Source organism: Lygodium microphyllum, chromosome 7 (genome assembly GCF_053477565.2).
Source record: "Lygodium microphyllum isolate KBCC chromosome 7, Lygodium_microphyllum_v1.1.10, whole genome shotgun sequence".
In the NCBI taxonomy this organism is placed as follows: Eukaryota; Viridiplantae; Streptophyta; class Polypodiopsida; order Schizaeales; family Lygodiaceae; genus Lygodium; species Lygodium microphyllum.
In genome coordinates, this window is record NC_141141.1 from 5,505,856 (window position 1) to 5,577,944 (window position 72,089).

Here is a 72,089-nt window from a genome sequence, read left to right on the forward strand (position 1 = left end):
TTGTTACTCTATCAAGGTATGTGTCAAGGTCTATGCATTCTATCTATGCAAGAGCTTGTTATAGCTTGTTGGGCACACTCTCAGGGCATCATTAAGCACTAGAGTGTGCTCTATGGTCTTCATTGTCATTGAATGCTGCTACTGCACACTCCAGACAGGTCAACGTGTCTGCGCCTATTGTGGCTGAAGACATATCTCACTGCAACACAAGGCATTGGGAGCTCATCAAGCAATCTACAACTTGCTTATACACCTTGGAAGGTGGTTGAAGGTCTTGGCATGCTATTACTTGGATGTGTGCTCAGTTATGAGCTACAAATCTGATCTACAGATCTGAAATAGTAGCAGTTCAGCTGTAAATAGTGATAGGGCAGCTTGTATCTGATCTTGGTTGGAGCTTGAAGCTCTCTGACATGCTTTATGGACCTCATTGGAGCCTTGGAGCACTCTGGAAGACATATGTATCAGTTCTCATGCCTTTGAGCTGAAATTTCTTGAAGGAAGTACTCAGATCTAGAAGTGTAAATAGGCTGGAAACCTGTCTCAAAACAGTGGGCAGCAAGCATTAGCTTCCATTGAAGCATTACATAACACTTGGCTAGCATTTATCATATGTATGACATGGGATATGTCTACTGGAGGTTTATGGATTGAGTTGAGCATTAAGTGATCATGGAAGTTGAAGTCTAAGGCTGGTAATTACTACAGTGATATTGTCTCAGTGGTTGCAAGCAGTAAATGCAATCTATGACTTGGATTCATGAAGACAGGATGCCTATAGTTACCCAAATGCTCATGTATTGAACCTAACACTTCAAAGTGAATGTCTGACATGATTTGAGGCTGTTTTGAAGCTGGATAGACTTTGGTTTACTAAGAAGTTGCTGATTGCAATCTGTAAGCAGAAGGTTTAATACTTATACCTGCTATCTATGCACTGACTTGTGCCCGTTGATTATGCTTGGATTGCTACATGTACTAGCAAATGTCTATGAAGGTTTGGGACATGTATGACATGTATATCACTCAGTTTTGGGCTTGAAATCACTGCCGGTCATTCATAGAATTACAGTTTTTAGACTGCATGTATGTATCCTGGCAGTGAGGTTGGAAGAGGTTCAACTAAAGTAAATACATTGCATCTGTACTGACTATTTTGCCTATAAGTTAGGCCACTTGGTTGTGGGCTATTTTGGATTGTTAGTGGGCTGAAATACCCTATTTTCTACTGCAATTAATTGCAAAAAACTATCATAAAAAGTTTCGGGTGACGAACTGTTAAGAAGATCTTGGTTTGCAAGTAGTCAGGCAAGGTCTACAACATGGCAAATGCTGATAGATCTGATAATGTAACCCAAACTGTGGGAGAAAAACTTTATAGCAACAATTATGCAATATGGAAGTTCCGCATGGAGAACTTTCTGATAGGCAAAGGATACTGGGACTTAGTGATAGGTGTTGAGGTTGAACCTGAAGTTCCAGAAAGGAATCCTATAGCTGATCAAAGACGAGCGCATCGATCTTGGACGGAAAGAGCTCGCAGGGTGTTACATTGGTTGTCATTATGTATCTCGGATGCTATGGTGATGAGGATCATGAACTGTAAATCCCCAGCAGATGCATGGAATATATTGGTCAAATACTATGGCACAACCACAAGTGCCAGCAAGATACAATTGAAGTAGAAATTCAATAACATGGAGAGGAAGAACAGATCCATACAAGATTATGTTACAGAGGTTAAGACCATAGCAGATCAGCTGGCATCTGTTGGTTCACAGGTTGAAGATGAGGATATGGTTGCAATGACCTTAAATGGCTTGGGTCCTGAGTACAAGTCTTTTGACACTTCAGTGTCTGTGCAGGCTGAAATGCCTGACTTTAATGAGCTGGTTGCATTATTGATTCATGAAGAGGTGAAGCTTGGCTTAGCTACAGGGTCAAGCAGTTCAAAGAGTAAGGATGCAGTCTTTTACTTGAATCAGCGCGGCCGTGGAAGGGGTTATGGATCTGGCAGAGGAGGCCAACACAATGCATCCTATGGTATATAGCAATCAGCAGTCATCAAATGCAAGAGGTGGTGGAAATTTTCGAGGCAGGGGGAGATCTAACTCCCGTGGCAGAGGTTCATGGTAGCAACAGCGTCAGTCAGACAATCCAAATAAAGATAAGGATTCTCATTACTGTGGAAAGTACAGGCATATTGCAAAGGACTACTAGAAGAAGCAAGGAAACCAAAAAGGTAAATAGCATGGACACTATGCTACGTCCAGTAAGCAGATGACTTTGGTGATAGACTGTTTGCCATGCAATATGTCAAAGATAAGGCTGCTCAAAAATCATTTGATGATGTAATGTGGTACATTGACTCAGGGGCATCAAACCACATGACCCCTCACGGTGACTGATTCACTGATATGGTGGCTGAAAAGCATGGCTATGTATGCACAGGCGATGACACGCAGCATAGCATTGAACATAAAGGAAAAGTGCCTCTTGTGGTTCATGATGGTAGGAAGAAAAATTTGCATGATGTCTTGCATGTTCCTTCAATTACGAAGAACTTGTTGTCTGTCTGTCAGATGATGGAGTAGAACTTGCAGGTTAGATTCAATAAGCATGGTTGCTTTATTGAAGAGTTTGGCAATAGCTGCAAGTTGATAGCTCGTGGTCAGAGGAATGGCAAAATGTTTACTCTTGATGATTCTTTGCCAGAGCTGAATTCAACTATGTTTGCCCATGGTTCTAGCACTGTTAGGGATTTGGAAATATGGCACAAGAGAATGGGGCATGTCAATTTGCAAAGGCTACAAATTATGCAAAAGAAATAGCTGGTTACAGGTTTACCCAAGTTCCAATATTTAGATATTGGTCATGTATGCGAGGCTTGCCAGTTCGGTAAGCAGTCACGATTGCCATTTGTCAGGCATGTAAGACAAAGTACATGTCCATTGCAGTTAGTGCACTTTGATGTTTGGGGGCCAGCTCATAATGTATCTATGGGAGGTTCCAGATATTATGTATCTTTCATTGACGACTACAGTCGCTATACCTGGCTTTACATATTGAAAACAAAAGATGAGGTCTTTGCTGTTTTTCAGCAATTTAAAGCACAGGTTGAGAAGGAGTTTGAATGCTACATCTCTTGCTTGAGATCTGATAGTGGTGGGGAGTATGTATCAAATGAATTTGATGATTTCTCGGCTAAAAATGGCATTCGTAGGCAGCTCACCTGCAGCTACACTCCGCAACAGAACAGAGTAGCTGAAAGGAAGAATAGGGTTCTGATGGAAGCTGCTAGGGCCATGATTAATGAAAAGCATATGCCTCTTTACTATTGGGCAGAGGCTGTTATGACAGCCGTATACATTTTGAACAGGACTCCCACTGTAGGTATTCATGAGATGATAGCATTTGAGAAGCTGTATGGCTATAAGCCAAATGTAAGTCACATAAAAGTCTTTGGCTGTCTTGCTTATGTGCATATTCTGGATGAGAAAAAGAAGAAGCTGGATCCCAAAGCGCATAAGTGTGTTTTCATTGGATATTCACAGGAGAAGAAGGCATACAAATGCTAAGATCCCTCTACCAGGGAGACTTTGGTAAGCAAGGATGTTATCTTTGATGAGATGGGCTCTTGGTATGTATCACCAGTTGCAGTGCCAGCGGATATGCCTTCCACTCATGTTTCAACAATTGATTTACAGTAGAGCACTGCTATGATAGGACCTCGTAGTCAGACAGTATCCCCATAGTCAGGGAGATTAAGGAGCTCACTGTCCATTGACACCAGTATGTCAGTGAGGGGGAGACATGATGTCTTGGATAGCAAAGGAAAAGAGAAAGTTATTGAGGATGCATCTGGTATGATGACACTTGGCAGAATGACTTCTAGCTATGAGTCTGGTGATACTTTAGACAACAAACTTGGTATTCTGACTGTCTATACGCCTGGCACAAGGCAGAGCACGTATATTCCGCCTCATGAGAGAGGGGAATCGAGTAGTGCACCACAGCTTAGATGCTCGCAGAGGGTCAGATACCCTGTTGACAGGTTGACATACAGTGGCTACTCCGCAAAGCATTATGCTTACATGGCAAAAGTGATGGAGGTCAAAGAACCAGGTGCATATGCTGAAGTAGTGAAATATGAGAATTGGTGTGTAGCCATGGATGAAGAAATGAATGCCTTGGCTGAAAATAAGACATGGGATCTAGTGCCACTGCCTGAAGGAAAAAAGACCATTGGTTGCAAATGGGTCTATAAAATCAAATGCAAGTCAGATGGCAGTGTGGAGAGATACAAAGTTAGGCTGGTCGCAAAGGGGTATGCCCAAGAATATGGACTTGATTATGAGGAAACATTCAGCCCTGTTGCCAAGATGGCAACCATTCGCACTGTGATTGCCTTGGCTGCTACTAAAGGCTAGAAATTGTAGCAGATGGATGTTAAGAATGCATTTCTTAACGGTGACCTAGCAGAGTATGTTTATATGGTTCAGCCGGAAGGGTATGTTCACCCTGATTTTCAGCATTATGTATGCAAGCTAAAAAAGGCATTGTACGGGCTGAAGTACGCTCCGAGAGCTTGGCATGCTAGGATCAGTAACTACTTGCAGAGATTGGGTTTTGCTGTTGGCAGGGCTGATCACAGCCTATTTACAAAGAAGACTAACAGTGGCTTGGTAGTGCTGGTCATATACGTTGATGATTTGATAATCACTAGTGATGATGACTTGGGCGTACATCATGTAATGAAGATGCTGAAATCTGAATTTGACATGAAAGACCTGGGAGAACTAAAGTATTTCTTGGGCATTGAGGTAGTTCCAACTTACAATGGGTTATGGCTGATGCAGAAGCACTACGCCATAGAGATGCTGAAGAAGTATGGCATGGATGAATGCAAACTGTTGGATATACCTCTTGATCAGAATGTCAAGCTAGATATGAACACTGGGGCTGAAGTAGAGGATGTGACTATGTACAGGCATATGGTTGGTAGCTTGATTTACTTGACCATCACTAGGCCTGACTTGAGCTATGCTATAGGGCTCATAAGCCAGTTTATGCAGAAGCCTAGAAAGCCCACTTGGATGTAGTTGGACGCATTATGAGATATGTTAAGTCTATTGTAGAGTATGGGATGTTCTATGTCAGAGATAAGCCCTTGATATTGACTGGATACACGATGCAGATTGGGCATGTTGCTCATATGATCGTAGATCTACGAGTGGATATGCATTTGGATTTGGTAGTGGCATGATTAGCTGGAGTAGTAAGAAGCAGCCTACGGTTGCTTTGTCAAGTACTGAGGCAAAGTACAGGGGTGCTGCATTGGCAGCATGCGAGATTTCATGGCTACTCAAGCTTATGGCTGATTTGGACATACAGGTAGATGCTCTAGTGAAGTTACTATGTGATAATCTGAGTAGTGTACTCCTGGCTATGAATCCAGTCTATCATGCTAGGACGAAACACATAGAGGTATACTACCATTTCATCAGAGAGATGGTTCTTGCAGGACGAGTTGATCTTATGCATGTAAAGACAGATGAACAGGTTGCGGATATCTTTACCAAGTCCTTGGGTAAAGATAAGTTCTGTGATTTTAGACAGCTGCTTGGAGTACAGATGTTGTCTTGAGCTTGAGGAGGAGTGTTAGAATATCAAGCTCTTACATGTGTGTTTGACCGACATGAGCTGGATATAGCTAGTCTGGCTAGATCAGTTAGGTACATTAAATAAGTGGGTTCTACTTCTGGTGTGAATGGTCTTTATGATCTTAGGTTGTATATGCACAAAGTATGTGTTGAATGAATAATGAGAAGAATTGAGAGAGGAAGCATGTTGCTTCACTCTGTGTCTTGCTCACTACCTGCATCCTTGAAAGCTAATAGTTACAAGGTTAGCACACAGCTTCCTGGTTAAAATCTAGATCTTTGTCGCATCTCCCATGTATGTGGGGTTCTGATGTATGGTCTGCGGTTGCAACTAGGCTGTGTCAACACACTCTGCTAGGCTTCTAGCCACATGGCCAAGTTTTCTATGATTTTCTCACACCTACAAGGTCGCACTAGTGTCGGCAATGCGGGTCTAGGCTTAAATTATTAAAATAATGTCAAGAATGCATTTGGCCAAAATTGGTCCAAATGGCAGGGTTCGAATCCCAGAATCAGCGCGTACGAATCACCGAAGTCTGAATGTCTTGTTTGGCCGGGGCCGAAGGCCGAATGATCAAGTTCGAGGGCCGAAGTCGAGTTGGGCCAAATGGCCGGGTTCGGGCAGGTCGATTTAATCATCTGAACACCGAATGGCTGAATCCTGAATTCGGAGGGATCCAACCGCCGAAACCCGAATGCTAAGGTCCGAATGGCTAGATGGACCGAAGGTCGAATTCTGAAGCCCAAAGGCCTTCGTTCAGGCGGTCCGAAGGCCGAAGCTCAAATGGCACATGGCCGAATGCCCGAAGGCCGAATGCCGAACCCTAGGTTTGGGGCAGCCAACTGCCCGATTCTGGGGTTCGGGCGTCCGAGCGTGTCGGGGTCGACGCACTTCCGACGATGAAAATGGTGCCGAAGTGTTTTGCTGACGATTAGCTACTCTAGATTGTTAAATACATAGAAGGGCATGCCGGGGAAGAGATTTGTATACCTGTAGCACCCCGAAAGTGTGATCGAAGGGCGTCCGCTCCTCTCCTGTGCCTGTAGCTCTCTCACTCTCTCTTGCTCTCTCTCAACTCAATCAGAATGCAAATGAGCTCTTCTCCCCTTACCCCAGCCTTACATAGCATTGCCCAACCACTCTCTAACCTTAGAGCCTTTCCCTGTTGCGATTTCCCCCTTAAAAAACATGATTTTTGCCTTCTTTTTCTCATTGCAACCAGATTTTCAACAGCAAAAACGCTACCCTTTCAGTTTCGAATCTTAATCCTATCCTACCTAATGCTAACAAAAAATCACAAAACCAAGCATAAGTTGTATTTATCTACTCAAGCACTCATCAAAAAATTCAAAATACTTACTTGTTCCAACGATTAAACCTCCTAAATCTCCTATCTATCTCAAGCACCGTTTCAGGTGAAGGCCCTACTCCTATGCTCGATTTGATGGCACGATGCTCAAGGCTCGATTCCGTTGTTCCTGGCAACGGAACCAAAATGAAGGGGAGCTGTAAGCTCTACCCCGAGACCTACGTATTGCTTATTGATCAAGTGTTTCAAGCCGAGCGGCCATAGCTACCTCTCACATAGCCGACGTGCCATGCCTACCTCACGAGTGTAGTGAGCTTACCTTGATGCTCGATTAAGTACCCTCCTCTCTCTTGCACACCGGTAGCTCCACGATCCTTGTGGCAAGCTCAAGAAACCTCAATCCCTCTCCCATGAGCTCCATCCTCCATAGCTGCACGCACAAGAGAAGAGAAGAGAAGAAGAGAAGTGGAGATGGTGAAGAGCTTCACTCTCTTGATCCCTCACTCCCACACACTCACTCCCTCACACTCTCACACTCCCTCTCTCAAGAGTGCACACAAGCAAGAAGAAGAGAAGAAGAGAAGAAGAAGGGGGCCACTTTTTGGCACACACAAGAATGAGCTTCTCATTCACTTTTGAACTTTATATACATGCCCTCCCTTCTGTGGGCGGTCATCCCCTTTTTTTACAAGGCCGACCATTGGCCTAAGCCCATTTCTCATTTTCCACCATTCTAATTTATCCTATTCCCAACTAATGCATACAATTTGCACAGGAGCGAGCCTGGCACTCTTTTACAAGGATTCGGGAGCACTTCCACACTTAATGGTGCCCCTTTTACTCTTTTGCTGTCTCGGGGCGACACTGAGACTTTTCGGAGGTCATGCCCGGACATTTAAATTTTCAGGGTGCCTTTTCCTTCTTTTATCCTGCGCCTTTTTTACTATTTCCTTTTTTTCATTTTCCCGCTCCTCTGTGCTGTAGTAAATATAGTAAATAAGGTCAAAGAAGGAACTCTATGGGCTAAAGCAAGCACTTAGAGCATGGTCTGATAAGATTGGAGTGTTGAGATGGAAAGCTCAACACGTGCGGACATTGATGATGGACCGCCTGGCTAGATGAGTCCTCACGTCTACACTTAGCACGTTGGTGATCATTATGATACTCACATGGCCACTAACTTATCACTTATTATATTTAGTTTATTACACCAACCTACAACTAGCAAAGACATAGCGCCAGCCGATTAGTGTAGTCAATTATGCATTGTTTGACTTAGTAGGCCACTTTTCTTTATGTTGTATCTTATCTATACATTGTGTACATTGTATGGTGTGTAGAAGAAGAAAAAGAAACTAGCAAAATAACGTTTTGGCCTCCATCTCTCTTCTTGGGTTCTTGAGTGAGCTTCCTCTTGTGTATATAGAGTATATTTGGTGCCGTAGCTCAAGAAAGTCCCCCCACCACGCAATTCTTGATATGGTATCAGAGCCGCACAACTGAGAGAGGCTGATTTCAAAGGCTGAAGTGAAGGAGAAGAAGCAAGGTTCAAGCAAGCAAGCCATGGTTAAGAAGCTCTCCCATTCTTCCACTCTCTCTCTTGGATAGTGCCTGTGGAGACACTGAAAGCAAGGTCAAGCAAAAATCTCAGATTGCTGTGAGATTTGGAGTGTGAACAGACCATTGTTTTAGAGCCGCAAGGTTGCGGACAATAGTTTCAGGGTACACTGTGATTTCGGCTGTATTGATCGAAAGTGGGTGCATAAGTTAAAGATTGCGAATCTATAATTTTTAAGGTATTTGCAGGAAGCAAACATAAGGTTTATTAGCAAACAGGTTGCAGATTACATGTATTGTTGAGCAATCAATGAAAAAGGTTTCTTAGTGTATTACTGTGCACGTGTTGTGGAAGATTGCAGAAGACTAGCTTGCTATGTTATATCCTTGTTTGTGATAATGGCATAGAATAGTGGAAATTCCATTATTGAGAAGCTCAACAAGAACAACTATCCTTCATGGAAGTTCCGTGTGACGAACTTCCTCATTGGAAAGGGCCTTTATGAGTTTGTCTCAGGTGAAGAAAAGGAGCTAGAGTTGGGTATCCCTCAGACTGCAGATGAGTTAAAAGCATGGAAAGAGTGGAATGCGAAAGATAAAAAAGTGATGTATTGGCTATCTGCAGTAATTGATAATACTATGCTAGGACATATAAGGAATGCATAAACTGTTGAGATGACAAGCTCAACACATGCGGACATTGATGATGGACCACTTGGTTAGATGGGTCCACACATCTACACTTAGAACGTTGGTAGTCATTATGACTCTCACATGGCCCCACTGACTCATTACTTATTATATTCAGGTCATTACACATGTTTACAGCTGGCATAGTGATAGCGCCAGTCGACTAGTGTAGTCAGTTATGCATTGTTTGACTTAGTAGGCCACTTTCCTTTATGTTGTATCTTATCTATACTTTGTGTACACTGTAAAGTGTGTGGAAGAAGAAGAAGAAATCAGCAAGAAAACGTTTTGACCTCCATCTCTCTTCTTGTCTCTTGAGTGAGCTTCTCCTTGTGCATTGTGTGTGTGTTCGGCGCAACATCTTGAGCAAGTCCCCCCACCACGCGATTCATGACATGGTATTAGAGCCGCGCCACTGAGAGAGGCTGATTTCGAAGGATGAAGCGAAGGAGAAGAAGCAAGGTTCGAGCAAGCAAGCCACGGGTAAGAAGCTCTCCCATTCTTCCACTCTCTCTCTTGGATAGTGCCTGTGGAGGCACTGGAAGTAGGGTCGAGCAAAAATCTCAGATTGCAGTGAGATTTGGTGTGCGCGAAGAGCACTGTGTATTCTACAGATACACCCTTTAGGGCTTTTCCACAGTTATTTTGGGCATCTGAGGCTGTTTCAGGCCCCGTTTTAGAGCCGCAAGGTTGCGGACAGTAGTTTCAAGGTACACTGTGACTTCGACTGTGTTGACCGAAAGTGGGTGCGCAGGTTACAGATTTTAGATCTGTTAAGTTCAAAGGTGTTTACCAGCGAGTAGACACAAGGTTTATCTGCAAACTGGTTTTCAAATTGCATGTATTATTGAGCAGACAGTGAAAAAGGCTGTCTGGTGTATTGCTGTGCACTACAGGTCGAAGGTTGCAGAAGATTTGCTTGCTGTTTGATATTAATTTTGTGATAATGGCAGAAAACAGTGAAAGCCCCATCATTGAGAAGCTCAACAAGAACAACTACCCTTCATGGAAGTTTCGTGTCATGAACTTCCTTATTGGAAAAGGCCTCTACAAGTTTGTTTTAGGTAAAGAAAAGGAGCCGGAGGTGAGTGATCCTCCAACTGCACAAGAGACAAAGGCACGGAAGGAATGGAATGCAAAAGATAAAAAGGTCATGTATTGGTTGTCTGCAGTAATTGAAAATAATATGTTGGGACACATTAGAAATGCAGAGAATTCATATGCAGCTTGGACCATACTTGAAAGTATGTTTTCTGTAAATACAAAGGCACAAAAGATTCAACTCAAGCAAGAGTTGAATACATTGAAGAAAGGGAAGATGTCTATCAATGAGTATGCACTGAAGGTAAGAAGCATTACAGATGCCTTGGCAGCGATTGATGCAATGTCCGATGATGATGATTTGGTGTCGTCTACCTTGGGTGGACTTAACAATGAAAAGGCTTGGAAGTCTTTTGTAACTTCCGTATATGTTAGAAAGCCATTTCCAGATTTCGATGAGTTGGTCTCTCTTATGATCACTGAACAGATCAACATGCAGAGTGAGACATTTGAAAAAAGTGGTGAACAGGTCCAAGCCTTCTACTCTAGTTTAGGAAGGGAACGTGGCAGGTTCTCTTCAAGAGGCCGTGGTAGTGACAACCAGCAAAAGAGATTGAATCAACAATTTGGCGATATGTAGGTTTCAGGAGGTCTGGTAACTTTAGAGGCAGGGGGAGCTTTAGAGGAAGAGGTGGATGGCAGAACAGAGGCTCTAACAAATTTGGTATTGTGTGTCATTACTGTGGCAAAACAGGTCATATTGCAGCCCGATGTTATGCTAAGAAAGATGATATTTGTAGTGGTAAGTTGCAGCAAGGAAACTATGCATCGTCTTCACGACAAAATGAAGACAAAAATGAACGTCTGTTTGTTATGCAGCATATGTTAAATGTTGCTACAGGAAAGTGAACACATGATGATGTTTGGTATGTTGATTTAGGTGTATCTAATTATATGACCAGCCATGCAGAATGGTTTGGAGAGATGCAAGATTTGCAAAATGCAGGTTATGTGCAGACGGGTGATGATTCATGCCACCCAATTTCACACATTGGAAAAGTTCTCTTGTCCTTGCATGATGGTAAAACAAAGAGTCTTTCAGATGTATTACATGTGCCATCTATTACAAAGAACTTAGTGTCAGTCGGTCAAATGGTAAAGCAAGGGTTGCAAGTCAGATTTAATGCAAAGGGCTGCTTTGTAGAAGACTTCAATGACAAGTGCAGGTTGGTAGCAAAGGGAAGTAGAGTTGGACGTATGTTTACTCTGGATGATGGAATTCCTACTATGAATGCTGCTATGTATGCTAAAGGAAAAGGTATTGTTGCAGATATTGAAATTTGGCACAAACACATTGGACATGCAAATGTACAAAGGTTGAAATTAATGCAGTCCAAAGGGTTGGTTGCAGGTTTGCCTATATTTAGAGTTGCAAAATTTCATAAGGTATGCGAAGCATGTTAGTTTGGTAAGCAAGCAAGACAACCCTTTTCACATGACAGAGATGTAAGCATAAATATCCTTGATGTTATGCATACAGACATTTGGGGGCCTACACAAAATGTATCTCTTGGAGGCAGTTCATACTTTGTCACATTCATTGATGATTGTTCTAGAAAGCTGTGGGTATATTTTATGAAGGAAAAGAGTGAAGCATTTGAGCACTTTAGAACTTTCAAGGATGCAGTTGAAAGAGAAACATGCTTGAAAGTAAAGTGCTTGAGGTCAGATGGAGGGGGAGAGTACCTCTCAAATGAGTTCAATGATTTTCTGAGGTCTCATGGGATAAAGAGACAGTTCACATGCAGGTATACCCCATAGCAAAATGGGGTTGCAGAAAGGAAAAACAGGCATATTGCAGAAGTTGCACGCGCCTTGATGGCTGAAAAGAATATGCCTAAGCATTTTTTGTCTGAGGCTATTCATACTGTTGTTTATACTATGAACAGAACTCCCACAGTTGCAGTTCATGGTATGACCCCCGAAGAATGTTTTACAGGTAAGAAGCCTAATGTTTCACACTTGAAAGTGTTTGGCTGTATTGCGTATGTTCATGTGCCAGATGAGTTACGGAAGAAATTGGATCCAAAGGCTGGAAAGTGTGTCTTTATTGGATTCTCTTTAGAGCAGAAAGGGTATCGTTGTTATAACCCTGTCACATGTAAGTTCAGAGTGACCAGGGATGTCATCTTTGATGAAATGAACAGTTGGTATGCATCTAGTGGTGATGCATTGGATGATGATGATCATCATGATACTCATGTGCAGGCTGAAAAGCAAGAATCACGAACTCTTAGTGGACCAAGGACATCATCTGGTAGTCCTTGGTTTGGGAGACTAAGGAGTACCTCTACATCTTTAGGTGCATCTAGTAGCACTACAAGTAAAGACAAATGAAAGAATAAAGTGTCAGATGGCATTGATGCAGTTCTTGATGGAGACTCCAGTGGCTCAGAGAGCTTAGATGATGAGCTTGGTATTCCTTCTATCAAGACACCAGATGTACAGAGAGCTCATAATAATGTAAAGGCTCCATTGAGTGATCCGGTGGTAAGCAGGGTCAGATACCCTGTTAAAAGATTTGGTTTTGAAGGTTATGCAGCTCACCATTATGCTTACATGGTGAAACTAGTTGAGGATGTTGAGACCACTTGTTTTGAGGATGATGTTGGTCATACTCATTGGGATGCAGTAATGGATGAGGAGATGGCTGCATTAGAGGCCAATAAGACTTGGGATCTAGTATCATTGCCGAAGGGCAAGAAAGCTATTGGATGTAAGTGGGTTTATAAGATTAAGCACAATGCAGATGGTTCTATTAGTAGGTACAAAGCTAGGCTTGTTGCAAAAGGCTATGCCCAGACATATGGCATAGATTATGAAGAAACCTTCAGTCCAGTTGCTAGGATGGAAACTGTCAGATGTGTGATTTCTTTGGTAGCAGCCAAAGGTTGGAGGTTGCAGCAAATGGATGTGAAGAATGCCTTCTTGCATGGTGATTTGCAGGAAGAAGTGTATATGGATCTGCCAGCAAGTTATGAAGATTTAGAGCATCCCACATATGTGTGCAGGTTGAAGAAGGCACTCTATGGGCTCAAGCAAGCACCTAGAGCATGGTCTGACAAGATCAGAGAGTATCTTGTCAATATTGGATTTTATGTTTCTGATGCTGATCACTCACTTTATGTGAGAAAGGGAGATACAGGTTTGGTCATCATAGTCATCTATGTGGATGACTTGTTTATTACATGTGTTAGTAATAGTGGGATTGCTAAAGTCAAGGATTTTTTGAAGAAGAAGTTTGAGATGAAGGATTTAGGTGAGCTAAGGTACTTCCTTGGCATTGAGGTGATTAGATGTGATGATGGTATATGGCTATCCTAAAGATAGCATGGCTTGGATATGTTGTCCAAGTATGGTATGACAGCATGCAAACCACTTTCAGTCCCATTGGAGTAGAATGTAAAGTTGAGTGTTGATGTTGGGGATGAGATAGAAGACCCTACTATGTTCAGGAGGATAGTGGGGAGTTTGATCTACATGACCATTACAAGGCCAGACTTGAGCTACGCTGTTGGTCTTGTGAGTCAGTTTATGCAAGTACCTAGAAAGCCACATTTGGATGCAGTCACACGCATATTGAGATATGTGAAGTCCACATTACATTATGGACTTTTCTATGATGCAGGTACAGATGTACAGGTGTTTGGATACACAGATGTAGATTGGGCTGGTAGTATATCTGATAGAAGATCTACCAGCGGATACATGTTCTCTCTTGGTAGTGCGGCAGTTGCTTGGAGTAGCAAAAAGCAATCTACAGTTGCTTTGTCGAGTACAAAGGCTAAGTATAGAGGTGCTACTATTGCAGCATGTGAGGTAGTATGGCTACAAAAATTATTGGCTGATTTGGATGTGCAAGTGGAAGGTCCAGTTGTCATTTATTGTGACAACATGAGCAGTATACAATTGGCTAGGAACCCTGTGTTTCATGCCAAGACAAAACATATTGAGGTACACTACCACTTTGTGAGAGAGAAGGTACTAGCAAGTGAGATTGACTTGGTGCATGTCAGCACATAGGATCAGATAGCTGACATCTTCATGAAGGCATTGGGTACAGAGAAGCTTCAAAAGTTTCGAAGCTTACTTGGAGTTGCAAAGATGCAGTTGAGCTTGAGAGGGAGTGTTGAGATGACAAGCTCCACACATGCGGACATTGATGATGGACCGCCTGGTTAGATGGGTCCACATGTCTACACTTAGCACGTTGGTGGTCATTATGACTCTCACATGGCCACTGACTCATTACTTATTATATTCAGGTTGTAACACCTGTTTACAGCTGGCATAGTTATAGCGCCACTCGACTAGTGTAGTCGGTTATGCATTGTTTGACTTAGTAGGCTACTTTCCTTTTTGTATCTTATCTATACTTTGTGTACATTATAAAGTGTGTGGAAGAAGAAGAAGAAATCAGCAAGAAAACGTTTTGGCCTCCATCTCTCTTCTTGTCTCTTGAGTGAGCTTCTCCTTATGCATTGTGTGTGTGTTCAGCGCAGCATCTTGAGCAAGTCCCCCCACCACGCGATTCTTGACATAAACTTCACATGCACCTTCACATGCACCTTGGCACGAAAGGTTCAACTCAAGCAAGAGTTGAATGCCTTGAAGAAAGGGAAAATGTATGTCAATGAGTATGTGTTGAAGGTGAGGAGCATTGCAGATGCTTTAGCAGTGATTGATGCAATGCTGGATGATGATGATTTGGTTTCATCCACTCTCAGTGGCCTTACAATGAGAAGGCATGAAAATCATTTGTTACTTCAGTATATGTACGGAAGCCATTTCCAGATTTTGATGAGCTGATCTCTCTCATGATTACTAAAGAGATCAATATACAGGGCGATTCGTCTAAAAGAAATGGTGAACAGGTCCAAGAATTTTACTCGAGTTCAGGAAGGGGACTTGGTAGATCCTCTTCGAGAGGCCCTCATATGGGACCTGCTGGTGATAACCAACAAAATAGGTTCAATCAGTAGTTTGGTGAAATGCAGGTTTCTGGAGGCAAAGGAAACTTTAGAGGAAGGGGGAGCTCTAGAGGAAGAGGTGGATGGCAGAATAGAGGCTCTGGAAATTCTACTATTGTTTGCCATTATTGTGGCAAAACTAGCCATATTGCAGCCATTGCTATGCAAAGAAGGATGATATTCGCAGTGGTAAATTGCAGCAAGGAAACTATGCATCGTCTTCACGACAGAATGAAGACAAAAATGAGCGTATGTTTGTTATGCAGCATATGATGAATGCAGTTACAAGAAAGGGGATACATGATGATGTATGGTATGTCGATCCAGGTGCATCTAAACATATGACTAGTCATGTTGAATGGTTTGGAGAGATGCAGGACTTATAAAACCCAGGTTATGTGCAAACAGGTGATGATTCATGCCACCCAATTTCACACATTGAAAAGGTTCCCTTGTCCTTGTATGATGGCCAAACAAAGAGTCTCGCAGATGTATTACATGTGCCATCAATTACAAAGACTCTAGTATCTGTTGGCCAAATGGTAGAGCAGGGGCTGCATGTCCGATTCAATGCAAAAGGTTGTTTTGTAGAAGGCTTTAATGATAACTGCAGGTTGGTCACAAAAGGAAGTAGAGTTGGCCGAATGTTCACTTTAGATGCTGGAATTCCTGCAATGGATGCTGCTATGTATGCCAAAGGAAAAGGAGTAGTTGCAGATATTGAAATATAGCATAAACGTATTGGATATGCAAATGTGCAAAGACTAAAATTAATGCAGTCCAGGTGATTGGTTATAGGTGAAAGGTGAGAAGGATCGAAGCTTGCACGCGAGCTATGGCGGGAGAGCAAGAGCAAGAAAGAGAGAGACAAGAAATGGGAACTCCAACAGTCACAATGTGTGATCGGGCCTTCCTTTATTCAAACTGTCACTAAAAGAATAAAGAATAAAGTGACGTGACAGGCGCTCGCCACCTGCAGTGTGCAGTGGCAGGTATTGTCAGTGTAGTAATATAGGGGGTGGCACGACGGAGGCGCCTTTACCCCCAACAACCTTCCACTTAAAGGCGAATCTGCCCTAGTAAGAGAGAAAAGAAAAAGAAAAGATAGTACAAATGTACATAGGTACAAGGGATGAGGAAAGGCGACATCTCTTCCCACGCCCATCAACCTCCTGAGGAAGGCAAAGCGCTCAGTAGTGAGGCTCTTCGTGAGCAGATCTGCAGGATTCTCGTCAGTGGAGATCTTGACAAGGTCAACAGACCTATCCTCCACGACACCACGTATGAAGTGATACCTCACCTCAATGTGTTTCATCTTTGCATGGAAGACCAGATTCTTAGCCAACTGAATGGCACTCATAGAATCCGAATGCAGTGTAGGTGTAGCATCAATCCCAAGATCAGCAACTAGACGGCCTAACCATATGGCCTCCTTGAAAGCCTCAGTGGCTGCAACATACTCGGCCTCAGTGGTAGACAAAGCCATACACTTCTGAACCCTGGACATCCAAGAGACAGCCCCTCCAGGATAGGTGAATACATAGCCAGAAGTGGACTTCCTACTATCTGCATGTCCTGCATAATCGGAGTCAGTGTACCCCACGACCCCTGTATCCTGGCTGCCATAGCAAATACACATATCTGCTGTGCCCTTCAGGTACCTCATGATACCCTTCACGGCATTCCAATGTCTGCTGCCAGGTATAGCCATATAGTGTGCCACAACACCAACTGCATGCGCAATATCTGGATGAGTTGCTATCATGGCATACATCAAACTGCCCATGGCTGAAGCATAAGGGATCTTGGCCATCTCGGCCCTCTACTCATCTGTCTGCAGATAATCGGCCTGTGATACCTTCACATAAGAAGGTAATGGACAGCCAATAGGCTTTACGTCCTACATGAGGAAGTGCTCAAGGACTTTATGAATGTACTCCCGCTGTGAGATATACAAAAGCCCCTGATGCCTATCGCGCTTAATGCGCATCCCAAGTATATGTGAGGCCTGTCCCAAATCCTTCATCTCAAAGCTCTTCTTCAGCTGAGATTTAAGAGCATCTAGCTCATCATGAGCTTTCCCTGCTATCAGCATATCATCAACATAGAGTACCAAGATAAGCAAACTGCCATCACGGGCTTTCTTCGTGTAAAGACACGGATCCATAGCACTCCTGCTGTAGCCCTGTGACTGCATAAAGGCAGGCATCAAACTTATGATACCATTCCCTAGGTGCCTACTTCAAGCCATACAAGCTCTTCTTCAACTTGCACACTAGGTGCTCCCTGCCAGGTTCTACAAAGCCCTTAGCCTGATCTATATAGATCTCATCATGCAAGTCCCCATGTAGAAAAGCCGTCTTGACATCCATCTAATATAGATCTAAGTCAAGCTGTGCAACCAAAGCCAAGACTAAGCGCAGGGTGGTCATCTTAACCGCAGGAGAGAAGACCTCATCAAAGTCCACACCATGTTCCTGCTTAAAACCCTTTGCTACCAATCTAGCCTTGTATGCCGGCTTGGGGTGTCCAGGGGTACTTTTCAGCTTGTACACCCACTTGCATGGCAAAGCCTTCTTGCCCTTAGGCAAGGCAACCAAATCCCAAGTCTCATTCTTATGCAGGGAGTCTATCTCAGACTGCATAGCCCTCTCCCAGGAGTGACTGTCACCCCTGCGCATAGCCTCATCATAAGTGAAAGGCTCTCTTGCATCTGTAACCAAAACATAATGCATAGAGGGTTGAAATCTGTTAGGTGGACGTCTGTCTCTAGCAGACCGTCTCACCGCAGGCTCTGCTGCCGGTCTAACTGCCTGTCCAACACCCTGGCCCTGTGGAGGAACTGCTACAGGCTATACTACTAGCTGTGCTGGAGCTCTAGGCTCCTCCTGAAAGATCACTCTGCGGATTTCAACCACCTTCTCAGGCTGCCTGTGCATCTTGTCTTCATGGAAGACGACATCATGGCTGCGTACTATTTTCCGCACCTGCGGATCCCATAGGCGATAGCCCATCTCTCTTGACTCACCATAGCCAAGGAATATGCATTTAATGCTCTTTGGATCCAATTTACTCCTCTTGTCCTTGGGCACATGGCAGAATGCCTCACATCCAAAGACACGGAGATATGCATAAGAGGGTGGCTTACCAGCCCAAACTTCCTCTGCAACCTGGAAATCCAATCCACTGGAAGATGATCGGTTTATGACATGCACTGCCGTACTAACTGCCTCAGCCCAAAAACTCTGGTGTAGGCCTGCACGGCTAAGCATAGAGTGCACACGCTCCTGAATGTTCATGCGCTCAGCCAAACCATTCTGGGGTGGGGTGTAAGGGGCGGTCAACTGACGCTTAATACCCCTGTCGTCACAAAACTGCTCAAAAGTACGTGAGACATATTCTCCCCCATTGTCAATGCTAAGGCATTTCAGCCTATACCTAGTCTGGTTCTCAACAAAAGCAAGCCAATGCTGAAAGACTGCCAAGACATCGGACTTTTGCTTTATGGGATAAGCCCACACTTTCTTAGAAAAATCATCAATGAAGGTAACAAAGTACTTCGCGCCACCCATAGGCATGCAAGGCATAGGCCCACAAACATTGGAATGCACCAATGCCAAGGGCTCACTCATGCGTGGCCTACCCGATTTCTTATGCGTAGACCTATTCTGCTTACCATAAAGACAATGATCACACGAGTCAAAACGTGCATAGTCCAAAGGCAGAAGATACTGCAAACCAGACAACATTTTCATTCCCTTCAAAGACATATGCCCCAAACGGGCATGCCAAAGTGATACATGTGGGATAGAGCTTACTGCCAAAACATGGTCTACAGAAGACCCAGATACAACAAGAGGATAGAGGCTGCCAGCCTTGGCACCTCTAGCAAGCACAAGTCTGCCTTTGGTAATTTTCCAGGCAGAATCCCCAAGACAGACATGAAACCCTGCATCATCCAACTGTCCTGCAGATATAAGACTGCGCGTAAGCGCAGGTACATGACGTACATCCCTGAGCAAAAAGGAACTACCAGTGGAAAACTGCAACTGAATATCTCCACAGCCCACAATATCAAGAGACCTGTCATCTCCAAGTCTGACTGATCTAGATACAGTACGGTAAGAGTGAAACCACTCACGGTAAGGCGTCACATGGAAGGACGCACCTGAATCCAATAACCAGCAATGTGCATACATACTAGATGACTCAGTCAAGTGTGAAGCATCAGAAGAACTAGCTGCAAGTATAAACTCATCACCACCATCGGACTCCTCAGTCTGCGTGACATTAATTTCTTCAATCTTGACGCTGGACTTCGCAGGTACTATGCTGCAATCAGAGGACTTCTCCTGCACTTTATCTTTCCCCTTATCCTTGCGCTTCTCATTGTGCAACTCATGACACTATGGTCTAATATGGCCCTTTTTCCCACAATGATGACAAGTGACATTTGCATTGCACCCACGCGACTTACTACGTGACTTGCCACAAGATTTAGACCGACCCTTCTGCGAGTCACGGCCTCGGCCATTACCACGGTCATACCTGTCATTCCTGCCTCTAACTGTCAAAGCATGACTACCACTAGAGGCATCCAAGTTTTTGCGATTCACCTCTTCCTGAAGAAGAGCACTCTCAACATCTGCCAATTTTAGAGTAGCACTAGAGGCACAAAGAGCAGTGTGGAATACATCCCATTACTCATTCAGAGTCCCAAGCAAGAAAAGAGGAGTTACTTCCTTTCCAAAGGTGATATCCTACGAAGTCAGGTTCTTCAGTATAGCATGGAACTGGCTCAAGTGAGCAGACATAGTTGCATTATCCTTCATGCGCAGATCCATAAGCTGCTTCAACCAGTACATCTGACTCGCCAGACTTTTCTTATCATAAAGATTCTTGATCTTATTCCATAGATCCCATGGACTCTGTGCTTCCTCAAATACATTATAATGTACCTGTTCAGTGAGAGACAATACAATCGTGGACTTGCATAGCTCATCAAGTTCAAGCCAGTCATCATTGTCCATAGTTTCAAGCTGCTCCCCACTCAACCGAAGTGGTTTAATCTGAGATTTCTGCACCAAAGCTTGCCATATTTGACTCTTCCAGTAAGTAGTTGGTACCATCCAACTTTGTAATGTTAAAGATAGCACTATCATGCGAAGGTGACGCCATTATACAGGCTGGAAATGCCCAAACAGTCCAAAACTGCTTGCTGTTTTACTGCAAAAACTGCCCAAAAATGACCAAAACGGGGTCCAAAGGGCAAGCAAAGTGTGCCAAAAGTTGCTGCCCACTTAGTACTAGGTGCGGTACACCAAATCAGGATATTTCAGCATGAAAAGTACACCTCAGTCCACCAATAACTGCTTGCTGTAATAAATTGCAGGTATGCAGTCTAGAGAGCAAACTGTCCCAAAATAGAATCCAATGTCAAGCAAACAATGCTAGATCCAAAGCCGGCATGAAACGGACATAAGCAAGGCCAATGACAGTGAAAAGAACATGAGCTCAATACCGAAGCATGTCCAAATAACATCTGCCAGTGAAAGGCACACCCCCAGACACTCTAGGCAAAGTGTTCCTGTAACTGCCAAAACCTGACACAAATAGGTGTCTGCTCAAAGAGAAAGATCCAAATATGAGACTCAGCTCATAAGCATCCTGTGAACCAAGAGTACATCAATGCATATTCATAAAGATCAGAGTATGATCCCAAAGTCTCAATGCGTATGTAGCTGCTCAAGACATAAATTGCTCCAAATACATGTAAGTGCTCCAATAGCATGCAACTGTCAAAGGTCAAGCAAGCATGTAAAATGCTCCCACTGGCACAAAAGGCGTACAAAGCAAGCTCAGAAGCTCAAACAACCCAAGAGAAAGCACCAGTGATAAGTGACCCTGTCAATGCATCAAGCGCATCCAAGAGAGCATGACATACATGAAGCACCGGTCGTATTAACCATGAAGCAATACATAAGCCCAAATAAGCTCTCGGTCAACTCAATGACATCCAAATAGCAACCAAGATCAGTGATCAAGTAAGCCGGGAATGCTCAAATACATCCAAATCCAAGCTCCAAATGTCGGTATGGCATACACGAACCAAATAGCATATGTAACGAACCAAAGCATGTAATGCAAAAGCCTAACTGTCAAACAGAGACATGAGGCATAGGCGATCCACGAGCATGCCAAGTCGGTCCAAATGCCAGTGAAGATGGAGCTAATGCAAAGCTCAAAAGCATCCCATAATCTCATATATATGCTCCAAGTCGTCCCCAAATGTCAGAGACATCATGCCAAAGCTCAAAGCATACATCCGGTATCGGTAGGTAAGTGCCAAAGCATGTAAAGTACCTTTAGCCCACTATTATTCCAGCATGTATTTATTGTTCTAAACAGTAGATTTCAGCCCCGTATTCAAGCCAAAATCGCTCCAAGTTGTCCCCAAATGTCAGAGACATCATGCCAAAGCTCAAAGCATACATCCGGTATCGGTAGGTAAGTGCCAAAGCATGTAAAGTACCTTCAGCCCACTGTTATTCTAGCATGTATTTACTATTCTAAATAGTAGATTTCAACCCCAAATTCAAGCCAAAATCATGGTCAAACCAAATGCATACATCCCCAATACATCCGGGTAGGAAGTAGACCGCATACGGGCATCAAATAGCTCCAATGGAATGAGGCATAAGCAACAAATGTCAGTGTTAGGGGTGCTGCCCTGTTTCCAGCACTGTTATGCAGTGAATTACAGTTTCAAAACTAAGAATGATCAGCTCCTAACCTCAATGTCAAGCCAAAGCATCAAAATGACATCCAAAAAATGGCTCAAATGCCCTCCAAATAGGCCAATGATGAATGCTCCATAAGCAACAAAGCATTCAGCTGTAAATCGTGGAGGTCAAAGTCTGAAAATGGGCACCATATTCAGTGTGTTGAGGCCTGGAGTACTACTTTAATCACGTGGCTGAATGTTGGGTGTGGGGGGGCTCAATGATGGCCCAAGGTAGGCACATACCAAGCCATGAAGGCCCAATGCAAAGGGGAGGGAAGATATGAGCTATGGAGCTCAAGAAGAGTGGCTGCCCTTTGTTCCTGCCCTGTTTCAAACTGAGAATACACTCAAATGCCTGCAAATGCTGAAGCAATACCTCAAGGGCAAGGCCCTGATGAAGCTCAAGAAGGCCGGGATGGAGCTCGAGAAGCCGGGGAGAGTCGGGAGCTCAAGAGGTCGGCTATGGCTGTCGGGATGGAGACCCAATGCGTGAAGCGAGTTGATGCGAAGGTCGGGAAGCATCGAGTCGAGCTCAAGCAAGAGAATGCCAACCTCTGATACCAGTTGAAAGGTGAGAAGGATCAAAGCTTGCACGCGAGCTATGGCGGGAGAGCAAGAGCAAGAAAGAGAGAGACAAGAAATGGGAATTCCAATAGTCACAATGTGTGACCGGGCCTTCCTTTATTCAAGCTGTCACTAAAAGAATAAAGAATAAAGTGACGTGACGGGCGCCCGCCACCTGCAGTGTGCAGTGGCGGGTATTGTCAGTGTAGTAATACACGGGGTGGCACGGCGGAGGCGCCTTTACCCCCAACAACAGGGTTGTCTTCTTTTAGAGTTGCAGAATTGCATAAAGTCTGTGAAGCATGCCAGTTTGGTAAGCAAGCGCGACAACCCTTCTCGCATGATAGAGAAGTGAGCAGAAACATACTTGATGTAGTACATACAAATGTTTGGGGGCCTACACAAAATGTATCTCTTGGTAGCAGCAAATACTTTGTCATATTTATTGATGATTGTTCAAGGAATTTATGGGTATACTTCATGAAGGAAAAAAGTGATACGTTTGAGTACTTCAAATCTTTTAAGGCAGCTGTTGAAATAGAAACATGCTAAAAAGTAAAGTGCTTGAGATCAGATGGAGAGGGAGACTACCTCTCTAATGAGTTTAGAGGCTTCTTGAGGACTCATGGGATAAAGAGGTAATTTACTTGCAAGTATACCCCACAGCAAAATGGTGTTGCAGAAAGAAAAAACAAGCATATTGCAGAAGTTGCACGGGCATTAATGACAGAAAAGAATATGCCCAACCATTTTTGGTCTGAGGCTGTCCATACTGTTGTTTACATTATGAACAGAACTCCCATAGCTGCAGTTCATGGGATGACTCCTGAAGAAAGCTTTACTGGCAAGAAGCCTGATGTATCGCACTTGAAGGTATTTGGCTATGTTGCATACGTTCATATGCCAAATAAGCTACGGAAGAAGCTTGGTCCAAAGGCAAAAAAATGTTTTTTTGTTGGATACTCTTTAGAGCAGAAAGGGTATCGCTGTTATAACCAGCAAAACAAGTTCAATCAACAGTTTGGTGAAATGCAGGTTTCTGGAGGCAGAGGAAACTTTAGAGGAAGGGGGAGCTCTAGAGGAAGAGGTGGATGGAAGAATAGAGGCTCTGGAAATTCTACTATTGTTTGCCATTATTGTGGCAAAACTAGCCATATTGCAGCCATTGCTATGCAAAGAAGGATGATATTCGCAGTGGTAAATTGCAGCAAGGAAACTATGCATCGTCTTCACAACAGAATGAAGACAAAAATGAGCATCTGCTTGTTATGCAGCATATGATGAATGCAGTTACAGCAAAGAGGACACATGATGATGTATGGTATGTTGATTTAGGTGCATCTAATCATATGACTAGTCATGTTGAATGGTTTGGAGAGATGCACGACTTACAAAACCCAGGTTATGTGCATACAGGTGATGATTCATACCACCCAATTTCACACATTGAAAAGGTTCCCTTGTCCTTGTATGATGGCCAAACAAAGAGTCTGACAGATGTATTACATGTGCCATCAATTACAAAGAATCTAGTATCTGTCGGCCAAATGGTAGAGCAGGGATTGCGTGTCCGATTCAATGCAAAAGGTTGTTTTATAGAAGGCTTTAATGATAAGTGCAGGTTGGTCACAAAAGGAAGTAGAGTTGGCCAAATGTTCACTTTAGATGCTGGAATTCCTACAATGGATGCTGCTATGTATGCCAAAGGAAAAGGAGTAGTTGTAGATATTGAAATATGGCATAAATGTATTGGATATGCAAATGTGCAAAGACTAAAATTAATGCAGTCCAGATGATTGGTTACAGGGTTATCTTCTTTTAGAGTTGCAGAATTGCATAAAGTCTGTGAAGCATGCTAGTTTGGTAAGCAAGCGAGACAACCCTTCCTGCATGATAGAGAAGTGAGCAGAAACATACTTGATGTAGTACATAGAGATGTTTGGGGGCCTACACAGAATGTATCTCTTGGTAACAACAAATACTTTGTCACATTTATTGATGACTGTTCAAGCAAGTTATGGGTATAGTTCATGAAGGAAAAAAGTGATGTGTTTGAGTACTTCAAATCTTTTAAGGCAACTGTTGAAATAGAAACATGCTTAAAAGTAAAGTGCTTGAGATCGGATGGAGAGGGAGACTACCTCTCTAATGAGTTTAGAGGCTTCTTGAGGACTCATGGGATAAAGAGGTAATTTACTTGCAAGTATACCCCACAGCAAAATGGTGTTGCAGAAAGAAAAAACAAGTATATTGCAAAAGTTGCACGAGCATTAATGGCAGAAAAGAATATGCCCAAACATTTTTGGTCTGAGGCTATCCATACTGTTGTTTACATTATGAACAGAACTCCCATAGCTGCAGTTCATGGGATGACTCCTGAAGAATGCTTTACTGGCAAGAAGCCTGATGTATCACACTTGAAGGTATTTGGCTGTATTGCATACGTTCATGTGCCAGATAAGCTACGGAAGAAGCTTGATCCAAAGGCAGAAAAATGTTTTTTTGTTGGATACTCTTTAGAGCATAAAGGGTATCGCTATTATAACTAGCAAAATAGGTTCAATCAACAGTTTGGTGAAATGCAGGTTTCTGGAGGCAGAGGAAACTTTAGAGGAAAGGGGAGCTCTAGAGGAAGAGGTGGATGGCAGAATAGAGGCTCTGGAAATTCTACTATTGTTTGCCATTATTGTGGCAAAACTAGCCATATTGCAGCCATTGCTATGCAAAGAAGGATGATATTCGCAGTGGTAAATTGCAGTAAGGAAACTATGCATCGCCTTCACGATAGAATGAATATAAAAATGAGCGTTTGTTTGTTATGTAGCATATAATGAATGCAGTTACAGGAAAGAGGACACATGATGATGTATGGTATGTCGATTCAGGTGCATCTAATCATATGACTAGTCATGTTGAATGGTTTGGAGAGATGCAGGACTTACAAAACCCAGGGTATTTGCAAACAGGTGATGATTCATGCCACCCAATTTCACACATTGAAAAGGTTCCCTTGTCCTTGTATGATGGCCAAACAAAGAGTCTGACAGATGTATTACATATGCCATCAATTACAAAGAATCTAGTATCTATTGGCCAAATGGTAGAGCAAGGGTTGCATGTCCGATTCAATGCAAAAGGTTGTTTTGTAGAAGGCTTTAATGATAAGTTCAAGTTGGTCACAAAAGGAAGTAGAGTTGGCCGAATGTTCACTTTAGATGCTGGAATTCTTGCAACGGATACTGCTATGTATGCCAAAGGAATAGGAGTAGTTGCAGATATTGAAATATGGTATAAATGTATTGGATATGCAAAAGTGCAAAGACTAAAATTAATGCAATCCAGATGATTGGTTACAGGGTTATCTTCTTTTAGAGTTGCAGAATTGCATAAAGTCTGTGAAGCATGCCAGTTTGGTAAGCAAGCAAGACAACCCTTCCCGCATGATAGAGAAGTGAGCAGAAACATACTTGATTTAGTACATAGAGATGTTTGGGGGCCTACACAGAATGTATCTCTTGGTAACAACAAATACTTTATCACATTTATTGATGACTGTTCAAGGAAGTTATGGGTATACTTCATGAAGGAAAAAAGTGATGTGTTTGAGTACTTCAAATCTTTTAAGGCAGCTGTTGAAATAGAAACATGCTTAAAAGTAAAGTGCTTGAGATCAGATGGAGAGGGAGACTACCTCTCTAATGAGTTTAAAGGCTTCTTGAGGACTCATGGGATAAAGAGGTAATTTACTTGCAAGTATACCCCACAGCAAAATGGTGTTGCAGAAAGAAAAAACAAGCATATTGCAGAAGTTGCACGGGCATTAATGGCAGAAAAGAATATGCCCAAACATTTTTTGGTTTGAGGCTGTCCATACTATTGTTTACATTATGAACAGAACTCCCACAGCTGCAGTTCATGGGATGACTCCTGAAGAAAGCTTTATTGGCAAGAAGCCTGATGTATCACACTTGAAGGTATTTGGCTGTATTGCATACGTTCATGTGCCAGATAAGCTACGGAAGAAGCTTGATCCAAAGGCAGAAAAATGTTTTTTTGTTGGATACTCTTTAGAGCAGAAAGGGTATCGCTGTTATAACCAACAAAACAGGTTCAATCAACAGTTTGGTGAAATGCAGGTTTCTGGAGACAGAGGAAACTTTAGAGGAAGGGGGAGCTCTAGAGGAAGAGGTGGATGGCAGAATAGAGGCTCTGGAAATTCTACTATTGTTTGCCATTATTGTGGCAAAACTAGCCATATTGCAGCCATTGCTATGCAAAGAAGGATGATATTCGCAGTGGTAAATTGTAGCAAGGAAACTATGCATCGTCTTCACGACAGAATGAAGACAAAAATGAGCGTTTGTTTGTTATGTAACATATGATGAATGCAGTTACAAGAAAGGGGACACATGATGATGTATGGTATGTCGACTCAGGTGCATCTAATCATATGACTAGTCATGTTGAATGGTTTGGAGAGATGCAGGACTTACAAAACCCAGGTTATGTGCAGACAGGTGATGATTCATACCACCCAATTTCACACATTGAAAAGGTTCCCTTGTCCTTGTATGATGGCCAAACAAAGAGTCTGACAGATGTATTACATGTGCCATCAATTACAAAGAATCTAGTATCTGTTGGCCAAATGGTAGAGCAAGGGTTGCATGTCGGATTAAATGCAAAATGTTGTTTTTTAGAAGGCTTTAATGACAAGTGCAAGTTGGTCACAAAAGGAAGTACGGTTGGCCGAATGTTCACTTTAGATGATTGAATTCCTACAATGGATGCTACTATGTATGCCAAAGGAAAAGGAGTAGTTGCAGATATTGAAATATGGCATAAATGTATTGGATATGCAAATGTGCAAAGACTAAAATTAATGCAGTCTAGATGATTGGTTACATGGTTGTCTTCTTTTAGAGTTGCAGAATTGCATAAAGTCTGTGAAGCATGCCAGTTTGATAAGCAAGCAAGACAACCCTTCCCGCATGATAGAGAAGTGAGCAGAAACATACTTGATGTAGTACATAGAGATGTTTGGGGGCCTACACAGAATGTATCTCTTTGTAACAGCAAATACTTTGTCACATTTATTGATGACTGTTCAAGGAAGTTATGGGTACACTTCATGAAGGAAAAAAGTGGTGTTTGAGTACTTCAAATCTTTTAAGGCAGCTGTTGAAACAGAAACAAGCTTAAAAGTAAAGTGCTTGAGATCAGATGGAGACGGAGACTACCTCTCTAATGAGTTTAGAGGCTTCTTGAGGACTCATGGGATAAAAAGGTAATTTACTTGCAAGTATACCCCACAGGAACATGGTGTTGCAGAAAGAAAAAACAAGCATATTGCAAAAGTTGCACGAGCATTAATGGCAGAAAAGAATATGCCCAAACATTTTTGGTTTGAGGCTGTCCATACTGTTGTTTACATTATGAACAGAACTCCCACAGCTGCAGTTCATGGGATGACTCCTGAAGAATGCTTTACTGGCAAGAAGCCTAATGTATGGCACTTGAAGGTATTTGGCTGTGTTGCATATGTTCATGTGCCAGATAAGCTATGGAAGAAGCTTGTTCCAAAGGCAGAAAAATGTTTTTTTGTTGGATACTCTTTAGAGCAGAAAGGGTGTCATTGTTATAACCCTATCATAGGTGAGTTCAGAGTGAGTAGGGATGGTATCTTTGATGAGATGGGAAGTTGGTATACACCTGCTGGTAATGTTTCGGATGATGATAATGATCAAGACAACTATGTGTAGAAAGATAAACAAGAATCAAGAAGTCTTAGTGGACCAAAAACATCATCTGGTACTATACCTACAGTGAGCCCTTGGTCTAAGAGACTAACGAGCAGCCCCAATTCTTCAGGTGGATCTATAAGTGTTGCAGGGAAGGACAAAGGAAAGAGGAAAGTGTTGGATGGTAATGATGCATCTACTAGTCATTTGGGATTGGATGGAGATTCTAGTGGTTCGGAGAGCTTGGATGATGAGCTTGGTATTCCTTTAGTCAAGACACCAGGTGTACAAAGAGCTCACAGTAATGTAAAGGATCCATTAAGTGATCCGGTGGTACGCAGATCTAGCAGGGTCAAATCTCCTATTAAAAGATTTGGTTTTGAAGGTTATGCATCTCACCATTATGCTTATATGGTGAAACTAGTTGAGGATGTTGAGCCCACTTGTTTTGAGGGTGTTGTTGGTCATGCTCATTGGGATGCAGCAATGGATGAGGAGATGGCTGCATTAGAAGCCAATAAGACTTGGGATTTGGTACCCTTACCTAAGGGTAAGAAAGCTATTGGATGTAAGTGGGTTTACAAAGTCAAGCATAATGCAAATGGTTCAGTTAGTAGGTATAAGACTAGGTGGTTGCAAAAGGCTATGCTCAAACATATGGCACAGATTATGACGAGACATTCAGTCCAATTGCTAGGATGGCAACTATTAGGTGTGTGATTGCCTTGGCAACAGCCAAAGGTTGGAGTTTGCAGCAAATGGATGTTAAGAATGCTTTCTTGCATGGTGAATTGCAAGAAGAAGTGTATATGGAGCAGCCATCAGGTTATGAGGATTTAGAGCATCCCACATATGTGTGCAGGTTAAAGAAGGCGCTCTATGGGCTAAAACATGCACCTAGAGCATGGTCTGACAAGATTAGAGAGTATCTTTTCAATATTGAATTTTGTATTTTTGATGCTGATCACTCACTTTATGTGAGAAAGGGAGATGCAGGGTTGGTCATCATAGTGATCTATGTGGGTGACTTGATTATTACAGGTGACAATGACAATGGGATTGTTGAAGTTAAGGACTTCTTGAAGAAGAAGTTTGAGATGAAATATTTGGGTGAGCTGAGATACTTTCTTGGTTTTGAGGTGATCAGATGTGATGATGATATATGGCTATCCCAAAGGCAGTATGGCTTGGATTTGTTATCTAAGTATGGTTTGATAGCATGTAAGCCTCTTTCAGTACCATTGGAGCAAAATGTGAAGCTGAGTACTCATGTTGGAGATGAGATAGAAGACCCTACTATGTTCAGGAGGATAGTAGGGAGTTTGATTTACATGACTATCACAAGGCCAAACTTGAGCTATGATGTTGGCCTTGTCAGTCAATTTATGTAGATGCCTAGAAAGCCTCATTTGGATGCAGTTAGACGTATATTGAGGTATATGAAGTCCACTTTACATTATGGACTTTTTTATGAGGCAGGTAAGGACGTACATATCTTTGGATACACAGATGCAGATTGGGCTGGTAGCATGTCAGACAGAAGATCTACAAGTCAATTCAAGTTTTCCCTTGGTATTGCAGCAGTTACATGGAGTAGCAAAAAACCAACCTACAGTTGCTTTATTCAGTACAGAGGCTAAGTATAAAGGTGCTGCTATGGCAACATGTGAGGTGGTATGGCTGCAAAAGTTATTAGGTGATTTGGACGTGCAGAGAGATGGTCCAGTTGTCATTGATTGTGACAACATGAGCAGCATACAGCTAGCTAGGAATCCAATGTTCCATGCTAGGACAAAACACATTGAGGTGCACTACCACTTTGTGAGAGAGAAGGTACTTGTAGGAGAGATTGACTTGGTATATGTCAGCACACAGAATCATATAGTTGACATTTTCACAAAGGCATTGGGTGTAGAGAAGCTTTGAAAGTTCTGAAGCTTACTTGGAGTTGCAGAGATAGAGTTGAGCTTGAGGGGGAGTGTTGAGATGGCAAGCACAATACGTGCGGATATTGATGATGGACCACCTGGCTAGATGGATCTGCATGTCTACACTTAGCACATTGGTGGTCATTATGATACTTACATGGCCACTGACTTATCATTTATTATATTTAGTTTGTTACATCTACCTACTACTGGCAAAGACATAGCGCCAGTCGATTAGTATAGTCGGTTATGCACTGTTTAACCTAGTAGGTCACTTTCCTTTATATTTTATCTTATCTATACTTTGTGGACATTGTATAGCGTGTGAAAGAAGAAGAAGAAACTAGTAAGAAAACGTTTTGGCCTCCATCTCTCTTCTTGTGTTCTTGAGTGAGCTTCCCCTTGTGTATACAGTGTGTGTTTGGCACAGCAGCTCAAGCAAGTCCCCCCACCACACGATTCTTGACATATATGGATGACATGCTTTTGGCAGGGAAAGCTCATGATGAGCTAGATGCTCTTAAGGTTCAGCTCAAGAAAAGATTTGAGATGAAAGATCTAGGACATGCCTCTCATATTCTTGGTATGTGCATTATGCGTGATAGGCATCAAGGACTACTTTATCTATCACAAAGAGAGTGCATTCATAAAGTCCATGAGCACTTTCATATGCAGGATGTAAAGCCTTTTGGATGTCCATTGCCTTCTCATGTGAAGGTATCATAGGTCGATTGTCCACAGACAGATGAGGAGAGGGCCAAGATGGCCAAGATTCCCTATGCATCTGCAGTGAGTAGTCTTATGTATACCATGATAGCCACCCATCTAGATATTGCTTTTGCAATTGGTGTTGTGGCATGTTATATGGCTACACCTAGCAAGAGGCATTCGGATGCTGTGAAGGATATCATGAGGTACCTGAAGGGCATTGATGATATGTGCATATGTTATAGCAGCAAGGATATAGGAGTCGTAGGATACATTGACTCTAACTATGCAGGACATGCAGATAGTAGGAAGTCCACCTCTAGCTATGCGTTCAATTTTAGTAGAGGTGTTGTTTCATGGATGTCCATGGTGTAGAGATGCATGACCCTTTCTACTATAGAGGCCGAGTATCTATGTACATGTTATACTATCTTTTTTCTTCTCACTTCTCACAAAGGCAAATTCCCCTCAAAATGGGAGGTTGTTGGGGGTAAAGGTGCCTCCACCTAGTTGCTCGTGTATTACTACACTGATAGTATCTGCACCTACATACTGCAAGCAGTGGGTGCCCATCAATTCACTTTGTTCTTTATTATTTTAGTGACATTTGAATAAAGGGAAGGCTGGTCACACATTGTGACTGTTGGAGTTTTCACATTTGGAGTCTCTCTCTTTCCTGCTCTTGCTCCATCCGCCATAGCTCTCACTTTCATGCTCTCTTGCTCGATCCTTCTCACCTTTCATGTTTTATGCAGGACATATTCTTTCCAAGGCCATGCATCAACCCATGTATGAATATTGGAAGTAGCTGAAGCATGTCTTGAGATATCTCAAGGCCACATCTCATGTGGGACTATATTTTTCTAAAGATAGCAATGATTGTCTTTTAAAGGCAGATCAGGATAATGACCTTGCTACCGGAAGATCTCTCACAAGTTTTATTGTTACTCTAGCAAGTGGTCCTATCTCATGAAACACCAAACAACAACACTTAGTGGCACTTTCTACTACGGAAGTCGAATATATGGCATGCAACATGGCCACCCAAGAAGTTACTTACCTTAATAAACTTTTAGAGGATATCAGATTTGGATATCATCCTCATCTAATTCCTATCTTCACTGACAATAAAGCATGTATCTCTGTTGTTCAAGGCCCTAAATTAAGTCTCAAACTTTGCCATATTGATATGAGATATCATTTTGCACACGAATGAGTAGAAAATTCCTATATCAACCTTGAATATGTATCATCCTGTCATAATTCTATTGATTTCCTCACCAAATCAGTTCCCCACTTGAAGTGTGAAAGTGCTTTGACGGGGAGAAAAAAATATTGTAGATGGATGTAAATCATGATCTTCAATGGTACTCTATTATTTTTTTATTTGCACTTGTATTTAGTTAAATTTCCTATGGAATCCTTTTGAGGGGTGATGTTAGGATAAAAGTCTAGATAAGATAAGGATAGACAAACATGTGGACAAAAGGATCTCATAGTTATCCTCTTTGTAAATATCTAAGATATTTTAGAGTAGAAGCTCACCTACCTCATTTAATGTACCATATATATCTATATATATATATATATATATATATATATATATATATATATATATATATATATATATATATATATATATATATAAAACTACTAGCAATGAAATCAACAACTGCAATTCACTCTACTTTCCACAATGTTGTCTCTATCTCTTTCTCTCATTGTGCACAGTGTCCTCTGATCCAGTAAACCTCTAATTTCTGTTTTCACTACACACTCCACTCCTATATCCAACACTCAACATATGGCACACATGGTGGACTCAAACCCACTATGGGAATCAATCTTTGATGGCACTGACATCATTGGAAGAGACTTTACCCGAAAGCATGAACGAGCAAAAACTAGTGCTAAAATAGGAACTGATCAAATGATTGGAGTTGCCACAAGAGGAACCAATTGTGTTGAGGAACCATAGGAAAACCACTAGTAAGAGGAGGAGGAGGAGGAGGAGGAGGAGGCCAATGCTTGGTAGGCGCACAAGACTGGGAGGTGGAGGAGGTAGTTGAGAAAGAAGAGTGTATGTAGTTCATGTGACATTGCTAGAGCAAGATATCCATCTAATGCCAGTCTGAGGGGGAAGGTGATGAGCATTGTAAAAACACAATGTGGCTATTAGCATATCCAACTATTGCACTCCTAGCCAAATCTCCCATTAAAGGGAGAAATTTTCCACCCAAAAACTATAGCCAAATTCTCCTCCATATGGTGTACCCGTGCATCATGTTTGGAGACATTTTCCTCAAGGCCATAAATCTACGTGAGATGTTTAGAAGCTAGTGATTCCGCTTGAGTAAGATGGCCTTGAAGTAGGCTAATGTTAGCTTTCAGTTTGCTATTAGCCTCCTCTGGAGCGCCTCTACAATCGTGTCGAGTAGCATCTACAAAACCCAACTCGATTGACTCACAAGATAGAAGGCCCGCTGTCGTTGCACCTGCACTCGGAGAGTCGTCGCATCCTCCGATATCAGGTGTGTGCCATCTTAGCCGCCTCGAGCGCACTAAGCTCTTGCTGCACCATTGGCCAGATATAGCGCTGTGCCACTACCACGTTCAACTCCTTCGAGAACCGTGGGTGAGAAGTGAACGCAATGGGAGCCATTCGGGCCAATGTTTGCGTTGCTACCATTTGTAGCTCCAAAAACAGTCCCCACATGCTGACTATCAAGCTGTCAACTCTGAGGGAGAAGATTTCCTTGGAGGTTGATTATGTAAAAATTGTTAGATCCAGTAGAAATACCCTGGATGGATCATGCCAACAGTACCTAAGTGTGATTGCCCAGAGATTTTCCCAATTTGGGTCTTGAAAACTAGAACTGCCCACTCCCACTCAAAGAGCCTCTTGTTGGGCAAGCAATTTGTCCGATGCTCATGCTGCCAAAGCTATAGCTTTGAAAGGAGATAAGAGCCCCCTAGATGATCCTCGTCCAGTTCCGCCAAGGCCTCCAACCAAAATGGAAGAGAATCCTCTGAAAGGAGCCAATCTTCCATCACTATCCATAGACTAGGAACCAAGAATTCCAAGGGCATCATCGCCTCCATTCTAAATGCTAATTTTTATGGACTCAAGCCAGTTGCCACCTTAAAAGATGTGTGATACGCCCACAATGCTACTAATAGCTTAGTATCTCGATCTTTCAGGTGTTGTTCAACCAACTCAGTGAATATTTTACACAAGGTTTTATTGGTAGGCTCCACCAACCCGCTGTTGAGATATCGAGCTCCACTCGTGATATGCCAGGGTGACCATTGTGCATTTATGTCACCGACTTGTCAGTTGCAGATGCGCCCATGAATAATAGCTATATGATAGCTATCCTTATCTACTCTAGTTCGTGGCTCAGTTAGTATGCCACCTTAGTTAGTTGAGTTTGGTTTGAGACCCATATATAGGGTTCTTCTATTTCCTTGTACGAGAGTTCTTTTGGCTTACACAACTAAGAAGAGGAAAACTGTTTTCAGCCTCCACCTGTGTGTGTATTTCCCCCAGTGTGCAAGCAAGAAAGCTACAACTGAGACTCCTTCCTTCTCTCCCACAATCTTGACATGGTATGAGAGCCTTGTTCGTGGTAAAGAGCTCAAGAAAGCAAGCCAAGCTCGCGGTGTTCTGGTAAGCGGAGCAGTGTTGCTTTCATTTTCTGTTTTGGGAGCATATCTCTGCAGGTAGCACAGCCAGAAATTGCAAGAGTGCATTGTCTCAGGTTGAGACGCCCTTCGCGGTGAAGCAAGAGGGCAGTATATGCTTCGAGAGAGGGCTTTAGCCCATTGGCGACCTTGTTTTTTTAATTTGAGGCCATTTCGGGGCCTGTTTTGGAGGCGGAAGTTTTTTGCACGCACTCAGGAAAAGGCCCAGTTTTATGCTGTGTAACCACTATTCTACAGGTCGGTGAAAAGTTACTGTAGAAATTGCATCGTATGCCTGTGCGGAGAGACATTGGGAGTTACAGAATCATCCTTGTTGCTTGTTGATGCAAAATCATCACTAGGAACTAACTGTGTGGTTAAATACCACTTTCATCAGTTTTGCAGATTTGCCCTTGTGAGGCTAAAGCTATGTTCTCTGCAGTGACAGAATTTTTTGCAGTATTCTGTAATGGCGTCTGATTCTCTTTCACAGATTGTAACTGAAAAGCTTGACAAGAACAACTTCCAAGCATGGAAGTTTAGAATGACGAATTTCCTTATGGGAAAAGGATATTGGGAATTTGTAGCAGGAAATGAAGAAGATGTCAAGATTGTGGGAGAGAAGGAAGGAGTCTCACTTGAAGCTTTCTTACTTACACAATAGGGGAATACACACAAGGGTGGAGGCTGAAAACAGTTTTCCTCTTCTTAGTTGTGTAAGCCAAAAGAACTCTTGTACAAAGAAATAGAAGAACCCTATATATGGGTCTGAAACCAAACTCAACTAACTAAGGTGGCATACTAACTGAGCCACGAACTAGAGTAGATAAGGATAGCTATCATGTAGCTATTATTCATGGGCGGTGTACCAACCGCGTCTGCAACTGACAAGCCGGTGACATAAATACACAATGGTCACCCTGGCGTATCACGAGTGGAGCTCGATATCTCAACACTCCCCCTCGAGCTCAATCCCAATTCCTGCACACCAAGCAGGTCTCTAAACTTGCGCAGCTTCTCTGCGCCCAATGCCTTCGTGAATATGTCAGCTACCTGATCCTCTGTGCTGACATAAACTAGATCAATAAGACCTAGTAAAACCCTCTCTCGCACATAGTGATAATGCACCTCAATGTGCTTTGTTCTAGCATGATAGACTGGGTTATTTGTCAAGTGTATACTACTCATGTTGTCACAATAAATGACAACTGGCCCATCTGTAGACTGATGCATATCATAAAGTAGCTTATGCAACCAAGCTACCTCACATGCAGCCATTGCTGCACCCCTGTATTCAGCCTCTATGCTCGACAAGGCAACTGTAGGCTGTTTCTTGCTGCTCCAAGTGACTGCAGCACTCCCAAAAGAGAACACATATCCACTGGTAGATCGTCTATCAGAAATACCACCAGCCCAATCAGTATCAGTGTATCCATGCAACTGTATCTGAACCCCAGTCTCATAAAATAGTCCATACTGCAATGTGGACTTCACATACCTGAGTATGCATCTAGCCGCACCCAAATGTGGTTTCCTTGGAGCTTGCATAAACTGACTTACCAATCCAACAGCATAGCTCAAATCTGGCCTGGTAATAGTCATATAAATCAAACTTCCTACTATGCGTCTGTACATAGTAGGGTCTTCTAGAAGCTCACCTGCATCTGTGCTCAGCTTCACATTCTGCTCCAAAGGAACTAAAATAGGCTTACAGCTTGTCATCCCATATTTGGACAGCATGTCCAATCCATACTGTCTCTGCAAGAGCTGTATCCCACTTGGTGATCTAATCACCTCAATGCCCAAGAAATAACGTAGCTCTCCCAAATCCTTCATCTCAAACTTCTGCTTCAATAGCATTTTCACATGAAGGATATTTTCATCACTGTCACCTGTCATAATCAAATCATCAACATAAATGACAAGTAGCATAATACCTTTCTCTGTTTTTCTCACATAAAGTGAGAAATCTACCTTGGAAATCTGAAAGCCAATAGTGACAAGATACTGTCCTATCTTGTCAGACCATGCTCTAGATGCTTGCTTCAAGCCATACAAGGCTTTCTTCAACCTGCAAACAAACTCAGGATGAACAGCATGCACATAACCTGGTGGCTGCTCCATATAGACCTCTTCTTGCAAATCACCATGCAAGAAGGCATTCTTTACATCCATCTGATGTAAAGACCATCCCTTTGATGCAGCCATAGCAATGACTGCTCTTACGGTTGCCATCCTTGCAATCGGACTAAATGTTTCTTCATAGTCAATGCCATATGTTTGTGCATACCCCTTGACTACTAATCTTGCCTTGTATCTGTTCACAGAACCATCTGCATTGTGCTTCACCTTATAAACCCACTTACAACCAATTGCATTCTTACCTTTAGGCAAAGGTACTAACTCCCATGTAGCATTTGCTTCCAAGGCATCCATTTCTTCATCCATGGCTTTCTCCTATTTTTCTTTTCCCATGGCTTGCTCAAAAGAAGTGGGTTCTGGTTCCTGTATCACTTTGACCATATATGCATAGTGAATAGCTATAAATCCATCATATTTCAGCCTATCCACAGGATACCTAGCTCTCGTAGACCTGCACAAAGTAGGTTCACTCCCAGGTGCTCTCAAAACATCCCTGGTCTTCCTTACTCCATGTGTAACAATAGAAGGAATACCCAACTCATCATCAATGCTCTGTTCTGAGCCACTGGATTCACCATCCACATAAGAGTGACCTGCATTCACATCAAACATGGGCTGATCAACCTTCTCTTATAGCTCGTCCCATTACACATGTTAGAAATGTTCCTTTAGGTACATAGTATGGCAAAGCTAAGTACTTGGTTGATTTGTTGCATATACCAAATATTATAAAAATTTTGATTTTTGTTGGTTATATGGTAGAACAAGGATTATAAGTTTGGTTCACATATGATGATTGTTATGTCGAAGATCTAAAAAACGATTATAGATTGATTGCAAAATAGAAACATGCTAGTATATTTTTTTCCTCTTGATGTAAGTCTACTTGAAATGGATGTTGCCATATTTACATAAGGTTCAACTATTATGGTAGGTATTGAAATTTGACATAAGAGAATTTGTTATGTAAATGTGCAACCACTAAAAGACATGTAGTCAAAACATAATGTGGATGGCTTGCCTAAGTTTAGAGTTGATGGGATACATAAAGTATGTGAAGAATGTCAACTTGGAAAGTAAGTAATACACACATTTTCACATTAAAAACATGTATGCAAGAAGCCACTTGAATTGACATATTTTGATGTACGAGGTCTTACAAAGACTACAACTTTAAGTTGTTGTTGCAAGTATTATATTTTCTTCATTGATGATCATATTCAAAAAGCATGGGTTCACTTTATGCTTGAGAAAAGTGAGGATCCCAAAGTAGAAAAATGTATATATTTTTAATATTCTCTTGAGTAGAAGGGAGATAGATATTATAACCATGTTACATGTAAGAGCTGAGAGTTAGTATGGATGCTGTTTTTGATATAATGAGTAGTTGGTATAGTAATGTGCAAAATGCAATTGGGATTGATGAGTATAAGAGTGTGGCTCTATAAAAAATAGGTCATCAGTCATAAACAATGAGTGGACCAGAAGAGTCTTCTAGTCATGGTTTTATTGATAGACCTTGGAATGGCAGTTTGAGGTCATAGGTTACACCACCAAGTACATCATAGATGTCAAGAAAAGGTAAAGAGAAAATTCCGGACTCACCTATTGTGATAGATGCATTATCAATTTTCTATCATGCTGATGTTGATTCAAATGGCTCTGAGTAGAACTTGGATAAGGTGTTTGGGATTCCATCTATTAAAACACCTAGTGTGTAGAAGGCACAAAAGGATAGTGATCTAGGTCCATTGTAATATTCCCACCCGTGAATATTGACGTCCCGCACACGACGTAAACCTTGTGCAAAGGTTATCTCTTGCATTGAAATTATTGGCCGTGTAATGTGTGACCCGCACGCGAGAAATGGGGTCCTCCGCATTGGTAAATCAAAACCGAAAGTTCAAAACCGCAAGTCTCACAAAAACACCCTCTTGGGAGGGGCAATTTGAATAATTCAAGGCAATTTTTTTTATTTTTACCCCTTTTTCTCCAGCCGATGCACGACTGGAGAAAAGGGAGTGTGGGAGAGATGGACTTGGGGGAGTCGTGGACTCCATGGAGAAGGGGGAACCCATGCAGGGGGGGGCCACGTGGTGGAGGTCTTCTCCCCCCCCATGCCTATATAAACACCCCCCTAGGAAGAGGCTGGGGAGAGGTCGCCGTGCTGGAGGAGGTCGCCGTCGCCGTGCTGGAGGAGGTCACCGTGCTGGACGTGCTGCAGCCACCGTGCCGCTGGCCGCCATTGACGCCGCCGTGAGGACCACCTACAATGCCTGCTGCCGTCGCCCATTCCCTGCCATCATCATCATGATCTTTCCCCCCTTTCCGTCGTCATAACTCTCCCCCAATCATTACCCCTCCCCTCTCCCACGTAATCTGTGGAAGCAGAAGCTTCTTAAGAAGCTTCTAAGGATTAAGGCCATAGGCCTTGATCCTATGCGACTTTTCGGTTTTTGAATCCGGTTAGGGACATTCCTATTCCCAAGCGAGGAGAAGATATCGATTTCCTAGCCGTCTCGAAAAGCGAGAGTAAAGGAGTCCGTAACCACGACTACAATGGCTCCTAAGAAGTTGCAAGGCGCGACTGCGGGAGGTTTATCTCCAAGCATTCAAGTGGATATCTCCCCGAGCCCACAAGTCCAGGTTTTTTTTTCGAGTTTATTCTCGCATAAAGAAATGTTTAGGCGCGCTTAATTCCATAAGGGAGAATGCATTTTACGCTTATTTTTAATGCATGTGGCAGCGTTAAAAATACATTTGATAAAGTATCTCTCTAAACATTAGACAAGGTTGATGCATGTCATGAAATTGAAACGGTTGCATTTCCAGAGTTGTCCGCCTTAAAAGACTAGCTGCATGTTGCTATTTTGGAACATTATCAAAGTAATGAGTCTAAACATATAGGGCAAAGAAATGAAATTGATAAGTGCATTTGGTTACTAGACATGGTAGGAATAAGCGTGTGCCGCATTTTAGGCAACATCTTCCTTGTAATGATTCATGAGGAAAAGTTAACACCCATAAGATATTATCCGAAAAGAAATAGAAGAGTACGAAAATGATCTTAGGGACTTGCAAGTAGCATGTAACATGGAATAAGTTAACACTAGCTTTAGTTTGGTATGAACTTCATTAACTACATTGTAGCTAGGGGAAAGTTGCGTGTTGCATAGTCATCATGCAAAAATTTCATTCATCAGGAGCCGTATTTAGGAAAGGTTGCATGGTTTATCAAAGCATGAGATTCTAAAGTGTAGACAACAAGGTTGTAAGCATGATTATTTGATGTAAGTCCTAGTAGGTCCTAGGAAGGTTAGTATCCAGATTATCATGCATTTTTACTATACCAAGGAAAGATAGAGTTATTGTGAACCAGGTGATGCGTAGGAGCAATGAAGCACATGTTTACATGTATTGTGTTAGTTGCAACTATTTTTTCTCCTTTAGATCTAGTTTATTGTCTCTAGGAAGGATTCATCCTTGTCGCGAGACAAGCATAATGAATTATCCAAATCACCTAGCCACAAAGGAATCATATGGTACGATAGACACCCCAAACACTAACTGGGTTAAGGATTCGGCCAAGTTTTCCAATTGTCGCTAAGTTGAAACCTTCAAGCCAATAGTCCTAACCATATTCCCAAAAATGTTGAGCTAATTGGATGCTCATGTAAACAACAATCTAGGATTCCTACCTTAAGGACCAAGCGTTCAAAATGATGAAACTCAAATTGAGTTGGATCCCTAGGACTAAACGTTGTCGATTTAGTGAAATTAAGGATGGGGTGGGTAAAAAGACACCCTAAACCCTCCTTCTCGCCTGAAGTTAATTCCGTGACCTGAATACGCCATTCATTAGGTGAAATGATCTCTAGGAATGGAGGCGACACTTGTGCAATAAACTGCAACGTCACTCAGCCTTGCGGGTTGATCGTAAGAAGTTTTGCCATTCCGTGGATTAAGGTTGGCAGCTTCTTGCGCAAGTTTAACTTGCAAGGGGAAAGGGTAGTCATCCTCTTAGTCTATCCTCATTAGGGAAAATTTGTCAAGTTAAGGGAAGCTAGGTATTTGCTTGGACGCAAATGATTAGTCAATAAACTAAAGCGACATGGTCGCCGGAATCTACCATAAACAAAACCTAAAGTATTGACAGGGTATGACCCTAACCCAAGGACGATAGGAATCTTGCCAAGTTGCAATTGATTCCGGAATCGAATGCGGGTTGCATTCGGAGAGAAGGAATCACTCCTTAACAGTTTGCCAGCTAAACGTCCACTGGAATTGATTGTGCTTGTAACAATTTAGAAGCACTGTTTGCATTGTTTGCTCAATGAACTAAAGGATGAAAAGATATCTAAATACTTCAGGTTGAAGGCCTGAAGGGAGAGGCAGCTTCAGTTACCCCCGACTGCCTGCCTGACCCTAACCAAGGGGGTTGTTGACCGCTCCGGGAACGTGGACCGAACCCGCCGTGAGAGGTCTCTCCGTTGAGTTCTACTTGGAGCAGGAGGACGCTTGGGTGCCAGGGGGGCTCTGGCCGTAAATCCCTCGCCTTCCGGGCCCTGCACAAGAGGCTAACGTGACTCGGGATTGGATCTCGAGGCCCGCATACTAGTCTACGGGCAGAAGCTTGGAATAGTGATCCCTGGTGGATTACTGGATAGCCTTCGGGCGGATTATGATCAAGCCTACGGGCGGAACTCCTTGTATTTCAAAGATAAAAGGATAAAATGATAATAAAGAAGTTGTTTGACATTGTTTTCTTTATGTCCTGTGATAAGATTACGTGAAGGAACCAGTGCTTAACAGGGTTAATCAAAGAAGCTGTTTGTTATATGTCAAATTAATGTGGTAGGTAATTACATAACTAAAACAAACCGAGGAAAGTGCGGAGGATGGACCATGGGTCCGTCCTATGGATGGGTGGTCCCGGTCAGCCGAGAACTTTTCTCAAAAATCTTCAACGAGCAGAGGGATGATCATCATCGCCGAGCAAATAACGAGAAGGATGACTTAGATTTACCTGTTACCCGATTCACGTTGTTTTAGGGGAACGGAATGGGACTATGCCTTATGGCAGAGAGGTTGAGCATTGCATCCCTCTCGTTTCCCATTCTCCTTGAACCAAGTACAGCGTGAATCCGCTTCGGACCTGGCGTTTCTGCGTAAAGTAGTTCGCTCGGGTCTGACGCTAGATGCTGCTAGCTAATGACCAAACAGGAAAACCTTAATTCCGGTCGATCCTAAGTGGGAAACGGCCAGGACACTTCCGCTACGTGGCAGACGCGGAAAGACCTAGATTGCAAAACCCGTAACATTCCATGGGAGTGCCGGGCGGAGTTCTCTAGACAGCCTTTCCGATGGACTGCCAAGACGTATCCTAGAAGATTCTTGCGGACACGTTACATCCATGCAGGTCAAGTAGAGTGAGAAAGTCAATGATGCAATGATTGACGTTAATAGCTATGTAGCTCATCACTATGCATACATGGCCAAGGTTGTGCATGATGTGGAGCCCACTTGTTGAGGATACAATGGGTAATGAGTATTGGGATCATGAAGAAATGGCTACACTTATGGATACTGACAAATGGGAGTTAGTACCATTACCTGAAACAAGGTTGCAAATGGATTTACAAGGTCAACTATAAGTTAGATGGATCTATTGAGTGCTATAAGACATAGTTGGTTGCCAAAGGATATGTGCAGACTCATGGTATTGATTATGAGGAGACCTTTGCTCCAATGGCTAAAATAGCCACTATAAGGGCTATCATAGAAGTGGTTGCATTAAGAGGTTACATCATGCATCAAATGGATGTTAAGAATGCCTTCTTGCAAGGGGAGTTGTAAGAAGAAGTTTATGTGTAGTAGCCGTATGGTTGTGTGAGTGAGAGTCACCCTCTAGATTATGTATACAAGCTTTGTAAGGCCTTGTATAGGTTGAAGCAACAAGCACCTAGGGCATAGCATGATAGGATTGTAGAATATGTCGTTAGCTTTGGATTTCGTAGAGTACAAGCTGAGTTGTGCTAAGAGTTTATTGGGGATGAGATATTCAATCATTGTTTATAACTAAGCTCCTAGGGTCTAGATCATGGCCATATATGCTTACTTATATTTTGGATCTTCCTCTTTAAATATTGGATGATCCCTTGGGGAGTTCACCTTATAGAGCATGCAAGATACCATGTGAGTTCAAAGAAAATGACATTTTGTTTAATAAAATTTATAGGATTATATTTATAAAATAGATTTGCAATTATAATTTGAAAAAAACCCATTAGTTTAGTAGAGTGAAAGGGGTCATTTATGGCCTTATAGCATGTAAAGGGTATTTTTTACCCTTTGAATGCATGTTATATAGATGATTGCTTATAAGTGCACCCATAGGGATTATCCTCTAACTCCCCTATATCAAAATTTGGTAAATCAAGTAGGCCCATGGGGGGGTATTGTGACTATAGATATAGAGCAATGAGAGGTTGGCCAAGATTGGTCAGGTTGTATCGATCGTGCTACCTTGAGTTCATGCTTTTGATAATCCTTTTGCATTAGTTGTCAAATTAGGTCTTCTTGGTTTGGCCTCTTTGCAATTAGGTTGGTTCCTCGAATTTTCTCCATGCTTCCCAAAGTGTTGGAGAGAAATCCCAATTGGACCTTGAGTTCTTCTATACTCTCTAGCTAAGGCATGCATGCTATCATTATGAAGTCCTTGAACAACTCTTGTTACTTCCCCATGACTAGTTTGCAAGCTTCTAGCTAGACTCTATGCTAGATTTCAATGTATAGGGCTATCCCTAAGTTATTTGTGAGCTTCATCAAGATGTTCTCATAGAGTCTTTTTATGTCGTGTTCACCATGCTCACATCCCCTTGCAAATTGCTAGAAATGGTTTCTTATAAGTTTGCGTATGAGGCACTCCATTGGCCATCTATTTTTTGGTGTTATAGGTGCCTTATTTCATTCAATTCTACCTTTGTTTTCTCTTGGGATACTTTGATCTTGGCTGAGATGAGCTAGCATTGATCACCGTTATTTATGTGCTTAACCATTTCAATTTTGTAGCTTGCAAAAACCTGATCTTGATCCTTGAGTTGATCATAAACCTTCCTTATGGTGGTCACTTACTCTTTTAGCCAATCTTAGAGCTTCTTAAGTGTTGTTTTGTGCTCCTATAACTAATTCTAAAGCTCTTAAATCTGTTTCCATTGGATATCCTTGAGCATGGTGTCATATTCTTTTAGCTTGGTTTGAAGCTCTGTGAGTGCCATGTCACTCTTTTTTAACTAATTTTGGAACTTTTGCTCTTGTCCTTCATCGATCTCTTTAAGTGCCTTATTATGAGCCTACAATGAGCTTGGAGCTCCTCCATCTATCAAGAAGTTTTTATACTCCACTTGTGTCCTCTCTAGTCTTTCCTACAGCTTTAGGTTGGTTTTGAGTGTACATTGAGCTATTCAATTATTTGCTCAAGGGTTCCTATTATTTCTATAGTAGTCTACCCCCTATAGAAGATTCTTGTGCATCTGTTGTGGAATCAATTGAGTGGGAGCTCTTTTTTGGCCTACTGATGATGTCTTTTGGAGAGGTTGGTTGCCTAAACTTGTTGACAACTATGCAAGCTCTAAGTCGGGTTACAAGCTAACTCTAGTTAGAAGGTATGGTTACTCTAGACCTAGTTGAGTTGTAGTTTTAACTTATTGTGTGTGATAAATAATAGAAGGAAAGAAGAGAGTATAGTGCTCTCTCTGAGCTTATGGCCCCTATGTCTGTCTATCTCTCTCTCTGCCTGAACATGGTATCAAAGCATCAACAAGATAAACTCCATCTCCAAACGCAAGCTACATAATACAAAGAGAACCATGCTAGGCAAGATCAACACCTTCACAATCAAAGCCTATGCTAAGGTGCTGCTCTAGATTAGGCTCTAAGAAAAGTTGTAATTATGATGAATCTATAACAATATGGATAGGCACAACTGCAAGACATTTTTCGGATTTGGTAGTATCATATGAGATTGTATCATCTATATCATCGAAAGCCAAGCCAACATCAAGGATATTAGATGCATTATGGAACCATGAAGACAATAATGCCAACTTTCTATAGATATGAAACTCGTTTGATAGTAGCTATGTAGAAATCGATCCCACCAATGGACAATATGATTCTACAGAATGGGCACATGATGTGGTCAAGTCTATGATGTGTTCTATACCTACACAATGCATTGAGTTGTTCACAGGTTACAATAATGTTTGCATAGTAGAAAGATGTTATTGACTACAATATATATTTAAGCAATCAAGCTTCTGAGAGATTTGAAAAATTGTGTGTTTGAACATGTAGTGTGTTCCAACAACATTAGTGTTGTCACCGAATGATGAAATGAAGTTGGCCTATTGGATGAATTTCCTATTTAGGAATGTATGTTGAATTTGTTGTAAAACAAAGTAGAAATTTATTGGTTTTTGTTGGAGCTATGTGAGCTCTAAACTAGACAAGTACAAGTGGTTAGATGTATGTATGTCTCATACACATACTTGAGAATAAATCACATGTATTGACTGAGAATGCAAGTGTTTATGCTATCAAAAATTTTAGGCTATTGTTTGTCAATAACATTTCTGTATACCTACCTATTCTTTATGCAGAAAATAAAACCTACTTGGCAAGCAACTATGCATGGTTGTTATGACATATATCTGGAGATGTTTGTGGTGTTTTTGAACTAAGAAATCACTAGTCTTTACAGTAAATTTACTATTATAAACTTTTTGGACAGAAACTATCTTGTATATATAGTGGTCAGTAGTCAGTGTGCAAGATGTACTTGGTTTATAGGGAGTTAGGCACTGTCTGTGTTAAGAATGCGTTGGATACATAGAGTTGTAGAGATGGAAAATGCTGATAGGATTGATGACATCACTTAAATAGTGGGTGAGAAGTTGGATAACAAAAATTATGCTATCTTGAAATTCCGCATGGAGAAATTTCTCATCAAGAAAGGCTATTGGGATCTCTTGACAGGTGATGAAGTTGAACCTAAGCTTCTAGAAAAAAATCCAACTCCTGAACAATAGAAGGCACACCATGCTTGTCTTGAATGTGCTTGTAGAGTCTTGCACTAGCTCTATTATGCATTATGGATGCAATGTTCACGTAGATAATGAACTGCAAGTCTCCTAAAGATGCTTGGAAAATCTTGATGAGATACTATGATACTATCATTAGTGCCAAAAAAATACATCTGAACAAAATGTTAACAAGATGGATAGGAAAGGCCGGTCCATTCACGACTATGTGATTGAGATAAAGACTATTGTAGATAAGCTAGCATCCATTGGGACTAAGGTAGATGATGAGGATTTGGTGGCTATAACTCTAAATGGTCTAGGGCTTGAATACAAGTCTTTTGATATGTCAATTTTAGTCAGGGCTAAAATGCATGACTTTAATGAATTAGTATTCTTTCTTATCCATGAAGAAGTGAAATTGGGTTTGACTACGAGCTTGAGTATCTCTAAGAATAGAGATGTAGCTTTTTACTCTAATCAATGAGGCCACGGCCATCGTGGTAGAGATTCTAGCCATGGTAGGAGAACCTAGCAACATGCATCTCAGCATGGGTAGAGTCAGCAAAACAAGGATTTGCTGGTAGAGGTGGTGGATACTCCCGTGCGAGGGGAAGATCACAGTCTAGGGGCAAATGATCTTGGCATACTTAGACTACTCATGAGAATGCAAACAAGGATAAATATTGCCATTACTATGGAAAGCATGGCCACATTGAAAAAGAGTGTTGGAAAAAGCAAGCTAATTGAAAGCATAGATAGCAAGGTCACTATGCATCATCTAGCCATGAATAGCATGAGACTGGTGAGAGACTGTTTGCTATGACTTATGTGTAGGACAAGGGCAAGCAGTAAGAAAAGTCTAAAGATATTTGGTATATAGATTTTGGTGCCTCAAACCACATGGCATCGCATGATAAGTGGTTTGATGAGCTAAAAATAGGTGCTAGTGGCTACCCACTGGAGATGATTCTCATCATGGCATAGCATCCACAAGGATTGTTCCTTCGGTTATGCCTAATGGTAGAAAAAATAAATTGTATGATGGCTTGTATGTTCCGTCGATCACCAAGAATCTGTTATCTATAGGTCAAATGGTTGAGCAAAACCTGTAGGTATGATTTGATAGAGATGGCTACTTCATAGAGGAATATAGCAAAGGATCTAAGTTGGTTTCTAAAGGCTAGAGACATGGTAGGATGTTTACACTAAATCCAAATATCCTTGAGTTGAATGATGCTATGTTTGCTCATGATAGGGCAAGTATCCAAGATGTTGATATATGACATAAACAGGTTGGACATATAAATGTCAAAAAGTTAAAAACTGTGTAGCACGAGGACCTTGTTACAAGAGGCTACTAAGTTTTAAGCATGATCATTTGGGACATCTATGCTCAACATGTCAAGCTAGAAAACAAGCCAATTTTTCGAAGAGTACATAGGATAGTAGCAGGTCATTACAACTTGTACACTTAGATGTATGGGGACCTGCTCATAATGTATCACTTGGTGGGTCTAGGTACTATGTGACCTTTGTGGATGACTATAGCAAGTACATATGGGTACACATCCTAAAGCATAAGGATGAGGTTTTGGACAGCTTTAAGGATTTTAAATCCCATGCATAAAAAGATCTTAATTGTTGTATCTCGTGCTTATGGTCTAATGGTGGTGGAGAGTACGTGTCAAAGGAGTTTGATAAATACTTAGCAAAGCATGAGATTAAGAGGTAGTTGACTTACAACTATACTCCTCATTAGAATGGAGTAGTTGAAAGAAAGAATAGGGTGATTATGGAGGTAGCCAAGGTCATGTTGAATGAGAAGGACATGCCTTTGTCTTATTGGGTTGAATCAGCACTTACAACTATTTATGTCATGAATCAAACACCTACAGCATGAATACATGAAAAGATACCTTATGAGTAGCTGTATGGCTACAAGCTTGACATCTGACATTTGAAAGTATTTTTTAGTATTTCCTATTTTCATGTTCCAGATGACAAACAAAAGAAACTTCACCCTAAAGTAGTGAAGTGTGTTTTCATTGGGTACCCACAAGAAAGGAAGGCATATAAATTATATGTATTGACTACACATGAGATATTGCTTAGCTGTGATGTATTGTTTGATGAGTTAGCATATTGGGATGGTGCTAAGTATGTTATAGTACATGATGACCCTTCACGCAGCATGTATGCCAAATTGGACAACAAGATAGTATTTCTACCAACGAACCTACTCAAGATGCATCTAGCAGTGTAAGTCCTTGGATAGGAAGGCTATGGAGCCATGGGTCTCCATCCACTGACATGGATATGTCAGTGAGGGGAAAATATAAAGGAAAAGAGAAGGTTTTTGATGATGTTATAGGTTCTTTGACTTTAGGATATGATTCTATTGAGAGTCTGGATAGTGAGTTTGGCATAGCTACAATGGTTACTCCTAGAGTTAAGTAGAGATATATATCACCTCATGAGAGACTAGAATCTAGTTCACCTCAGTTGTAGAGATCATAGATAAAAAGGAAGCCGGTGGATAGGCTTACCTACAGTGGATATTCTGTGAGACATTATGCATACATGATAGAAGTGCAAAAATACAAAGAGTACCTTTTGCAGAAGCAGTTAAGGATGAGAACTTGTATAAGGCTATGGATGATGAATATGAAGCTTTGCTAAAAAATAGAACTTGGAATTTGGTTGAGTTACCTAAGAGCAAAATACCCATTGCATACAAGTGGGTCTGTAAGGTAAAATGTAAGTTTGATCTCTCACTAGAGAGATACAAAGCCAGATTCCTAGTGAAAGGATATCCCCAGTAGTATGGGTTGGATTATGAGAAAAATTTTAGTCCAGTTACTAAGATGGAAATTGCATGGATTGTTATTGCATTGGCTACATCCAAAGGCTAGAATCATTATAAGATGGACTTTAAAAATTCGTTCATGATAAATGGCGATTTGGTGGAAGAGGTTTATATGGATCAAGCGGAGGGCTATGTGCATCCCAACTATCCATCATATGTATGCAAATTGAAGAAAGTATTGTATGGCTTGAAGCAAGCTCCCCCGACCATGGAATGAAAGGATCAATTCCTACTTATAGACACTTGGATTTGCTGATCACAGTTTGTTTACCAAGAAAATAGAGACGTGATATGTGATTTTGGTGATCTATGTAGATGATTTGGTGATGTGACAAGTGATGACATACATGGCATTGATGACATAAAGCCATGTTGCAAAAATTTTATATTAAAAACTTGGGAGATTCGAAATTTTTCTTAGGGATTGAAAGTTATGCATACATCTCATGGTATATGGATGCTACATAAATACTATGCACAAAATATGTTGGAGAAGTATGGTAGCTAGAATACAAAACCATGGATATACCACTTGAGTAGAATGTAAAGTTGGCTATTGATATATGAAATGTAAAAGAGAATGTGAATATGTAAAGATAAATGGTTGATAATTTGATCTATCATCTTACTATCACTAGAATAGACTTGAGTTATGCAGCTGGGTTGATCAGCTAGTTTATGGAGCAACTAAGGAAACCTCACCTAGATGCTGTGAGAAGGATCTTGAGATATGTGAAGGGTGCATTACCTTATGGATTGTTCTATGAGCATGGTAAGCCTATTGAGCTTACAAGTTATAGTGATGTAGAATGGGCTAACTGTGTGTATGACAGAAGTTCAACTAGTGGATATACATTTGGTCTTAGAAGTAGCATGGTCAGTTGGAGAAGTAAGATAAAACCTATAGTGGCTCTCTCAAATACAGATGTACAATGTAGGGGTGCAGCATTAGCTCTATAGGTGATGTTGCTTGGCTAGTTAAGTTTATGGATGACTTGGGGATTTATGTGGATAAACCAACCAAGCTATATTGTGATAACATGAGTAGTGTGCTCATGGCAAGCAATCCAATTTATCATGCCAGGTCAAAGCACACAGAGGTACATTACCATTTCATTAGGGAAATGGTGATTGGAGGCATGATAGACCTCATTCATGTGAAAACTAAAGACCAAGTGGAAAACATACTTACCAAATCACTTGGTAAATTTAAGTTCACTCATTTTAGATCACTACTTGGGATACAAGAAGTGACTTGAGCTTGAGAGGGAGTGTTGACAACTGTGTGAGCTCTAAGTTGGGTTACATGCTAACTCCAATTAGAAGGTATGGTTACTCTAGACCTTGTTGAGTTGTAGTTTGACTTAGTGTATGTGATGAATAATAGAAGATTAAGATAGAGTATACTACTTTGAGCTTATGGGCCCTATAACTATCTCTCTCTCTCTCTCTCTACTTGGACATAACTAGTCCAAAAATTTGTGTGTGTACTTGTTCCATCTATTTCTACATGTTGTGTAGGAGAGCTACATCAATAGTTGGGATTTTTCAATGGCATTTTTCTTGTTTTTAATGAAGCTAATTTTACCTCTCTTTGTCACAATTTTTCTTAGTTACTTATGCATTGACTCCACGATAGATGCTCTTATGGCTTCTTGGTATTCTTCCCATTCTTTTCTCATGAGATTTTCCATCTTGTCAAAATTCTCCTTGGACTGCTGAATGAATTTGTCAAGCATATCCTTTTCTTCTAAGTCCCCACTACTATTTTTCAAGCATATCCTTTTCTTCTAAGTCATCACTACTATCTTCTCTATGTCTTTTGCATCACTTTGGATGCTCTTTAGGCTCTTTTCCCCCTATCTTCCTTTTGGTTGTGGTGGGTATGGCAACATATGGGATCCTATGATGACCCCAATATGGATAGCTATCAACTAGGAGAACATCTATCAACTAGAAGTTCTTCCAGCGATCCTTAAGCTTTTTTATGAAAGTGAGATAAGGGTAGGAGCCAATTGTGCAGAGCAGAGAGCTCACACACATTTTCTTCATTATCCATAACACATAACTAAAGAGAGTACCAACAATATAAGGTCACAACATGACCATTCACACCAAAGATAGCTAAGCTAAACACCGACTTATTCAATGTTAGTATGTATACAGCTGGACATGCTAAGTGTCGGGTACAATCATACCAAAGATAGAGAAGTTGAGATTGAAGTCTAACACTCCCCCTCAAGCTCAAGACAACATCTTTACACTAAGCAGATGTCTGGAAACACTGAACTTATCTTTACCCAAAGACTTGGTAAAGATATCCGCAACTTGTTCATCAGTCTTCACATGCATGAGATCAACTCTCCCTACAAGAACCATCTCTATGATGAAGTGGCAGTGTACCTCAATGTGTTTAGTCCTGGCATAGTATATTGGATTCATAGCTAGGAGTACATACTAATATTGTCACATAGCAAAGTTACTACAGCATCCTCCTGTATGTCCAAATCAACCATAATCTTGAGCAACCATGCAATCTCACATCCTGCCAATGCAACACCCCTGTACTCAGCCTCAGTACTACTCGACAAAGCAACTGTAGATTGCATCTTGCTACTCCAATTGATCATTCTACTTCCCAAGCCAAAAGCATAGCCACTTGTAGATCTACAGTCATATGAGCATCCTGCCCAATTTTCATTCATGTATCGAACAAGTTTCAAGGGCTTATCTCTCACATAGAACAACCCATAATATATAGTGGACTTAACATATCTCATAATACACCTAATAGCATCCAAATGTAGCTTTCTAGGCTTCTGCATGAACTGGCTTATGAGCCCTACATCATAGCTCAATTCAGGCCTAGTGATGGTCAAGTAGATCAGCAGAGTTCTAACTATCTGCCTGTACAGAGTCACATCCTCAATTTGCAACTCTAGTGCTCATGTCTAGCTTGACATTCTGCTCAAGAGGTGTATCCAATGGTTTGCATTCAGTCATGCTATACTTATTTAGCATTTCTATGGCATAATGCTCCTGCATCAGACCATTTTCAGCTTTGACCACCTCAATGCCCAAGAAATACTTTAAATCACCTAAGTCTTTCATGTCAAATTTTGATTTCAACATTTCCATAACATGCTGTATGCCCAAGTCATCATCCCCAGTAATGATCAAATCATCAATATGACAAGCACTACCAAGCCATTGTCGATCTTTTTTGTAAATAGGCTATGATCAGTCCTTCCAACAGTAAATCCCAAGCTCTACAAGTAGTTATTGATCCTTGCATGCTAGGCTCTTAGAGCCTGCTTCAGCCCATACAATGCTTTTTTTAGCTTGCACACATAATGCTGAAAATCAGGGTGAACATACCCTTCGGGCTAATCCATGTAGACATCCTCTACCAAGTCACCATTAAGAAAGGCATTCTTAACATCCATCTACTGCAATTTCTAGCCTTGCAACAACCAATGCAATCACTGTGTGTATGGTTGCCATCTTGGCAACATGACTGAATGTTTCCTCATAATCAAGTCCATACTGTTCAGCATACCCCTTAGCAACCAGCCTGGCTTTGTACCTTTCAACACTACCATCCGACTTGCATTTGAACTTGTAGACCCATTTGCAGCCAATGGTCTTTTTCCCTGTAGGCAGTGGCATAAGATCCCATGTTGCATTTTTAGCCCAAGGCATCAATTTCCTCATTCATAGTTGTGCACCAATGCTCATCTTTCACTGCTTCAGTAGCATATGCACCTGGTTCTTTAATCTCCATCACCTTTGTCATATAAGCATAATGCTTTGCAGAGTAATCATTGTAAGTCAACCTGTCAATAGGGTACCTGACTCTCTGCGAGTGTCTAAACTATGGTGCACTGCTCGATTCCCCTCTCTCATGAAGTGGAATGTACTTGTTGTGCCTCGTGCCAGGCGTATAGATAGCTAGAATGCCAAGCTCACTGTCTAAACTGCCAAGCAAATTCATAGCCTAGAGTCATGACACTAGGTGTCATCAAACCATATGCATTCTCAAAGGCTTTTTCCTTCCCTTTGATGTCCAATACATCATGTCTCCCCCTCACTGACATAATGTCCTCCTCAATCCACCTATCCAAGGAGACATAGGAGAAGAAACATTTGTCATTGTAGCACCTGAAAATGCAATACTCTACTGCAAATCAACTATAGACGCCTATATAGAAGGCATATCAGATGGCACTGCAATAGGTGTTGCATACCAAGAGGCCATCTCATCAAAAAATCACATTCTTGTTCACAAGTATCTCACATGTAGAGGGATCATAGCATTTGTATGCCTTCTTCTCTTGCAAATATCCAAGAAAGACACACTTATGTGCTTAAGGATCCAGCTTTCTCCTCTTCTCATCATGGATATGCACATAAGCTATGCAACCGAATACCTTCATGTGACTTACATCTGGCTTGTAGCCATACATCCTTTGAAAATGCATCACATCATGAATACCTACAGTGGGAGTCCTGTTAAGAATGTACATGGTTGTCATAACAGCCTTTGCCCAATAATACAATGGCATACTCTTCTCATTCATCATCACATGAGCAACTTACATCAACACCTTGTTCTTATGTTCAGCCACTCCATTTTGTTGTGGAGTATAGCTATAGGTAAGCTACCTACGTATGCCATTTTCAGCCAAAAAACTGTCAAAAGCATTTGACACATACTCACTACCCTTGTTTGATCTTAAGCAAGAGATATAGCAATCAAACTCTTTCCCTACGTGCTTCTTAAACTATTGAAAAACAACCAGCACTTCATCTTTTTCCTTCAATATATACACCCAAGTATAGCGATTGTAATCATCAATAAATGTCACATAGTACCTAGAGCCTCCCATAGATGCATTATGGGCTGGCCCTCAGACATCAGAGTAGTGCACTAACTGTAATGAACGTGTGCTCTACCTTATATGCTTGACAAATGGCAACCTAGACTTTTTACCAAACTGGCAACAAGCATTGTAGACATGACCAATGTCAGAATATGCAAACTTGGGTAAACCTGTAACAAGCTATTTTTTCTGCATCATTTGTAGCCTCTGAAAGTTTGCTAAAATATTTGCAATCACATCTAATCTAGTCCCTTTGTGAGGGGCAGTGACGGCTCATGACCAGAATCCCATATGCGCAATAGGAGAAAGTACCACCACTCAAATCCTATAAAGCATTGTACTTGCACTCTTTTTCTAATGCAATGATAGTACTATTTTCCTTCCAGTAAAGTGTCATGTCACTGTCAATACACAAGATTGTGTTTATGAGTCCAAGTCTCAATCTTGGAACCTAATTCACTTGTGTAACAATTTGTCCATGTCAAGGTCAATGTCTTCATGAGTTTCCTTTTTCTCTTTCAACCTCCATAGCTCCTACATCTGCAATGCTCTAGATCCCGCATATTTTAACATGGTATCAAAGCTCAACTAAGCATGGGTTAACATGTCTTAGGTCTCTTCTCTACTTCTTCAGCTCCTCTTCACCCCTGGACAACTCAGGATCAGTGTATGACCTCATTTTTCAACTCCATCCTTAGGCAAAGCTTGTGGCAACCATAGCCATCCTGCACCCTGCCTCCTTGGATCTCTTCATAGAGACCATTTCAGCTCACGATGTCTTCTGGAGATCTCTTCATCACCTCATGGCACAACTCTCTAGCACGTTAAACAGTAACATTGATGATCCTTGGCCTTGGCATTGCTGAAATTGATTGCATTGTCCAAAACTGCACTTCTGGCACTGGTCGTATAGCCCATTCTCTCTCCCTATAGCGTGAATTGTCCTGTGAGCTTAGAGCATTTGAAGCCCTATGTCCTAGCTCCCTCCCACTTAGAGGATTCATTGAATGGTCACTTCTGCGCACTGCTGTGTTAGAAAAATCAGACGGGCCTGTTTAACCCTAGCAGAAACCATAGCCTTTTGAGCTCAAGCTCAAAACCACTTCATCTTTCTAATTATTCTTAGTCAAGTGAAGTTCCTACCACTTGAATAAGAGTTCTTACTTAGTAAACAACACACATTTGGGCAACAATTCACTAAGGAGGAAAGACCTTGTAGACTTGAAGCAAGCAACAAAGCTTAAACATCAAGTTCAATCTCATAGTACCTACATAGTGTGTTTTCACACTACCATTATTTGTGTCTTTTGACACATTAAAAATCAACTCTACTACTGAAAAAATTCAGAGTTTTTAGATTAAGTCTCGATGGAAATTATGAAGACTAAGTGTTGAAATATCTTGAAGGATTTTCTAAAAGGTTGAAGATTCAAGGACATAGTGTCCATTGACACTCACCTAGTGCTTCTTAGCACTTATATTCAACTCCTCTGCTATTGAAATCTAGTGCAGATTTGCTATTGATCCAACCTTCTAACATGGGAAAAGACTCTCCAACTGCTCACTTCAAAGGAGTCAGGTTTCATACCTGGCAGACCCACATCAAACTCATCCTGATGAAGAAGGGCCTCTCGGCCATTACCACTGAAAAAGAAAAGAAGCCCCATGATGCGGATCTTGCTGTCACTTGGCAAAAGAATGATGATAAGGCTCAAGCCATTATCAAACTGGAGCTAGATGACAGCTATATCCATCATGTGGACAACTGTGAGACCTCACAGGATACATGGAAGAAACTTGACACTCTGTTTGGTGCACAGTCTAAATCATCAAAGTATGGTCTCCTGATTGAGTTTTTCAGGCTTGAAATGAAGTCCAGCACATCACTTGACACACATCTAAATTATATGGAAGGACTTCTAACCCAACTTGCAAGAATCAACATTAAAGATGTTTGCATTGGTGTTCTACTTAAGAGTTTTCTTTCTGAATACAATAATGTGTCAACCCTAATTAATATGCCAAACCCTGAACTTGTTGATATCTAGGCATCACTGTTAGAGGAGGAAAAGAAGCTAAAAACTAAGGAAGAACCAAGTACCTCTAGAGATGAACATGCATTATATGTTGGCAACAGGTACAAAGGCAAGAAGGATCAACTCTTCTATGACTTCTGCAAAAGGACCGAACACATTGAGAAGTTCTACCACACTAGAAAGAGGTCCCAAAAGGCCTATCTAGTTGTAGTCAAAGAAGAAGAAGAAAACGGAGCAAAGGAAGAAGAAGTAGAAGAAGACCACTAGGAGAAGGACAAGCCTCATCAGTCCTTCTATTCAGATAAACTTTTTTAGTTTTGTATTTCCTAGCCCTAATGCCTCAAAACATAAACTTGTAAACTCCTCAGTTATCTTGTACTACAGCCTTTCTACACTTTGTGAGGCCCCTGCTACAGCCCCTGGATGTCCATCATGTTTGTGGTACCCACACTTAGCTTTTTCTGCGACAGCCTCTAGTGTTTTGTCATGTTTATGGTGTGCCCACACTTTGCAAGTGTTGCTTTCACTAAAGCCTTTATACACTTTGTACTTCTGGTCATGATTGAGGAGGGGTGTTGAAATATTTGCAATCACATCTACTTTAGTCCCTTTGTGAGGGGCAATTAGGGCTTAGGACCAGAATCCCATATGCACGAGATATGCATAGTAGGAGAAAGTACCACCACTCAAATCCTATAAAGCATTGTACTTACACTCTTTTTCTAATGTAATGATAGTACTCTTTTCCTTCTAGTAAAGAGTCATGTCACTGTCAATACACAAGATTGTGTTTATGAGACCAAGTCTCAATCTTGGAACCTAATTCACTTGTGTAACAATTTGACCATGTCAGGGTCAATGTCTTCATGAGTTTCCTTTTTCTCTTTCAACCTCCATAGCTACTGCATCTGCCATGCTCTAGATCCCACGTATTTTAACAAAGTTAACATGCCCCACTCTGTTATGCCAAATTTCCAAATCTCTAACAGTGCTAGAACCATGGGCAAACATAGTTGAATTCAACTCAGGCAAAGTGGCATCAAGAGTAAATATCCTACCATTCCTGTGACCGCAAGCAATCAACATGCATCCATTGCCAAATTCTTCAATAAAGCACCCATTCTTATTGAAACTAACCTACAAGTTTTGCTTGGTCATCTGGCCCATAGACAATAAGTTCTTTGTAATAGATGGGATATGCAGTATATCATGTAAGTGCTTCTTCCTGCCATCATGAATCACAAGAGGCACTTTGCCTTTATGTTCAATGCTATGCTGTGTGTCATCACCTGTGCATACATAGCCATTTCTCTCAGTCACCATGTTAGTGAACCAATCATTGTGAGGGGTCATGTGATTCGATGCCCTTGAATCAACGTACCATACTACATCATCAGTGGATTTGTCAATAGCCCTGTCTTTCACATAGTGCATAGCAAACAATCTATCTCCTCCTGAACCATCATTTGCCTGACTAGACAAAGCAAAGTGTCCATGTGGTTTTCCCTTCTGATTGCCCTGCTTCGTCCAATGGTGTTTTGTAATATGACCATACTTTCCGTTGTAATGACAACCCTTATTCAGATGGTTAGATGGGCATTGTTGCTGCCAAGAGCCTCTACCACAAGAGCTAGATCTCCCCCTTCCTCTAAAGTTTCCACCTCCTCTTGCATTTGATCCCAGCTGGTTATTATTGCCATAGGATGCATTTTGCTAGTCTCCTCTGCCAAAACCATAGCCTCTACCATGGCTGCCATGACCGCATTGATTGGAATAAAAGACTACATCCTTGCTTTTTGTACTGTTAGAGCCTGTACCCAAGCCAAGTTTAATGTCCTCATGGATAAGCAATGCAACCAACTCGTTGAAATCTGAAATTTCAGCCCGCACTGACACAGAAGTATCAAAAGACTTATACTCTAGACCCAAGCCATTCAAAGTCACAGCAACCATGTCTTCATCTTCAACCTGAGTAACAACAGATGCCAACTGATCCGCAATGGTCTTGATCTCTGTCACGTAGTCCTGTATGGACTTGCCCTTTCCCTCCATGTTGTTAAATTTTTTCTTTAACTATATCTTCCTGGCACTTGTAGTGGTGCCATATTACCTAATAAAAATGTCCCACGCATCCTTAGGAGAGCCACAATTCATTATCTACATTACCATGGCATCTAATATACATAGGGACAACCAGTGCAAAACCCTACGTGCTCTCTCCATCCAATGCTCAATGAGCTCACAACTGGTCTTGTGTCGGATGCATGTCACTTGTAGCCATCTTGGTCTCAGTCCTAGTCACTAGCTCCTAGTAGCCTTTCTCTATCAAGAAGTTCTCCATGCAGAACTTCCATATGGCATAGTTGTTGCTGTGGAGATTTTCCCCCACAATCTGGGTAATATTGTATGTTCTCTTAGCATTTTCCATAGTGTAAACCTTGCCTGGCTACCTGCAAACCAAATCTTTTCACAATTCAATTTCAGGCTGCAACTTTTTATGACAGTTTTTAGCACATCCTTTGCTTATACAAGTAGTGTTTTAGTCCCAAAAAAATGGTACATTCACCTCGTGTCAATTGGCAATCACTTAGGTATTGCATCCTGCATATATAGACTACATTCACTGCATAACTAGCATGTAATCAAGTAGACTATTCATGTATAGACAAGTAGTCTGTAAGCATCAAATGGCAGTGACCATCAACTTCTCTTTCAGCCAAACATTAGAGTCTATGTGCCTCAAACAGCCCCAAGACATCTCAGAAAGTTGCTATTGCATGCAGATATCCATACATGTCTAACTGGGCACACTGGAGTGCATGTATATCATGTATGGAAGCTAAATATCCTTCCAACTAATAAAAATAGTCAATACCCTGCTCTATAACTAGCAGTACATCAGTCCAAAATTTGGGCATTTAATGCTCACAATATCCCACAACACACCTATAGCTCCAATGGCATGACTCAAGCCTTACGGGTATAAGTGAATGTCAAAACGCTTTAACCTTCAAGTGATAACTATTATACATTCAATTTCAAATTTTAGCCTGTAATTTTTAGATTTGTAAATGCATTCCAGAATTGAAGTTTTAATCCCTTTTGGTCATGTCCAAGTGTACATGGGTGTTGCACAGACATTTACCAAGCATTCTTGATTATCATATGCATCATTCCAAAGGCATTTGTGGACCAAACAGTGCCCTGTAGTAGTGATGGAAACTACTGGATAGATTTTAGCCTATTATTTACTTCAAAATTTGAGCATTTGACTCTCCAAACCCAAGCTCAAAAGCATGAGAGATAACACTTGTGTACATGTCACATAGCTTCCAAACTTCAAGAGTATGTTTCCTTGAAAGTTTAGCAATTGGTCTATCCCTGTTTTCAAATTTGTACATAACCATGTAGCTCAAAAATGAGATCAAGACAAAGCATCAATATCATGGGTTCTTGCATACCCCTTGACAAGTGATTTATCAAGTAGTAGAGAGCTATCCACCCTTCCTATGCCTTGGGTTAGACCAACAGAGTGTAGGTAGCAGCCATGCTCAAATATGTGATCTCTTTGAAGATGTTTTTACCTCAGACCTGTTGGTTGTGAAGATTATCATCCACTTTACCATGCTCAAACAAGCTTCTCCAAGCTTTACATAGCATTGCTCCTCCTTCATGAGCAATAGAGTGCACCATTGGATGACTTAAGCTATCCAATCCTTCCCATAAAAAAATAGGCGCAAAATTCCAACTCCACGTCTATATTCAGCTGCTCATGCTGAGCATGGATGACATCATACATAGGCTCTAATACATGTTCTTGATCCCTTGAGCAACCCCCAACAAGCTCTGACAGTTCCAGAGACTCAAACCAAAATGCATACCTTTCACATGAGATCAATGGCAGCCTGCTTCTTCAAGAGACATACTTTGTCTTCAAGCTTCAGGGTCTGCTTCACCAATGCCATCCTCCAAAGAGAGCCCATTCATGGCTCTGATACCATGATGAAAGTGAGAGAAGGGTTGGAGCCAACAGTGCAGAGTAGAGAGCTCACGCATATTTCTTCATTATCCATAACACATAACTAAAGAGAGTACTAACAACCTAAGGTCACAACATGCTAAGTGTCGGGTACAGTCATACCAAAGATAGAGAAGTCAAGCTTGAAGTCTAACACTTTTCACCTATCATCTATTGGGATCGCCATCTAAGCTTCATAATGGAAGCACATGGGTGGACAAAGCCATCTTTGTATTAGTTTGTTTAAAATTAAAGTAGTCTCTATTCTTCTCATATTTGTTGTGTGTTCTCTACTCCTTGCTTACATTCTATCTACTGTGCCATGTAATTTCTATAGATTACAAGTTGACATTAGCCTTCAAGAAATCCTCTTCCTCATCCTCACTTAAGCCTTGGACCATATTGATTTTTTCAACATCAGTATTACAAGCCGAGTGGGGCAAGATTGCTCAAAAACATCGTTACCTTGTGCTTATTTTGGTGAATTGTCAATTTATCCTTATCCTAGTGTGACTAACTCTTGATTGGTGTAGCCAATGTCTTTTTTCAATAGTAGGTGGTGGTAGCCTTTGCTAGCATGCTCCATATTTAAGACTACTAGGGAAATCAAAAACTAAACTATGGCAATTTTGAGAAGTACAAATCCATAATGCCCAGATGTCTTACCCATTGTTGATTGGCCATCCTCACTAGGAAAGGGGTTGTTTCCCAATCCATCAATCCCAATTCTTGGCAAGTCTCCAGTGTGATGATATTGACCCTTGATCCACCGTCAAGTGGGGCATTTGGGATGATCTAGTCCTTGCACCAAATAGGAATCCCTAGAATGGCCAGATTAGAGAGGGGGTATATTGGATCTTCTAAACTATTTTCATTAATGCATGCATTGTCATGGCTGCTATGTCAAGTGCAATACTGGGCACTTGAGTTGCATCATTTTCAAGAGATGATATTTGAAAGCTGAGACCATATTTAGGAGATCACCTAGTGGAATGATAATGTTGGAAGATCCCCATCCGGTTGATACTTTGGATGAGTCCAAAATAGCCAAAATGCTTGGTGTATTCTCTTTCACCGTCGTGGAATTCTATTACCTCGAGATTAGCATATGAGGTTCTTTTTTAGTGTTGGCATCTGACATTTGACTTTTATGCTTGCCAAGATGAGCTTGTGCCTACTTTCCTATTTGAACTCCTAGAACCTAGGCAATTGCCTAAGTTCTTCATGCTACTTGGTTGTGGATCTTCTCATGCAACTTTTTGTAAAATATTACACGGCGCAGCGAACAGAATCTGAGAAAGAGATAGAGAGTACACAACAGATAAGAGGAGAATCAGTAAAATTCTTTAACTCCAAACAACTGATACAAAGATGGCTCTGTCCACCCGTGCGCTTCCACTGTGTGAAGCTTAGATGGCGATCTAGACAGAAGATAGGTGAAGAGCTTAAGGCTAGCTGGAACAACAACTCTGACTGGGTGAAAGATCAGTGTAAGATGGCTGCGAAGGGGTTTAGCTTTTATAGCCTGCGAAGGTCGTTAGGTCGGCCTATTGACCGACCTACCATATGAGCCTCCACTAGTCGGCCAGGGAATATTCCAGGGAATATTCCCTTTACCATCGGGCCGGGGGCGCTGCCCCCGGACCCCCGCCAGGGGGGCCGCTGGCCCCCCTGGGACCCCCCAGCCAGGGGCCGCTTCCGCGGCCCCCGGACCCCACAATAGGGGCCCCTTTTAACTCCCTTACCACGCAACTCAATGCAATGTGCCTCGAGTTGCTACCAGCTTAACCACTCCGTCTAACCCAAAGATTAGACCCACAACAGTCACCTTTTTGCCATCCGGTCACATAGACCTCATCTGATATACAAGTCAGGACTCAACCAATGTCCGGGCTCACATTTGGCTTCTCCTCATAATGGGGGCCTTACAACTTTGAGCACCATGGATCATTGGTAGCACCTAATGAGGGTGGAGCATTGATCATATCTAACACCCCCCCTCAATGTCCACCCATAGGTGAACTATCTCCTCGGCCCAATGCCGAGTCTCTGAAGATGAACTTGAAGCAGATCCTTCGTAAGTGCTTTGGTGAAGATATCTGCTCCATTCTCCTCTGTTGGACAGTAGACCAATTCCACTATCCCATCCTCCATCAAATCACGCACATAGTGATACTGGATCTCTATATGTTTGGTGCGTGCATGAAACACTGGATTTTTGGCAATGGCGATGCAACTCTGATTGTCACATCTCAGCACAGTTGGTTCTTCATCCTGCACTCCCATATGCCATAGAATCCTTCTCAACCATACGGCCTCACATGCAGCAAAACAAGCTGCCTTGTACTCTGCTTCGGTAGAAGACAATGCCACTGTTGGTTGCTTCTTACTAATCCAAGAGAAAATTCCTGAACCCAAAGAGAAACAATAACCAGAAACTGACTTCCTGGAATCAATGTCTCCTGCCCAATCTGAGTCACAGTTCCCCACAAGAGAAGTTCCGAAACTGTATGTGATACCATAGTCAAGAGTTTTCTTCAAGTATCTGAGCACCCGCATCCCAGCCTTCCAATGACTCTCATGAGGTTTGTTTGAGAACCTGCTCAAAACACCAACAGCAAAACTGATATCTGGTCTGGTGTTACACAAGTAGATTAGACTGCCGACCAACCTCCTATACCTCCCAATGTCTGCTAGTGCTGATGTATCCTCAACGGATAACTTTACATTCACCTCCATAGGTGTAGCTATCTCCTTGCACTCGGTCATGCCAAATGCCTTCAAGATCTCCCATGCATACTTCTTCTGAGAGATGAAGATCTTTCCTGGCTCTTGCCAGACTTCAATCCCCAAACAATAGTGCAGCAAGCCCAAGTCTGTCATTTCAAACTCAAAACTCAAAGCCTTTCGAGTTTGGTTGATCATATCTTCATAGTCACCTGTAATAAGAAGGTCGTCCACATATAGGACAATCACTGCAGACTTTTTACCATCCCTGTAAACATACAAGTTAGCATCTGAGGCACATCTTTTGAAGTTTAGGTTTAAAAAGAACCTATCTATCCGTTGGTACCATGCTCTGGGGGCTTGTTTCAGCCCATACAATGCCTTCTTCAGTTTACACACTTTGTTCTCAGAATGGGGGGCCTCAAACCCTGGTGGCTGAGCCACGTACACCTCCTCCTTGAGGTCACCATTTAAGAACGCTGACTTAACATCCATTTGGTACACTGGCCACTTCTTGTGGGCAGCCACTGCAAGTACCGTGCGAATAGTGGTCATTCTGGCAGTTGGGGCAAATGACTCTTGAAAATCAAACCCTTCAACTTGTGAAAATCCTTGGGCAACCAGTCTAGCTTTGTACTTTTCTAAGGTACCATCAGCCTTGTACTTTACCTTCCAGATCCACTTGGTGCCAATAATCTTCCGCTTTGCTGGCCGATCCACTAGCTCCCAAGTGTCATTCTTCATTATGCTGTCATACTCCGCCTGCATAGCAGCCTTCCATGATGGATCTGCAAGTGCTTCTTCTAAGTCAGTTGGCTCCTTTACTTCTCTCATAATCTCAACCATCAAGGCCATGTTGACTATGTGAGCAGAAGCCCTCCTTTGCTCCTCTATTCTCTGAGACCTCCTTGGTCCGTCTGCCTTCTCCTCAACAGATGCAGGCATAGGATTATTGTGGTCATAGAGCTGCTTCACCCAGCGCGGCAATGGCTTTTCCGGTGGGGTGATGTCAGGTTGGTGAACTTTTTTCTCATCATCTGAAGATGATGCTTCCTCCTCCTTAAGGATAGGGATAGCTCTCGGGACAGGTTCATAGTGGACTACTTCTTCGCTTGATGATAAAGTGGAAGACCTTGCCTTCTCCTCCTCCACTGTATGCGGCTCCTCCTTGAACACCACATCACGGCTCGCGATGATCTTCTTTGCCTCTTGGTCATATAACTTGTAAGCCTTCTGCTCATCACTATAACCCAAGAAGATACATTTTCTGCTTTTTGGTTGTAACTTGTTTCTCTTCTCATCTGGAACATGTGCATAACATTCACATCCAAAAATTCTGAAATGTGAAACAGATGGTTTCTTACCAGTGTAAGCCTCATGAGGTGTTTTTCCCTTGAGAGCCTTTGTGTAGCTCCGATTTAGAATGTAGACTGCAGTATTAACAGCTTCAGCCCAAAAATGGTTAGGCAATCCCTTGCCCTTTAGCATGCATCTTGCCATCTCCACAATGGTACGATTCCTGCGTTCCACAACACCATTCTGCTGAGGTGTGTGAGGCGTCGTCAATTGACGCTTGATCCCTTTGCTCTTGCAAAAGCCTTCAAACTCCTTTGAGTTGAACTCACCACCACCATCTGTTCTAAATTTCTTCACACTTTTCCCTGTTTCATTCTCAACAAGTATTAGCCATTCTTTAAACTTACCAAAAGCTTGAGCCTTATCACGAAGGAAGTACACCCACATCTTCCTACTGTAGTCATCGACAATCAACATAAAATAAGAAGATCCCCCCAAGGCCTGTGTAGGCATCTTACCACACAAGTCAGCATGCACCAACTCTAGAGGAGCATGTGCTCTATTCTTGCTTTCTTGTGGAAATGCCTTTCTCTGTTGCTTGCCCATCATACAAGCTTCACATGGTTCCTTCAATTCAGTTATTGTAGGTAGGTGAGCAACCATACCTTGCTTTTGCATCTCCTTCAATACTGCAAATCCGATGTGTCCAAACCTTTCATGCCAAAGCTTACTTGTGCCCACTCCAGTGGTGGCTGTAAGAGCACTTAGCTCATACAGGTTGTTCCTTCTTTCTCCTTTGCCAACAATTGTGCCAGCACTATCAATAATTTCTGCACCTGTCTTCTTGAACCTCACTTCATGACCAAGATCAGTTATGGCAGCAACTGATAAGAGATTTCTCCTGATTTCGGGAACATACAACACATTTGAAAGCTTTTTGACTTCACCATTTGCAGCAACAAAAGAAATAGTACCTGTGCCCGCAGCAGGGCATTTAGCATCATTTCCAACCGTCACAGTGATGGATTCTTGTAGAGGCTGCATAGAACTGTATAGACCTTTCTTGTTGGTCATGTGACGGGAGGCCCCACTATCCAACACCCAAGAGTCAGTGGTAGATTCTTCTTGCGCCGAGGAGCACACTTCCTCAATGGTCGCCATGAATAATTCCAACTCTGCTTCAGCCGTATTGGCTGTCTCTTTCCCTTTAGTTTTAAGGGTACCATTCTTTTCATCTGCCTTCTTGACACGACAATCTGCAATTGCATGTCCTTTCTTCTTACAGTAGAAGCACTCTCCTTGAAACTTCTTCTTGCCGCCCTTTTTCTTTTTGTCACCATCATTTTTGGTGGAGGAAACACCTTTGCCTTTTGCATTGGCAGAGAATGCAGCATCTCCATTGTTGCTTCCTTCTCGGGCTTTCAGCCTCAACTCCTCCTCCATTAATAATGCACAAAACTCCTCAAAAGTCAAAGCTTGAGGTCTCACCTGAGTATTAAGGGCAGTTACTAGTCCATCAAACTTTTGTGGACAAATCCGAAGACACCTCCGAGCTAGCTCTTCGCTAGTCTTTTGTATCCCAGCGCCAGCCATCTGGTCGCGCAGATTCTTAATCCGAGTGATGAATGCTTCAACCGTCTCTCCTTCAGCAAACTTCTCCGCTGCTAGTTGATTCTCCAAGTTTTGAATCCTTGTTTGGTTTCGTGTTTCATACTGACTCCTTAGTACATTCCAAGCCTCTGACGCTTTGGTTGTATGCTGAATCAGAGTCAAAACACTGTCAGAACAGCTTGTAACTAAGGCACACAATGCATCTGCATTCCTTCGTTTCCAAGCTCGTAGAAGATCTGCATTCGGAGGAATCATCACACTAGGATTTGATGGGTCGGGGGTAGGCTGTGGTTCTGCGTCAGTCCCCAGCACAGTCTCCAGAAGCTCATAAGAATCAAGGATAGTAGTAATTTTGAACTTCCACAAGGTGTAGTTTGTACCATCTAACTTGCCTTCGCTGAAGGTTGGTGGACGAATCCTCAGTGTTTGAATAGCCGGTACAGCAGCACCACCTCCTGCACCGCTTCCTGATGCGCCAGAACTGCTTCCCGGAGTCGACATCGTTTCTCTTTGCTGTTGAAGCCTTTGCCTCTTGCACTCTCTCCGATCTCTAGAGCCCCCTGGGCTCTGATACCATGTAAAATATTACACGGCGCAGCGAACAGAATCTGAGAAAGAGATAGAGAGTACACAACAGATAAGAGGAGAATCAGTAAAATTCTTTAACTCCAAACAACTGATACAAAGATGGCTCTGTCCACCCGTGCGCTTCCACTGTGTGAAGCTTAGATGGCGATCTAGACAGAAGATAGGTGAAGAGCTTAAGGCTAGCTGGAACAACAACTCTGACTGGGTGAAAGATCAGTGTAAGATGGCTGCGAAGGGGTTTAGCTTTTATAGCCTGCGAAGGTCGTTAGGTCGGCCTATTGACCGACCTACCATATGAGCCTCCACTAGTCGGCCAGGGAATATTCCAGGGAATATTCCCTTTACCATCGGGCCGGGGGCGCTGCCCCCGGACCCCCGCCAGGGGGGCCGCTGGCCCCCCTGGGACCCCCCAGCCAGGGGCCGCTTCCGCGGCCCCCGGACCCCACAATAGGGGCCCCTTTTAACTCCCTTACCACGCAACTCAATGCAATGTGCCTCGAGTTGCTACCAGCTTAACCACTCCGTCTAACCCAAAGATTAGACCCACAACAGTCACCTTTTTGCCATCCGGTCACATAGACCTCATCTGATATACAAGTCAGGACTCAACCAATGTCCGGGCTCACATTTGGCTTCTCCTCATAATGGGGGCCTTACAACTTTGAGCACCATGGATCATTGGTAGCACCTAATGAGGGTGGAGCATTGATCATATCTAACACTTTTTTGTTTTTCTCCTATGTTAGGGTTGCTATTCTTTGGGCAAGGTCTGGATGAATCTCGTAGGCTTTGAATTTATGATCAAGTTGGGGGTTCAATTTTTCCATGCTAGGTGGGGACAAGTCTTCATAGACTATTGTATTCCTTGACTACGTGGGATATGCTTAGTAGATTGTAACTACTTTGAGCAATTGGGATGATTGCCAGGTTTAACCTCTAGATTAAATCTTGGTATCAAATGTTGCATGGAAATCAGTTAGCGTGCAATCCATCCTATCACTTGGCACTAGACTTTCTCTTGTTGGGGCCATGAAGTGCCTATGAGTCACAAAGTGACATCCTTGTAGATTTTACTAGACCAAGTAATCAGATGCACTTGTGGTTCAAACAATTCTGTGATCTCCATTGTATTAGAATAATGTGTATATGTGTTGGGCCTTGTCCCTATCTTTTCCGAGTATCATAGGCATGGTGTTTGGACACTTAGATCACTAGTGTTCTTCCTGTATACAAAAGAAGCTATGTTTAGCAAAGGCCCAAAGATTCTCTCAGCCTCTTCCACCTTTACCATGGGTTGCTAGTAGTTCTATGATTGGTATACACTAGAGCTAGGGTAGGAACCTGATTGGCTTGGAGGTTTGTCCATTGGCGAGAAATGTTTGCTCTAGTCCCTTGCCATACTTTGGGAGATGGACCATTTGGTACCTACCATTGTACTAGTAGTACTCTGTTGTGCATAGTTATGTTGCAAATGTTGCACCATCTTTGGTTTAGGTTGTATTCATCCTAAACATGTTTGAGATTGTAGCACTGTGTGCACCAAAGGTTTTTTACCTCATTCTTCTTACTATTTTCCACAGTTTTCTTGCATTTGTCCTTCTTATTACTCTTAGGTTACTTTTTTTCTTCTTCCTCTTTGGAGTCAAATTTTACACTACTAGATTCTACTTCTAGATTAGAATCAGAAGTAGATTCACTATTGTCATCATGTTGATGTTTTGGGGTAAACTTGTTGGATTTCTTCCCTTTTTTTAACTTTTCTTTTGATAGAAACTACTCTAATTAGAGAGTTCTTATAAAATGGATCAAAGCTATTACCCAATAGATCATTGAAAGAGAATGCTTTTTGAATAGGTTTATTGAAACCTTGAACATAATGGGTATTTAGCATTTTATCTTTCAGGTAAGCATTGGAATCAATGTGACTGTTGAGGATTGTGAACTTGGTAGTATATGCTTAGATAGATCTATCACCCTACTTAAGGTAGTAGATTCTTTCAAGCTTCTACACATCCATTCAGTCTAGTTGCAACTGGATATGGAAGGCATTTACTACTTCATTCCATGATGTGAGCCATGTTTTGCTGCTAGCTAAGTTGTAGCCTTTTCTTGCATTGAGGATTTGAATATGGCAACCTTGTGGGCTTTATTGACATGGCCAAGATAGTTGATTGTGTATGCCACATTGAACTGTTGAATAAACATATCTAGTTCTTTATGGGAAGATCCAAAGGACTTGGAGAGGGATATGTTGGGTTGGTGTACCATTGAGAGTGGAAGTGAGGGTAGAGTTGGGGCTATTTTTGGGATACCTACTGGGTTGAGCGAAGCTAGAGAACAACTTGTTAGGTTAAGGGCATAGTAAAAGGAATGAAAAAAATATCGAGTTTGTTTCCAATCGACAAAATGGAACATGAATGACACATCTAAAATTTTTGAGAATCTTTTTTCCCTCCAAATATAGCCTCATTAAGGATCAAAACAATCTCAAAAGGTAGTATCATTTAGCATTGTCAAGAAGAACTAGACCACTGCGTGGGGCCTAACACTAGAGCTACCTCATGTGGACCATGAGAATGAGTATGCATTTAGCTTAGTGCATGAAGGAATAGTAATAATATAGCAGGATCAAAACCTTGTACCAGTTGGTTCTTAACATCCTCTTAAAATATCTATACTTTCTCTTCAACTATTAAAGGCAATGGCAATTAACAGCCTTTAAAGATACGAGTTGCCAACGGTGCATTAATGAGCCAACGGTGCATTAATGAGCCAACGGTTGAGAAAATAGTAAATACTACCTAGCACAAACACGAAGAGAATGTTGCTGCAAGTAGTGAACTATATAAAGGAAGGTAATGAATCATTGTTGTTGTTGTTCGAGTACATGCATAGTCCTACAGGTCAAGTATCAAAGGGTTCTCTTACTTCACTATCATATCCATCCTGAGTCTCTTTTACCAATCTCTCTAGACTAGCATCCTGAGTGCTCTCTATTAGCAAAGCTTCCATTGTATCATCTACAATCACTAGATTCAACAATAGTATTGCCTTGGTCTTGTATCTTGTATTTGTTTAGTACTTATAATCCCACACTAGTTTTTCTCAATATCCTACGTTATGACCATATCAATCTCTAATAGTTGTATTGTCCTTACTTCTAGGAAATATATTTTGGATTAATCTTTGAGTACATTTGGTGTTTGATCTCTTTGCTATGATTATGCCTTACTCTATAAGCCAAATAATGACTCTCAAAAGTGATGTTAGTATATGCCTATGTCAGGGTTCAGAGCTACTAGGATAGCTAAGCATTAACCTTATCAACAAAAAGAGATATGAATTGCTCAATAATATTTAATAAAAATTTTAAATCTTAGAGAAGATTAATGCTTAGCTCTCCTAGTAGCATGGGGCTAGATTGACAAGAATTTCATAAGTTATGAACCATGCCCACTAGAAAATTTAGATGTTGATGAAAAAAATTCCAAGATATCCCCATAGCCTTGCATACCTGTATTGAACAGACTATGGAATATGAAACTAAGGGCCTACCAATAGAAGAAGAGTTGTCATAGGTCCAAAAAATACTTAGTATTGAGGGAATAAGGTATGAAGAAACATTGAAGCCTTCATTAGAGGATAAGCCAAAGAACTCTGGATGTTTACGACGAGAAATTTCTTGAATATTTTGAGAATCCAAATGTAATAAAAGATTATTTCATAATCTTCATAGGCTTAATGTTAGAGTTTTGTTGTGCTTATTTGATAAGTGACTTTAAGATTTTCATGTATTGCTAAAGAAAACTTTTTTATTTCTTATGCAAATTGAAATTCAAGACCTTGATAACTTTTTTGGAAGAACCAAGGGATTTAGGCCACTGAAGCTTGGGAAAAGTCAAGGCTTTGGCCACTATATTAGAAGCTTGAATTATCAAACTGTTATAGTCTATCACAACAAGTTCTCAAGCTCTCTAAGTTTACCAATGATGACTTTAAAAGCCATTTCCAAAGTCATTGGATCTGAAGTTTTTAACAAAGAAGTGGAGAATATACCACACATACAAGTATTCAACACCTTGTTTTTTACACACATACAAAGCACCCCCCAATTGATCACTATGGCTCCTACGACTCTCTTACACACTGAGGATTGGCCCTAAGATGTGATGTCTAAATATAAAACACAATTGTAACATTGTCTACTCTTTTTTCAAGATATATTTTGTTTTCTCACATAAGAGTCCCCAAAGAAAATCATTCTATCCTGCTCAGGGATCCTCACACTCTCATCTCATTGATTTGTAGTTTTTGCAACCAATTGCAATGCATCCAAAAAGACTTTCTTTTCCTTGACACCTTATATAAGAATGCAAATGCAAGGTTTAATGCCATATAGTGCTCAAACAAATTAACCACAAAACAACCAATGTGTCATGTGAAAAAACATTATTTCAATGATTTTCTTTCTAACAAAGTACTGCATTGCTTAGAAACAACACTAGACTAATCCATGCTATTGTTCCTTTAAAAATATTAAATGAATCCTATATGCTTCATTTCAATGCACAAGCACTTATATTTCTATGTAAAATTCTTGATATTTGGGCTTCTTTATGTGTTCATTTATTATATAGAGTATTTTCTATGTTTCATGATATTTTCTTTATTAAAATATCCTCTAAATGACCACTTTAACACAAAATTATTGTAGACTAAGATCAAGCTCATGCTCTACAACCTTTATACACTTATGGATCTTTCTCTAACTTTGAATACTTTTTCTCACCCTTAAACTAACTTTTTTCATCTAAAAATCTATTTTTATGATTTTTTATAATCTATTTTAACAATACTATTTTTTTGATTTTGAGATTTATTAAACTTATCTAAATTATGATTTGGTATTATATTCAATATAACTCCATAGGAACACCATTTGAACCATAAAATCCCATGAAATTATCATTTTTCTACTAAATCTTGCATTGTGAGTTTCATACTTTGATTTTTCATTACATGATTTACTAAAAATTACTTATTAATCTATAATTTTACATATATTCAAGCATATTCAACCACTTTTCATAGCACGAACAAAATATTAATCATAAAATTCTATAAAAAGACTGCTTACTCTATAATCTGCATATGCATGCACCACATTTCAAAAATAGGAAGCTATTGATGCTCCTTTACAGTCAGTGACGCCTCCTTCGCACTTCATTGATCCATCCCTAGTATTTCATCACTGGTATCCATTTCCCCTCATTCTCTCAGCCCATATGAACCAGATTTATGGCAGGAGAGAAAGAGGAGAGAGAAATATTGAATTTCTGTCTTTTCATTCAATGCATCAAATTATTTGCTATTTTTCATGATAAAAGTGAGAAAATCAAGGAATCCATGGCCAAGAACATGGAGCTTAATTTGAAGAACGAGCAAAAAAAATCACTTTTCTAATGGATTCAAGGGTTGTCAAAAAAATGATACCCCTCTCCCCATTTGTCATGCTTTTTTATTCTTAGCTATTCTTAAGCCTAATTAACGCATAACTTACACAAAAATTGGTTCACTCCTTCATGTTCACACTATTTTGTAAGTGGTTGGGGCTAAACAGAGGGGCAAATGACCTCAAATTCACAATTCAAATGGAAGAGCGGCTTTTTAGTATCGATATCTATTATCTCGGTCTCCATCACTTGCTATTCGGCTTTTAGATCAAGTAGCTGCTTCATAACACTAAACCTTGCAGCCATTAAATGGGGGTCAAACGAACTTCGATCGATGAACAGCCACTTGTGTTGGATTCTCAATGTTGAAATGCATGTAGGAAAACTCCAACTCCTTGATTTGTGATCATTCTATTTTTCACAAAAAACGCCTCTTTTATGATTCTTGGGCCACTTTTATGCTTTAATCTTGGCTCCAAAGTTAGCTCTCATTAGTGACCACAAGACAGGGTGACTCAGCCTGTCGAACCCATGAACTGATATGCACAAACATAAACCATAAAAAGCATCAAGCTACTATAAATAAAAATACACAACAAAGTACAAACATAGCTCTCACCCTATCTCTTGACAAAATCAGGTAATGAAGTCCATGAGGAATAGGTTAGTTGCTAACCAACTACTCC